The 67,742-nt window shown below is 35.0% G+C and overlaps 4 protein-coding genes across 7 annotated transcripts; 1 reads left to right on the top strand and 3 right to left on the bottom strand.

Moving 5' to 3' along the window:
* Window positions 1-18,858: 18,858 nt before the first annotated feature.
* Window positions 18,859-38,359, top strand: LOC108368802 (putative phosphatidate phosphatase). Of its 2 annotated transcripts, XR_001848423.1 has the most exons (4): window positions 18,859-18,921; window positions 20,139-21,574; window positions 24,880-24,886; window positions 38,348-38,359. XR_001848423.1 is itself a non-coding variant. In XM_017623725.1 (2 exons), the coding sequence occupies exon 2, from the start codon at window positions 20,251-20,253 to the stop codon at window positions 21,253-21,255; it is 1,005 nt and encodes a 334-aa protein (XP_017479214.1). In that variant the 5' UTR covers window positions 18,859-18,921; window positions 20,139-20,250; the 3' UTR covers window positions 21,256-21,609. The 2 variants fall into 2 exon arrangements, 1 of the variants encoding a protein (XP_017479214.1); XM_017623725.1 differs by lacking the exons at window positions 24,880-24,886; window positions 38,348-38,359 and having other exon boundaries at window positions 20,139-21,609.
* On the bottom strand, window positions 26,387-39,173 carry LOC108368779 (putative phosphatidate phosphatase). Of its 3 annotated transcripts, none has more exons than XM_017623713.1 (2): window positions 39,156-39,173; window positions 26,387-29,394 (listed from the first exon to the last, which is right to left on the bottom strand). In XM_017623713.1, the coding sequence occupies exon 2, from the start codon at window positions 28,464-28,466 to the stop codon at window positions 27,456-27,458; it is 1,011 nt and encodes a 336-aa protein (XP_017479202.1). In that variant the 5' UTR covers window positions 28,467-29,394; window positions 39,156-39,173; the 3' UTR covers window positions 26,387-27,455. The 3 variants fall into 3 exon arrangements, with proteins under 3 accessions (XP_017479202.1, XP_017479196.1, XP_017479190.1); XM_017623707.1 differs by lacking the exon at window positions 39,156-39,173 and adding an exon at window positions 38,698-38,929; XM_017623701.1 differs by lacking the exon at window positions 39,156-39,173 and adding an exon at window positions 31,770-31,825.
* Window positions 39,174-41,493: 2,320 nt separating this feature from the next.
* Window positions 41,494-42,925, bottom strand: LOC108368816 (putative phosphatidate phosphatase). The gene has a single exon (XM_017623734.1). The coding sequence runs from the start codon at window positions 42,472-42,474 to the stop codon at window positions 41,494-41,496; it is 981 nt and encodes a 326-aa protein (XP_017479223.1). The 5' UTR covers window positions 42,475-42,925.
* An 11,286-nt stretch (window positions 42,926-54,211) lies between these two features.
* LOC108368773 (putative phosphatidate phosphatase) lies at window positions 54,212-57,275 on the bottom strand. Its single transcript, XM_017623689.1, has one exon. The coding sequence runs from the start codon at window positions 56,299-56,301 to the stop codon at window positions 55,297-55,299; it is 1,005 nt and encodes a 334-aa protein (XP_017479178.1). The 5' UTR covers window positions 56,302-57,275; the 3' UTR covers window positions 54,212-55,296.
* Between the last annotated feature and the right edge of the window lie 10,467 nt (window positions 57,276-67,742).

Below are 67,742 nucleotides of genomic sequence, written 5' to 3'. Positions count from 1 at the left end.
ACTGTAACTGCATACCCAGCGCAATGACTATACCCCATTGCACTCTTTTCAATAGTTAGGTAAAATTTCAGCGTATCTTTCGGAGTTGTTCAATTGTTTTTCAAGTCACGCTCTCAACTATTTTTTAATCACTTTGGATTTTCCATAAAAAAAATCGGAGTTATCGCCCATTTTGCTAAAAAAATTAAATGTATTTTCGCAGTTTCATTTAGAAAATCGCACTCGGTTCCAAATAACTTGCTTATATGTACTGAAATTTCGATAACAAATTTCTTAGTGATGATCTAAATATTTTTTTAGTCGATGATCGAATTACGTGGTTTGACTTTTTATACTATTAGATACAGTTTTTCTTGATAGTTTCCACTTCAAGAGACAAGTCAAACATTGTCTCAAACAATTTCGGTGTATTACAAGATTTTTGGGTTGAAAGATTTCATCACAAAATGTTCGTGGTGATTTTAAGTTTTTTAAGAAGGTATAAATCTTACTGATGGATCGATTTTCTCATTCAATAAATCTAAGACGGTTCTGTTTATAGCAAATTTTCGCTTATGTTCTTACATACATAAACATTAGACCGCACCAGAAAAAAATTTCACCGAACAACGCTGAGTCTAAAGTATTTTGTCAAGGCAATTTAAAAATTATTATTGTTTTTTTTTAGCCGAACGTACATTTTGTTATGTCTTCGGCACTTGCTGTCAGATCTTAAAGTACAATATATCGATGTTTCTGGCTCGAGCAGAAATTTTTTTGTTCCAATGTTCATTAACGTCAAGTAGCCCGTTCTAGTACCCTGCAGGAAATGTATCTAACTATAAGCTAACTTTAAGTTTATTAGGAAGTCACTTATTATCTGTATATTTTCTTCGACGAAAGTTAACCATATTTCTATGGCGATGGCCGTTTATGGTTTACCTCTGCATTAGATGTAGTCAAGGTAGGTTACCTCTGCATTAGATGTAACTAACTTGTAACTGATTACTTTTGGACATAAAATATCAATAGGAAAAACAAAAGAGTTTTTTTTTTTTTTACTTTATTTATTTTATTACATTTCGTATTTGTTTCCATATTTCTCTGTAGGTGGTCCCATATGCTAACTCCGACAGACATAACTTCAAAATGATAATATGAAATTTCGATCTTCCTTTTCTTTGTCCAAAATTCGAAAAAGTATTTGCGATGTGCAGGATATTTAAATAGAAACGCGTTTAAAGCAAACAATCTCCTTCATTATTCCTGCATTACTTGTCAGATAGTTTCAAGTTAGATTTTTGTAGCTAACTACAAGTTATATATTTTAAAGAAATTCCGCAAAAAGCTAACTACAATTGGGTTATTTTTTATCAATTGATAATTTTTTTCTGCAGCGTAGTTACCCACCAGATCTCAGTTCCGAACACTCTAACGTACCACCCTAATTTTCGTAAATTAAAGTTCGTCAAAAACCAATAAACTTTTGCCAAAAAAAGTATTTAAATTAGAAGGCAGTTTAGTTGTCGCCTTTTGTAATTTTTCTTCATATCGTTGACATTTATAGGCGGATATTAAATTATAATATATCAATGTTTTCGTATTGGCCGTTCTAGTACTTACACACCAGATCTCTGTTCTCATCACCATAACGTACCAACCTAATGTCAGTAAACTAAAGCTCCCAGTAGAACTACTTAAAGAAAAAATATTTTGGGTAATTTTATCGCCATCGAAAACGTAAAAAGGCGAACTCTAAATTCGGCCAAAAATAATTGTCCCTTTGCTATGCAAAACTACATTAGATGCAGGGGTGTACGGTGAACCTTTTTGTTTGATTGTAAGGTGATATTGTCTAATGTACATATATATATACATACATATATATGTTTCTGATAAAATAAAAAACAGAGAGTTTCAGTTCACATGCACATACACATACGTTATGACAAACTAAATACCATTAAACAGAGGTAGTCCTTCACTTCACTGCATCCAGAAAGTAAGACCAATCATTAAGGACATCTGTTGAGGCAATTAGCAAACATTTCGATTCACTAATGAATGCTTTTGGCCATACATGCTTACTTACATATTTATCTACTTACCATAAGAGCACCTTTAAATATTTGCTATCTTTGCTTTAATGTCTTCGAATCTCCTCCTTCTCCTTTAACTCAATACATTTGTGTTAGCATATTCCCACCGCCTTTGAGTGATGTCTTCTCTTTTTGGTACACAACGACCTATACAGCCCACCCCCTGCCCCCTTCCCTTATCATTCATTTCTGCCTTCACTTAGGACCAGCATTAATTTATTTTCACACTTTCGCATTTAATTTTGGCCTAATTTTCCAACAAGCGTAGGACCGCCTGCTGCCCACCGCTGCTGCTACTACGCCGTAGGCTGACAACAATTTAGTGTTCCTTAACTTGCCACACCTGGTGCTGTCAGTTTTTGCGCCTACTCTGCTCTTATTCTCCTCTGACCTCGCTACACACACTTGCACTTTCGCATGTTTTTTTTTCCACCTTTTATCTCCTTTATTTTGTTTACCTTGCTTGCCAGCGACCCGCTTGAGATTTCCACACCAGTTGTTGGCGTGGCGCGAAGCTTTTGCTGGTGACACCCTTATCAACATCACGTTGGCGTTGGCGCTGTCTTCAAGGAGGCACTTGACGCCGCCTGCTGCATCTTCAGCTGCGTACTCAGCTCGAAAGTGTGCTACGCTCAGATTCACCTGTGTGTTTGTTTGCATTTGTTTGCTTTGGCTTAATTGGATCATTTTCTTCTATATAGGTAAGGTATTACTCGCTACCACAACCAGAGTTGCCAGAAGTGTATACTTATCTTCGAAATAAAGATATTTTTCATAAATTATCAGAGAAATATTCACATGAAGATAACTGCAACAAAATAAAACTTCATACAAAAAATTTTCACAGTGAAGACATCTGGCAGCACTTAACGATTTTTTTCTCAAATAAACTTGAACAAAACAAAGATTCGTAACAAACCACCTCCTTAAGTGGTATTATTCAGTTTCATTCACCTTTTTATGGTGTTTTGAAGATTTTATCGTCACTTGGAAGATTTTTAACAAATTTTTTTCTGGCAACACTGACCACAAGAGCGCGCACACACACATATAAATCCATCATCAGCGCCTGTCCGTGCCGCATTTACACTTTCTTGTCTCATCCCTTTCCCACGTCTACGTCCACTTCATTCCACCTTTTCTAAGCCCACTCGAGAACTTTCACTTTGACTTTGTTTTGCTTTGCTTTTGGTTCTGCCTTTTTTCGGTTTTCCAGTTATTATGATTAATTTGCCTTTACACCTTCTGCCGTGGCAGTCAAATTGCGGTTGACTGCGGTCTTACACCTTTATCGAACGCGGGCGGAGTGGGCTCGGCGCGGCGCGCTGAAGTATTGTGGCTCTGCTGCTGACACCTTCTTTGGGTCAGATGTGTGATAAATTAGTGCACAATTTACTAAATGATGGTAGTAAATGTCAGCTGCGTCTAAGACGCGTTAATTAATTGGCAACAACGTTAACAAGGATGCAAAGCCAAAAAAAAATAAAAATAAAAAAGGAAAAGAGAAAGAGAAAGCAGAAAATGAAGCATCGAGGTACAGAGGTACATACAAGCATGAAATTATTGGTACAGGAAATGCTATTTTAGATGAGGCAAATAACCGTTTGGTCTAATTTGAGCGCACTTTCACCTTAGCTCTGCGTAGTGGCAGGCACTGCGGGGCCAATGGGATGAAAGCCGTTCGAAGTGCCCAGAGAGAATTAAAGTGGGCACAGCAGACCCTTAATGAAACTGCTAAGTGAGCTTGCTGACAGTAGTGCTGTTTGCCTTTAAAGAGTTACGAATTTATTAAGATGTTGAAATATTTGTTTGAAGGATATTGAGAATTGTGACCAAAAAGGTGGATGAAAGGTTGCTTTACGATGAGGAAAACCACACGAGTGCATTAGAAAATTTTGCTTTTTTGATTTAAAAATATTTTCTTGGTTCATAGTTGAGTAGTAGTGGTTCATTAAAAGCGAGTTTTTGGTCGAACTGAAAAATATTTTGCGCACGAAACAAAAATTATTTTTTTTAACAGTTCTATAACTTTTTTAAGGCCAGGAGTGCCAGTTACTGTCGAAATTCGACCGTTTTTCTAGTTTTTTAAGACCATTGGACTTAGCATGTCGTTTAACTTATAAGATACAAAATTACTTATCGGAAAATCGCCTGCTTTGGAACTAAAACGTGACTACAATTTTTTTAACTCTTTGTCGATAAATTGCGATAATTTGACACATATTGATGATTCAATGAATTTCAAACACACTAAAATCCGATAACTTAACAAAATTCGATAACTCGACAAAATTCAGTAACTCGACTAATTTCGATAAATTTGCATAACTGTGCGTTTCGATATACTTTGGATTTTATATATATATATATATATTTTTTATATTTTTCCAAATCAATTGACAAATTTTATTAACTGTTTATACTCTGGTAACACGAAAAGATTTCTTAAGCAGTAATTACTCGATAAATTTATTGCGATATATTTGGGAAAATCCCAAAGCTTCGATTCGATAAATCGGCAAATTTTAGTAAATATTGATAATTCTACGAATGAAATAAAATTCTATAAATATCGATAACTTGGTAAATATCATTAACTTGACAAATTTCGATTGCCCCATAACAATCCGTAAATTTCGACAACTAAGTGCCTGTTTCTATAAATATCGTTAACTCAGTAATAATATGTATCAATTTGAATAATTCGATAGTTAGATTCGGAGTTCGGAAAGTCGAAATATCAGTAGCAAATAATTTTTTTTTTACTTTCGGAATTCTCACGGAAATTTTCAGAGTAACTGTCAATTTTTTTAACTAGAAATTGTAGTTTTGAAAGAAAGTTTCGGTAATTTTTTAAGAAGTTTAATAGTTTTATACACAATTGAGTTTCCGTAAGGATTTAAATATTTTCGGAGTCTATTTAAGAAAATTCGGAGTAGCGCTCTGTTTTTGGTTCCCAATTGGTATTTAGGAAGTGAGCTTTTGTTTGTATAAATATATTGTCTTCAGCAGAGAATGAATTCCTTCTAGGCGGCTTTTTTTGCATCGCTCTTTACTATGACTTTTTGTAAAGAATAAATATTTTTGTCCCCGAAAAGTTAAAAGCGTAATAAATTTCAGAGTCTCAACTTAAACATCCTAGATTTGTTTAGTTTCCCTTCCTTTCCTTATAAATCGAAAAATTTTTAAATTATAATTGAAAAATTTGAATTTTATCCAAAAAATTGTTTATCTTTGAAATTTGCTCTTCCCGTGCTCACACAATCCACTCTTCGCACCGTTCCATTCCACAGAGATTTACGCTTACTGCTGAAAAGCAAATCGTTAGACATTGCCTTAATTTTTCACCTCGTTTATCAGTGAGTGACAAGTTCGGACTTAACAGCGAATATAATAAAAATCCTAAAAAAATAGAACATTAAAAACGACAAATCGCACCGTTTATCCTGCTGTTTTTGTATTTTTCGCGCTATCATCAGCGCATTTTGTCCATTATTTAGTTAGGATAGATGCAATTGGCCGAAACACACAAAACAAAATAAACAACAAATGCAACAATAACAAACAGCATTACATTGGCATGTAACATCAAGCTCGGACATGACTTCCGCTTCTCTCCACGCTTCGCACGATGAATGAGGGAGCGTGCGCGCAGCAGCTGTGGTCATCGTAATCGAATGTTTTTTTTTTCTAAACGACGACGCCCTGCCATGGTAACAAACAAGCTGCTTAAATTCTCCAGCTGCGTTCACTGTCTGTCTGTTCTTTTGTCATTGTCCTGCACAATTATCTTGACACAGCACGGCGCCATCTATCTGACTTTTCTCGCTGCAGTAACAGCAAGCACGGCAGCAGGTTCTTTATCATTTGCAGACTTTTGACAACTTTTTGACTTACAAGCTTCATGATACCATGTGTTGTTGTTGTTCCTCTTGTTGGTGTTGATGATGTTGTTGTGGCTTGTCTCCGGGGTGTTCGTGCTGCTGTTGCTGGCATTGCGTGCAACTGTGCACTTTAGGGCTTCTTACCAACAAAATTTCGTTTTTTGTTGCTTCGCTGGAACTGTAAAAATGCAATCAACACTCATTTAGCAACATCATTTGTCAGACTTCAACATTTTATTGTGTGACAGAGCGGTAGCGCGGATGCGACACCTAGATCGAGGAGGAGCACAAAGGACTGTTTGTTGTTGGACGATTTCAACGAAGTTATCCTTCATCATGCCATACAAAGTTCTAATTCCTGAAAGGGGCTCTTGGAAAGCGATAACCACAACGATCAGGGGAGAATTCCAAGTTTTGTATTATTTAGGCCTTAGGATAATTTGAGATAAGGAGGTATTAAGTCCCTGCACTGAATCCCACATACCAGGGCAACCCTGAACTGTCTGAAAATGTATTATCTTGGAGATATAGGAAAAATTCTGTGGAATCATAATATAATGCACGGTGGTTCAAAACTGGCATTTAGTGTTCACAGTACACTAGAGCTTTCATTTTTTACTCAATTTGATTAGTTTTTTTATGAAAGCTAATAAAATTTGTAAGAGACCAATGGTGGTAGACAGCAATAGTTAAACTCTATGGGCTCTGGTATGATGAAGAGCATCAAGATAGTTGCTATATCTTAAGCCATTGAAAAGTACGTTTTTGGTAAATGGTTACCTCAGAAATTACACTGAATTAAGGAAAATATATGGGTCGACGCCTCAACTGGGAGAGGGGAATCCAAATAAGCGTCATAGCGGACAGTCAAACACCTTGAACAGCCCTAGAACCTTGAACCCGGAACGCTTAACATGGTCGCCTAGGGGTAATTTGCTGGTCACGAAGGCTTTTATTGAACCGAAAGAGCCTAGTCCTCAAATTGGAGAAAGGGAACTAAACCAGAGAGGGGAAACACAACGAATTATCTAAGAAGATGATGAAAATGTTTCAACCAAGACATATGAGTTCGCTCTTTGACTTCTGATGTGGAATACACAGACCGTTTCTGGCGAGTTGACACAGTTAACACAGAACAAGAACGTTCGCTGTCAATTAGTTAACTTGCATCCGGCCGGAATTTGGCGAGGATGGATACAATGTTAAAAAGGTCATCAGGAAATTAGTAGACGTTCCTAAGATGGTACTTCTTTGACTTGAAGAAAAAGTTCAAACAGATTGGAGGTAATGGGAGCCGTATTCTTTCCTAATGGGGATTAAAGTGTAGCGTCGATTTGTTCAATTCCTCAATTTAAGTTATTGTTTTTTTCCTTATTTTCCTCTTTTGTAAAAGCTCATATACGATTTCTCATCTGCCTGCAATTTGTTTTCTTCATCCAATCTCGATCTAACAAAATAGCCTTATTTAAATTCACCTCACGCTGGGATAAGGCGATTTTTATCATTGTATTTTTGCCAAACAAATTTTGCACATCATCAATTCAATTAGCTGCCGACGATAATTTCGTTGTCGTCACGCTGCGTAGCACAAAACTAACAAAAAAACAAACAAGCAAACAACAGCACCACACAGCATTAGCAAGCGACAAGACACATTCAGTGCAAAATCATTTGCATTTGTTAGAGTATTAAGTAGAATGTGATGTTTTGAATGCAACGTGCGATAGCAAGCAAGAAGTTGCAACAACACAGCCAAAAAAAAAAAATTGCAATGAGAAAAAAAAAATGTCCTACAAATAAAAATGATGAAAAATCAGCAACAAAACTGGCACTACAAAATTGAAATAAATGAAAGATGGAAAGCGCAAAAATGAGCAACAGCATCAGCAACAACAACAGCAGCAGCAGCAACAGCAGATACTGCTTATTGCGAATCACCGCTGCGTCGATGATGAAAAGTTGCAAGTTGCCAGCAGTACGCTGCAACTGCCAATTTTTAAAGACAAATTGATTTATGTACAGGACGATATCAAAGTTCGACGCTGAAACGAACGTTTCTCAGTTGCCGGTTTGCCAACTACCGAATGTGCCTGTCGTTCAAGATTCATTGCTGTTGAATTGACAGCGGATTGAAGTGGATGAGATGGCAAAGTAAAGAAAAAGAGATAATGGAAAATTAAAAAACGAAAAAGTCAACGGCTCCAAAAGACATGCAACGGATACTAGAGAAGGTGTATGAGGTAAGGAAGTAGGACAAAAGAAAAAAAAAACGCAACTCAATAGTGGGCAATGAGTGATGAGGGAGGAGCAGCGTAAGAAAGCGAGTGATTTGTTGGTGTAGGTATGCTTGCTCGGTTGCTGCTGCTCTTGAAGAAAATGAGGCGACAAAATGTACGCGCTGCAAATGCAATTTACTCCAATGAGCCATTCTTATTGCATTCACTTCACAGCGACAATGAGATTAAAAACTAGATTTTTGCGAGTGATAAAGCACAATGCGACGGCCAACGGGCGCTGCTGCTACAAAAATTGCGCAATATAATGAGGCACATTGTGAGGCAGCTAAGAAAAATTGTGTCGAAATTTGTTTAGGAATAAATAACTGCTGGAGAATAATGAGCGTAGAAATTGCTGATAAAGTGCCAAACAAATGCTTGGGCGCGTGTCAAGAGGTGGGACAATTTAAAAAATCTAAAGTTGATTTAAATCGACTTTTATTCAAACGAAAATGAGAAGGTGCAATAGCTTCACTTCTAATAGTACATACTTACGTCTTGTGTCATCCTGGTGAATAATTGCCTACTCTTCTTCATCCCAGCAACTTGTGTGTATAAAGAACTTGCTGGTGTATGCCATCTTTGGAAAATCGCTTCACAATGTCTTCGATGACATGGGTAAGAATTCTTGCTGCAGATTTGTTTAACTTTGATATTTGCTCAGTCCATTCCTTGTTACGTCCTGGTCATAGGAAGCTTTAAGCTTAATTGTCACTATGGTTGGTGAACGGATCAATGACCTTGACCTTCTCAATGACAAATATCTCCACATCAAAAACATCGCCGTCGTTAGGTGGTTGATAAAAGTTTCCCAAATAGAGAGCTGCGCAAATTTCTTTATGCAATGTTTCAGCTATTGGTAATAATAAGTTCACTTAAGAACGTTGCGAGTCCATATCCGGCCCACTACCAAAATCATTTCATCCTCCTAAACTAAATGTCGTTTCCCTCCAGAACCCCATTGACTTATCAGTGAGCACTTTAAGGCAAGCGCTATCTACCGTATGTAAAAAAGTCAATTAGCCCGATTGGCTCACCCAACCCGATCCCGCAGAGTTGAACGTATCGAACGTTTAATGCGAACTTTGTTTTCAACGCACTTGTTTGTTCTACGCTAGGTTTAATACCGTTATTAGTGTAGAATTTTTCGTTGAGGATTACCAACAATTACTGACTTGAAGCCATAAACCTGCTACCAGAACTTCTACTTTGCTGATCATAGACGAATCCCGATCGGCGCTGATCAAGATCAAGTAATATTATTTATTTGTCAAATGAAGAATATTTTGCATCATGTTCTGTATATGAATGTGTTTTAAAGAAGAAAGAGTTTGGAACTCTTCCAATAAATGTAAAACGAAATGATTTTTAATGATTTTTTGACCCCAAAAGGCCGGCAAGAAAAATGTTCCGATTTATGGCCGCAGAAATCTAGTCAACGTAGTTATAAGGAACTAAGACTACAACGGTTTCCATAATTTATGAGTAAAAAAATAGGTTCGAAAATTGAATGCATGATAAAAAAATATAGTGAGGTAGCACCGCTGAGAGGCACTTTTAAAATTGCTGACGTTTCCAAGCAATTCAATTTTAAAATTTACTCACAAATTCACACACACACATTTTCATTTTCAATCTGAAGCAAAAACAATTTTGAGCAATTTCATTTTTTTATTTTCAACTTGATATGATTTTAAAATGCTGGCAAACTTCAATAAAAAAATCGCGGCCGACGAATTGAGAGAACCGTTCTACCTTACATTGTTTTTATCATGGTTAAATGAATTAAGAATCCCTTAAATTTTCACTCATGGACAATGCTGGAACTCAATATTTTAAAATTGGCCTATCAATTGTAGTTTTTCTTACTGGAAATTTGTATATCTCATTTTACCGTATAAAGTGTATCTATTTATTATTAAGTGCATCAAGATAATGTAATAACTGAAGCATATTTTCTTTTCTTTACAGGTACGTACGCAAATTTAAAATTGGTAAGCAGTTTTTAAATTTTTAAAGTATTTTCGCTAGTATCTGGCACAAATTACAAGAAAAGGGATATTTAAAAAATAATCGAGCAGCTATTTCAACCAATATAAAAACAAAAACAAAAGTATGCTTCTTATAGCCTCCATAAAGGCCGGATTTACTTAAAATGCCGCCCTTTTATCTGGAACCTACATAAAATATTAAAAAGGTGTATTTTACATTGCGCCTGACAATGCTGCAGCTACATATGTATGTATGTACATTAAAGTGGTCCAAAAATGTATGTAAAAAAAATAAGGTCGGATTTTTAATGCCGCCACCCCCTAGGATTGTTATATCCCGAAAAAAAAATATACCCATATTTTTTTATTTTGAAATAAAAAATAATTTAGGTAGTGCTCAAAGCGCTCAAAGTTTTCCATGTATTTTATATGGAGACAAAACAACTTTTCGTAGAAATAGTGTAGAATGCTTGAAAATCAATATTTTTCGATCGAAAAACTTTACTTATCCTCAGGAGATCCCAGTAATAATATTCAATTATTTCTTTAATAATTTTTTCATGATAACTATATTTTATAGGTCCTCCAAAACCCTTAGAAAATGCAATGGGGGGACCAATAAAAAATCTTGAATCATAAAAAATAGTTAAATAAACAACTGGAAGTTTCCTGAAGAGAACCACAGTTTCCCGGTCGAAAAATATTGATTTTCAAAAGTTTTATACCATTTCTACGAAAAATGGTTTTTTCTCCATATAAAATACATGGAAAACTTTGAGCGCTTTGAGCACTCCCTAAATATTTTTTGATTTCAAAATAAAAAAATAGGGGTATATTTTTTTTCGACATAGATCAATCCTAAGGTGTGCCGGCATTAAAACTCCGACTTTATTTTTTTGGACCACTCTAATGTATGTACATATATGACGCGCAGTACCGGAGCGCAAAAAATCTGTAAATTATTTCGTTACCATTTTCGGTCATGTTGTTATAGAAAAAAAGGCAAGCTGTCGTTTCATGATACTTCAAAACAAATTAAAATTTACCAATTGAGAGAAAAACAAAAAAAATTCTCAAAATTTTTGGAATTTTTTATTTTTACTTAAACAAATATTTTTTAAGAAAACTAAATTAGAGACCCTCTAGTAAAAGTTTCATATATAAATTTTAATATTCCTGCGCGCGGTAAAAATTGAAATTTTGAATCTCCTGTATCTTGACAACTCTTCGTACTACACCTCTTCACAGAATAAAAAAGATGTCCAATAATAACATTATGATTTGGTGGAATTGTAGCATAATTGGCGGATACACTTAAGGAATTTTTACTCTTATCCAGTATTAGGCACAGTTGAGAGTCAAAAACTGATTTAGTTTTAATTATAAACAAAAAAATTTGTAAAATTTAGAAAACTTTAGATAACCGACATTAAATAAATAAACTTGCACTTATCTGAATTTATGTTACAAAATATTACGCCTCCCCCCCCCCCCCCCCCCCCCAAAATCTGCCGCCCTGTGCCAGCGCTCTGAGAGCACCTTGTGTAAAACCAGGGCTGCCTCCAAAATGCAACTGCTTGTACAGCCATACTAAACTCTCCGAATATCTTAATCTTCAAGATCTCTTCAAATTGACGAGGTCGCTGAATGCGATGGGATCATTTATTTTTCTCTACAATCAAAAATTCTTGAGAAATTCAAGAAAATCCGGAAAATCTCGAAAAAGGGGAAAAAAATAAAATTTGCACGCTTAATGCTTATAATTTATTGTTTAGAATTTATTATCAAAGAGCTTAAAAACTAAAAAAAAATCTCTGTAATTTGATTGAATCGGTGTCTAGGTACGAGCAAATTTCTAAAACGGTGCTAAATAATGCTGAAAATATCAATCGTTCAAATCGTTCAGCAACGTCATTCGTTACTCTGAAGTTTTGCACTTTTCCAACCCTAAAAGGTATCCTTTATCCCGCGGTCACGACAAAATATAAATAATTGAATATAAATTGGAGGCATCCGACAGGGTCGAAGTAGAAGATTGAACTGTTTTCAGTTTATCAAAACGATATATACGGGATCCGTACGATATGACGAAAAAAAAATTTTAACCAAAATTTTTAGCCAAAAATTAAAAGCCCCCTCACACCGAAGACATATTTTATCGAAGTAAAAAATTTAGAAAAGATTACACCGTTTTAGAAATTTGCACGTATCTTGACACCTATCCAATCAAATTATAGCACGTCAATTTTCCACAAAATCTACCCCTGCCATCTTCTCGAACACGCTCTTAAATATTAGAGCCCAAAAACTGTACAAAACGGAGACTCGCATCGGATTAATATTTGAATTTGGCAACCAGACTTGATCAGGTGAGTTTTTACAAGTATTCGAAAGTGTTTAGCAATCAAGCCCCAAAAACATAATGACATTGGGTAAAATTGGGTCAGTCTAACATACATATGTACATATGTGTGTATGTTTAATCTGTCAGAATTGCGTGCCTAGTTATCATAAAATTTTAAATACGACTATCACTGGAAGATGTTTGATTTCTTTTACAATATCTGCATACAAAAATTCTATAGCAAATATGCGAATATTTTTTCTACTTTATGAGGGACAATTACAACAACAAACAACTAAAATCTTTATTCATAAACCATCTAACTCATAAAATCTCTTGTCTTCTTTTTAAATAAATGTAATAAATTTCAAATTGGCTTCATAATTAACAAAGAAAATAAAATGTTTAGCTGAGTTACCCGACGCAGGTGTGCTATAATCCAACACACTTTTACACATTTGTATGGCTTGAGGTATGCAAATACTCATTTGTTTTTGATGAGCTCATTCAAGACATGCTCTAAAATTGCCATAAATGGACATGGACCCCAAAATGGATGAGCAATAATTTTCAACATTTTTATGAAATTTTTATACCCGAACGCAATAAACTTTTATAATTTTATCACATTATAATATTCTTAAGTACAACAAAATTTCTACAGGTTACGATCATACCAGAGCCTTAATAAAGTTACCATTTCTAAGATTCAACTGGCTTTTCAGATGATAAAAATTCATGCCATATATTTCGAATATCCTTTGTTTCTACTGTGACAACAAATATTCACTAGAATTCGAACAAGTACTTTACTCTTTTGTATATATTCATTAGATTGGGCCAAAATCCCGGCTGTACTGCAACGCCGGGCCAACCCGTGACAGAGGTGGAGCAAGCTCCTAAAACACTCCGTCTAATTCCAAAAATCAGTTTAACATTTGTTGTCCTCCGATGGAGGATCTATCAGATGTTAAGCTGATAAGAACAGATACTACACTTTGATCTTAGCCATAAGGCCGAGAAGCGATAACTTAAACCAGCAAGTTTGTGAGTATTTATACGATATTGAATAAAAACCGGTTGAGAATTGCAAACGGTAAAGGAATAATGTAAAATCCTTTTTAGGAGACGAAAGCAAAAACGGCTGAGATTTCTAGCAAAAAGGAATCAAGGACGAAAACAATGTATCAAATGAGCATTTGTGTGCGATTTTGTGTAAAGTAATTCCTAACAAAAAAAGAAGGTAAGGACATTGAAACCCTTTCTTAAAGAGGAGGTAGAATAGTTTGCGTTGAAAACATACAAACCTCACCATACAATGGCATCAACAACGAACCATTTTTCGCTGCTCAAGGCTACCTAAGCACACAATGCATCCTTTGAGTCATCCTCTGTAGCGCACAGCTCAACATCCTAGCGGCGAATGTAACTCTTACCTGAGAGGCAATATATTTTCTATACTTTTTTTTGTGTTTATGATTGTCTTTAAGCTATTATCGTTGAACTGTTTTCCATTTTCGCCTGCAATTCTCGGCTGCAGTTAACAAATTGCTACACCTAAGTTTTTTGATGCAAAATTTACCTTGACTTCTGTCGAATAAATCTTTCGACTTTTACTAAAGATTTCCGTAGAGAGGAGTTATTTGAATTGGCGGCGTGCGCAGTCTAGCCTGGTTTTGGGCGAGCCTATTCCTTTTTTGTCCATGCAATTTTATATATTTTTCCCGTTTTTCATTTTAGGTTTTCCCGTTTTTATATAACCCACTTTTTAAAAATGGCAAACCAATTTTTCTCCGTGTTTTATAATAACTCAGTCAATAACAATAACAATGCGATTTACATATAATATTTTTAATATAAAAATATTACTTTAAAACATGTATTGCATCTGCTTATGAAATTCTTAAATTTCGAGCTAGGTTGTTCGTTCTTTTCAATGAATTAGTTCAACGAATGAGCTAGTTCGTAAACTATCCAACTCTAAAAAGTATATTGATTCAAAATTTAAGCAAAGAACTTCTTAAGTTAAATTCTCAATTTATTCTATATTAAGTAATTAGCCATCATTTCACTTTAAACGTTTCGAGTGTTAAAATAACGTCTAAGACAGAACAAATGAGCACCTTTAACGAACTTCATGCTCAGTTAATTACACAAACTGATAGACATTCTCTTTTACTACCTAATTTGCCGCTATCAAATAATTAGCCATCGCCTTTTACTACTTTAAAACTAGAGCAAATTAGCCAACAATAAATTATCTTCACTAAATTGAACAAACAAAACCTTCTTCGTCTTGTCAAATGATTGTCCAAAAGTGGCCACCTGCTGTAAACAAAAATAACAATCAAATCTAACTAAACAATGGTATATTGACTAGAGCGCGCCACATTTACGTACATAGTTGGCACGCATGCGCGCAAAGTAATGAGCCTTCCAGCTGGCGCTTCTTGCTTCTGTTTTCCCCTTAAATGTCAAACCCAAACTTAGCAGATCCGTCTACGTATGTACGTGTACTTATTTCGATGCATCACTTGCGCTTTGTAAGCTAGTTGAATTGTTCTTGTTGTTATCCACAAACCAGCGAACACTGCTGGTGGTTGTCCGCAATAATAAATTAATTTGTAATTGCATTGAATACGAAATTGAATTCAATCGCACGATGGGTATACAAAAACAGAATCGAAATGATGGGAATGTTAACCAAATGAGCCAAATGAAATAACTGCAGGGGTGTGATGAAAACGGCAGGAGCTCAAATAGTGGCTCTATTATATTCCCTTTTGACATTGGCAGTAGATGATAATGAGGAAAGACAATGGAAGATGAATAATGGCATGTAGGACTGTCGAATGTATTAGATATAATTAAATAAGGACAGTGAGAAGTTGAGATCGCAAATATACATGAGTGTTTTAGGACTTGAAATAAGATCCAAGTTAATTTATAGCTTCTTAATAAATTATTTCGGTATTTTGGGGGAAAATAAATAAATAACTATTTAGCATACAAATATCACTTTGAAGCACTTTTTAGTGCCATATAACAAGCTATATTCTAAATTCATCAATCCATGACTCAAATTGCTTGTATTGAAACCGCATAGTAATTTATGTGCCTTTGTAATTATATCTTACTTTAATTTATTCATTGCAGGCTCGACCAGCAAAGTCGAGCCATTATCAAAAATTGGTTATAGACCCATTAAAATACTCCTCTCCACGGAAATCTTTAGTAAAAGGCGAAAGATTTATTCGACAACTGAAGAGAAGTCAAGGTGATTTTTGCAACGTCGACGTCAAAGTACTTGAGAAGTAAATCATATAAGGTGGTGAAGAACTACAAGCTAAAAACCGAAAATTGGAAGTTTTTAAACGAAATGAACGTCTGAAGAATTAATAAGTACCCCAAGGACAATACTCATCACAAGAAAAAAGATACATTTCACATACATAGAAAATTACCTCAGCTAGTAACAAAGGTAAGCGCATACAAAACAAAACATAACGGCGATAAAGCACTCTTTGTTTAAGTTAGAGCCAAAGGCATCATGAAGGACATATTCCGCGTGCAAGTAGCCTTTGAGTTGCAAAAACTGCTACATATGTACATATGTCACGTTCATCATTTAAGGGTGTGATTCTATTACCTTGCTCCTTTTTGCTTGGAATCATATCCGTTTACAGGCTAACCTAATATTCACGCACGCCGCCAATTTATTGTCAAAAATTTCTCATGCACATGCAACTTGTATGAGATCAACCGAAATTGAACGGCGTGCGTATGAAGCTAACTCAATTTCCAATTTTTGTTCTGCGTGACATTTTGATTTGACGTTTCGCTCAATGAAATCAAATGCAAACGCATGCAAGTCAATTTCGGGTGACGCAAAAAAACAAATTCGACGGCATGCGTACCAAAACGCAAGCCGCGAATATTAGGTTAGCCTGTTATTGTTTCTACATATCTGCCAAAAAGGATTTTACATTATTGGCTGCGTTTCTTTATACATTCCGGATAATCCCATTTCACAACCGGAATAAACAGAATGCTTTTGAAATATACGTTAACATATCATCAGGAACGTTCTAAAGAATAAGTAAACAAAAAAGTTTATTCCAAACGTTCAGAATGAATAAAGAAATACAGGCATTATTTTCTCGTATGCAATTCTCCTTCGCCTTAATTTCATCATCGTATAAATACTCACACATTTGCGGGTTTAAGTTATCACTTCTCGGTAAGGATGTGAACATCGATATTTTTCGATGCATCGAAGGACATGCATCGATTTGCATAGGATTTTTCAGATAATGTTTCACAACAAAATATGTTATTACCAAAATAAATTACTGCTACTGAGCTTATTTTGTTTCTAACGGAACTTTTTGGAGCCGTTTCAATTTTTTGGTCAAAGTCACATCTGTTTTTTGTACAATTGAAAAACTGGAACGACGCACAGTAGTCGGAGAAGCCAAGTTTTACGCAAAAAATTAGAAGAGCTGTTACTATTATGTATAATAAAACTGCGGGATAGTAGTACTGTTGTAATGCTAAATCCGAATATGCCATACAAGTTATAGTTTGACGGTTGAGAACTGTCAAATCAACTGCATTTTCCTCTAAAATTAAGAAAATCTTTTTGAAAATACCACTGAAGAGGTTTTTAGACATTCTAATCACGAATTGCGTGTCAAATTAAAACCTTAAGAATTTATGATTGTCCAAGAGGCTGTTAATTTTTCTAGAAATAAGAAAAATTTCCCACGAAGTAAACGTATTTTGTTTTAAGGCTCACTGATCTCGAGTTATGTATCACGTTCAAACTTTTTCGGTTGACAACTGTCACTTTCATTTCAGTAACACAAAATGTTTGTTTAGCAAAATTTTATTTATTATATACTAGGAAACAAACATAAAATGGATTTATAAAATAATAACAGTAATTATACATGGATTATTCCATACAATATTTACACCTCAATATTTCTTTTGGGTGAAATAAATATATTTTTTTACATTCTTTGTCGAAAAAAGAAGACACCTATTTTTTTATTTCGTCATGATATTCGAAAATCTCGAACCAAAGCTATAGAAGTTACGAGTTTTTTCATACCTGCGTACATAAAGTTTGTACTAGGGTGAGGCTTCCTCAAGTGGGCACCGAATTTACCAACATTAATATTTTTCAAAAAATATTCAGTCAGCGCCGAGTTTTGTAGTCGAAAAGTACACTGTGTAAATTTTGTTGCAAAATTCCAAATAGCTTTGTTTCAAAATTGAAAATTTTTTTTCTTTGAAAGTAAATGAATGTAAAATTTTTTTTTGGTGCAGATTTAAAAACATCAAACTATACAATGAAATTATTTGCGTTAAAAATATTTTTTTTTTGCTTTTCCATAATATTTCTATGAAAAATTGAACATTTAAGCAATTTCTGCGCCTCGTGGACGAAAATTTGTAACAATAATTTCTGTAATAAACATTTCTGCATATATCTAAGTAAAAAATGCGTGCATTTCGATATAATTTGGTCGGAATGAATTTTTTATTTGCCAGCGTGCCCGATTCCAAAATAAATAAATAAACATAAGTTGCTAAAAATACCATTTCGAAGTTTGGTGTCATTATTTTTACCGCAACTGTAATTACATTTCTACTTACTAACACAGAGTTGAACCGTAAAAAATCGGTAGAACATGCTTTGTATGGAAAAAATGCGTAACCCCGACACACAAAAAATGCCAAAAATTAACGGTAAGTCCTAGCTACTCCAAATTTGCGCCATACATTAAAATTTAATAGACTTTAAAATTACATACCATAATTTTTCTATAGATGCGGATTAAAAATTTATAAAATTTGGTGAAATTTTGAAGAATTGTCATAATTTTTGCCCAAAGTTTGAAGTTTGGATTTATATGGTGTTTGTTAAGTATTCAGCTATATTTTTATAAGAAAATAATAAAGATTAAACAAACTAAAGAAAAACAGCCAGAGAAGGACGTAGCGGGGCGTTTCTTGATAACATTTTTGCTACGAATGTATTAAATTTAACTGTATTCGCAACTCTGAGAAAATAACGAAACTTGAAGAACAGCAGCAACAAAAGCAACAACCTGGCAAACAATAGCAATAATCATAATGAAGCTTAGATATCAATGAGATATCGAGACCCGCTGCTGCTGCTAAGTACATTCGCGCACCAACCGGTGTTTGAAGTAGCGGGCCCCATTTCAATTTGTATCTTCATTCATTCGACGTATAGGTTAGTCCATATTCAAGCGGCTGTGGAGCGTGTTGTTCGGTGCGGCAAAAATTAAGCGAATCAACGTCTTGGAAATATCGGTAGTGATAGTAACGGTAGAGGTGCCAATAAGCGCGTTCGTTGCTTGTATGTACAACAACTGTAGTTGAATGCAGTTGATGGTGGCCGTTGTGACATTGCATATAATTTTTGCACATTTCAACTCTCAAGTTTTAAAGTACGATTTTTGACGTTGACGAAAATTCCAATTAACGAAAGAAAAAAGATTTTGTATGCCTAATTAGCAAAAATATCATATTTGGCACTTTTTTCAACCGAAATAACAAAACATAAAATAATATTGAAATTTGTTTGAAAAATAAAAACAAAATTTAAAAACTCGAGGAAGTTTTTGTAAACTGGTACTACAGGAGAGAAAAGTCTCCACAAGTCATAAACTACCAAAAACTAGGCACAAGTTTTTTAAAACGGCAATAAAGCACAAAACATAAGAACGAAAGCTTTAGAGAATAGTCTCCAAGCGCAAAATACAAAACACCTTAATTTTACGAAAAAAGTTCCAAAAGTGAACTGCCAAAAACGTTGAAAATTGCCTTATTTATACCTTTCCTAAAGGTAGCACACCGGCCGGAAATTAAAATTGTTTGGCATAAATTCTGAAAAGAAAGTTACATTTTCAAAGATAATAATAACCTCTACTAAAAAAAATTTGGCAAATCCGTTCAGTAGTTTTCGAGCTTAACGTGGCGAAAAATCCCGAATTCACTTTTTATTCCATGTAAGGAGGATACATAGATTTATACGTGTATTTCGCTTAAAATGTTAAATTTTGGAAAAATTAGCGAAAACTGTTATTACTCAAATAAAATGTAATTATTATCAAGCATTTTTTTTATTATTAGTTCGCGTCATCACTTGTTAGCTTGCTAGTTCCACTCCGCGGAACACAAAAATATTGTTCAGTACTTTTCTTTAAATACGCACTACAAATATACATTAAATAATAACAAACAAACACACACACACACACGATATTTACATTGACCTTTATTTTGTTTACTTATATTAACGCAACCTTTGACAAGCTCATCACAATTGACTAACAATTTTGCACCAAATCTGACAAAATAACAGCTAATCATACACCTGCCTTTGAAAGCACAAGGTTGACATATGTATGTACTTTTAAAAAATAACTTATATCAAGAATATATTGCTATACAAATTTTGAATTCATGCCAAAAAAAATTCAATTTCGGCCATTGTGGGTTGTGATAAAAAATTATTCAACTTGTAGCATAAAAGAGGATACGGGAATCAAATCCAAATAACACCAGATACTCTCCGAATTCCAACAATAGAGAGCACCTCACTCCTTTTCAAATTGAAGTCACACCTCTGTACTCGAAATGTCCGGTATGATAACGCTGCGTCGCTTCATCGACTTCCTCCTATTTGTCGTACTAATTGGCGTCGTGATCGCGCTGTCCCACTTGATGCCGCTACAGAAGCGCGGCTTCTTTTGTGGCGATGAGTCGTTGCAGTACCCCTTCACCGGCAGACAGACTTTTGGTTTTGGCGCGCTATGCATTGTCGCCCTTGGCATCCCCTTCTTCGTCATCCTCACCGTGGAACTCTTTCGACAACTATCGCCTAGCCGTGGCAAACAGCATGGGCATGTAGCGCACGAATCCAACGACGACTCTTGCCGCTGCGGACGCCGCTGGAAGAATATCTACGCACGGCTCGGCTACTATTTGCTGGGCATGCAGATGACGCTAATCGCCACCGAGATACCAAAGCGCGCCATCGGGCGCCTGCGCCCATACTTCTTCAGCATTTGTAAACCACGTCTGGCCGATGGCACCAACTGTGACATTGAACTCAATGAAGGCCAATACTTCGCCGAATACACTTGCGAAAATGATCTTAGCCAGAAAATGATGGCCGAAATGGCAAAGTCTTTTCCCAGCGGACACTCCTCACTCGCATTCTACGCCATGGTTTACATCGCACTGTACCTGCAAGTGGCGCTCAGTACACGCGGCTCCAAGCTACTCAAACATTTCCTGCAATTTGGCTTTGTTATGTTGGCTTGGCTTGTGGCGCTGACACGCGTCACCGATCACTGGCATCACTGGTCCGATGTGCTGGTGGGTATACTGTTGGGCACGCTATTCGCCTTACTGGTGGCGCGATACGTGGCCAAGTTGTTTGAGGGCCGTTGCTTGACATCCACATTAGCCGCGTCGGAAAAAATAATGGCGCATGCCAGCATAGCCTCCGCGTCGGCGCAATCGGCGACACCGGCATTGCCTGCGTACACATTTGGCAGTGTGCCGTATCTGCAGCACCACGGACCAAATAACGCCGCCGAGGATCAGACATACCGCAATTACGGCTACGTGGCATAAAGCGGGCATAGCGGATGGAGAGATGAAGAAAATGGGCACGAATGGCAGCTGTAGTGCAAAAACAAAAGGAAATACGAGTACGTCGAAGTGTATTTGAGTTGCAGTGAAAGCCGTTGTAATTTTGTTATAATTTTATTATTTCTTCATGTTTTGCTTAAATTTAAGTTTTCGACGCACGCATGTGGTGGCATTGGAATTCGAAAAGAAAAGCTCAGTGTTTCGAACTGCATTTATATGTACATTGAATGCAGCATTATTCGGTTGAGTGATTTTGTTCAAGTCTTCCACATCAGAGTCGAATTTTAATTGTAACTTATTTGTTAAAAAAATAAATGAATAAAAAAGCATGCCTTACTTTTTTGGATTTTCAGATACGCAAATATGTATGTAGTTTTATGAACTTTTTATATTTAAGATGATGATATTGTCTTAATTCAAAATCAGTGACCACATAAAAAAAAAATTTAAGTCTCCAAAAAACTCTCCAAATTCTATTACACTATAATATTTATTTATTTTCCAGTTTAATTAATACCTAAAAATGCACAATAAAGTTTTTCGTTTAAAATTTGCAACTCTCCACCAAGTCTCCAGAGTAAAAAGTTGCTAAATTCTTATTTTTATATGTCTATTAAAATGGCAGCCAGGTCCTCAAACACAGGATTTTCAATTAATTTTAAAAGCGCCCAAAAATTCTTCAAACGGCAATACTATTTGATAACACACAACTGCTATATTTTTAGTATATATATTTTGGGAAAATACCTTGAAAATATAGCCAAAACCCGAAACAATTTTAAAAATATTGGCGTAAAATCAAGAATGGAAATTGTGTCGAATTTGTGAAAATTTTTATTTCATTCAACAATTTTTATTCAGCTTGATGTCGTTTTTAATGAACAATTTTTGTGGAAAAGCAGCAACAATTGGAAAAAATGGTAGAAGTGATAGCTATTTCGGAAATCACCACATTTCCTTATCAGATAATAAGCAGGCCGAAAATTTTAATGTTTTTTTTTTGAAATTGCTGATTTTGCTTATTCAGGGCTTCCAAGCTTAATTTTAAAGACCGTGCTCAATTTGCTTATTTCAATGTATAAAGCTCTTAAAAAAAATGCTCAAGAAAAAAATTGCTATCATAGCTTGTGTGTGAATAGTGGTGTCTAAGGAATTTTGGCATCTGATATTTCACAGCCTGATTTCTTGCTTTTTCCTTACAAAGTAATGGGCACATATTTCTGTTGAAAACAAAGGGGGACCTGTGCTCGCTCTTCACAAAAAACTTTAGAACACCATTGTAGTAAATTTCTTAAGAACTGCTTAAGAAAATTTAGCTCAATCTATTCTTTCTTGTCTGAGAGAAACTTGTGTACTATATTCATACATGGCAACCCTCTTCTTGCACTTTTATACCTTTCACGAGCATGAAATAGTATTATAACTTTGGTCCGAGGTTTTTAAGTACCAGAATAAGAAGAAATAGACCCATGAAAATGTATAATGCATATGATCTGGAACGTCGAGCCGAGGCGATTTAGCCCAGGCGGACATGGCCATATACAATCTAGTCCCTCAGTTTTCGAGATATCCGACTGAAATTTGGTAATTGAGTGTATTTTTAATAATTTATTAATCATTTGTCGGAGCCGGGAAAATCGGACCCCTATAACATATAGCTCCCATACAACTGATTGCTCTGCTCTTTCTTGTGTCTTTTTACGGCATGACAAGATTTTAATAAATTTTTTACGCATTGATACGAAAACTTCATGGCGACCTACCCAATATTTACTCTGTGGACATACATAAATCTACTGAAAAAATATGCAGATAAAATTAATGGCACCGACTAAATTTAAACGCATTTCTATCTTGAATCACTCAACGGCGTTTCCCGCGCGACAAAAAGGCCACCGATCACCTTGGCTGCAGAGAGCCTAGAATTTATGTGTATACATATATGTAGGTGCATGAATATTTTGGTCATAATTTTTCGGCTGGTTTTCACTATGTCATATTTTATCGCCAAAATTTGTCGCCATATTTTGACACAACTTTATCTCCTTTGCCTATACCTTTCCCAATGATATTATGGGCCAAATATAGACAGATTGCCGATTCAGCATCGCATGTACACTACTTAAGACTTATCCTGATTGAAATAACTCGACATATGGCTTTTTTATCCATTTTTTATTACTTTTTTTTAATTTAAATACAAACATATTCAACAATTTTATAATGAGCTCGAGGCCATTTTTAAATGAAAAATTTATTGTGGAAAAGCAACAAGCGTCTTAGCGCGGTGCATGGGTAACTGACTGAGTCAGTGGGATCGTCGGTTCGAATCCTACTGAAAGAAGTCTGATGAGGAAATGTGGTGATTTCCGAAATAGCTATCACTTCTACCATTTTTTCAAATTGTTGTTGCTTTTCCACAATAAATTTTTCATTTAAAAATGGCCTCGAGCTCATTATAAAATTGTTGAATATAATTGTTAAATGGCCAAAAAATAACAAAAAACAAATTAAATACAAACATTTTTAAACGGTAATCAAACAAAAAATTTCATTTTTACAACGCGTTTTTTTCTCAGTGTACATACTTACACATAGTTGAAAAGTCAGTCTTATATACATAGTACATACATATATCTCCTTTGAAAATCTTTCAGTTAACACGCTGGTTAAATAAGTAGAAAGGTAGAAGGCTTGGATATGGAGGAATCTGCATAACAAATGTACTCGTGCGAAGGTAAATAAGAAACAATAAGAAACAAGAAATAAATAAGCAGGAAACTGCTTGATGATACATACATGCATACACATTTAGTTACATAACGGGTGATTTTTTTGAGGTTAGGATTTTCATGCATTAGTATTTGACAGATCACGTGGGATTTCAGACATGGTGTCAAAGAGAAAGATGCTCAGTATGCTTTGACATTTCATCATGAATAGACTTACTAACGAGCAACGCTTGCAAATCATTGAATTTTATTACCAAAATCAGTGTTCGGTTCGCTTTACGTCCGATTTATGGTCTACATAATCGACCAAGTGAGCAAACAATTAATGCGATTGTGACCAAGTTTCGCACTCAGTTTACTTTATTGGACATTAAACCAACCACACGAATGCGTACAGTGCGTACAGAAGAGAATATTGCGTCTGTTTCTGAGAGTGTTGCTGAAGACCGTGAAATGTCGATTCGTCGCCGTTCGCAGCAATTGGGTTTGCGAAACACATTTCGAACCGAACACTGATTTTGGTAATAAAATTCAATGATTTGCAAGCGTTGCTCGTTAGTAAGTCTATTCATGATGAAATGTCAAAGCATACTGAGCATCTTTCTCTTTGACACCATGTCTGAAATCCCACGTGATCTGTCAAATACTAATGCATGAAAATCCTAACCTCAAAAAAATCACCCGTTATATACTCAACGCGAGGATTATGAAATCTCCAAACATACAAATTTGTATTCTCTCTAGTTTATTCTCTCACAAGCGAGGACTACATACTGAACTGAATTCTGAAATAGGGTGTTTTTCAATCAAATTCTAAAACAGGGCGTTTTTTAACCAAATTCTGAAATAGGGCGTTGCTGAAAAATTTTCTGAGATAGGGCGTTTTCGATTTGTCTGCCGAGATAGGTCCATCTTCCCCTCAGCCATCGATATGTACTCCTTTCCCTTATTACTAAACCTGAAGAATTAAACCAACAGTTTTTAAGTATTAAAACTAAAAATTATAAAGAAATTTTCCGACCAAACTTGTACAAATAAAAAAATCATTTTTTTTTAGTACCCCAGTTTATTCTAGCTCCAAAGACACCAACTTGGAATCATACTTACACAAACAAGGCTGATTTCTGGCTCCGACAATTATAAACTTCAAGATTCCAATCGAACTAGTTTATACAAGTTACTTTTTTTTCTCATGTAGTTTCATCCAGCGGTGTTGCCACTTTGTGAGGAATTTCCGGTGCGCAGGAGTATTTTTTGAGGATTTTTATTTTGAGGAATTTTCTCTCGATATATTTGCAGATAACAAGTCCAACCATGTTTTACACAACAGAGTTGTTAAATCGCTCTGGAAATTTTCGAAGTTTTACAAGGAGTGAAATACACCATACAATCGGCTTGTCTAACATTCTTCAAACCTACTTTTCGCATTTCGTCATACACCATGCAAATATGACTCGTTCAAGTAAAGAATTTTAGTTTTCTTCCGGTTTACAATGTAAAAGAGTTTGGTTTTGTTCGATTTTTCGCTCTTGCGTCAACATGGCGGCCAGGAAATCAATCGTTATATTTTCCACATATTTTAAACTTCAAAATCTCGATATCGAATGGAGAGAACACGCACTGTTCGATCATAAGGATATTCGTATTGATTCTTCATTAAATCCATAAAATTTTAGAAAAAAAGTTTTTGAATTAAAAGCTTCCTCAAGTTCATATAAGTTTCCCAATTAAAAAAAAAATATAAAAATTATATCTGCATTACTAATATAGCCCTTTTTTAATGCTTTAGTAGAACGTATATTTACTAGTTTAAAAATGCGTAGGACTGACTTGAGAACAGATTGGGCACTGATATAGTTGCAGCAATATTATATACAAAGCAAGGCATAAAAAATAACGCTGATACTTTGTTTGAGCCGCAAGAACAAATGTACCTACCAATTGAATTGGAGAATGTAATTAAGTTTTTTAGTACTAAGTACCTGTAAATAGTAGTACATAATTAGCATAACTGTAATAAGAAAATTTTTAGTAATTTCTTCGGATTCTGAGGATTTTTCATTTGTTTTTGAGGAATTTGGCATTTATTTTTTGTGGCAACACTGTCATCCAGGTACTCACCCTTATAAGTACATACATACGCATACATTTACGTTAGCAGTTTACCCAACAGTAGCATGACGCGCATCGGAATGTATGTATTTACAAATGTGTGTACAATTATAATCGCTATGATTCACCTGCGAGCTTCTTTCGATAAAAAAGCAATGTAACGAAGTTGCTAAGCGTGCGCCAACGAAGAATGCATGGAATGACAAATTTGTTTTTTTTTTTTGATATTTGTACATGCTGAATTATTTATTTAACACTTTGCAGGTAAATCTATTTTTATAATTTCCGGCTCATTTTTAAATTCCATATAAAAATAAAAATATTAACGTTTTTGTACTTCTGCACTAGATATACATTCGTAGGTATGTACATACATATTCCATGATTTATATTTGCATATAGGCGCATCTGCATGCACACATAACCGTATCTTGCAGAACAGCAACCACAAGTGTACCGTGAAAATTACACAAAAATGTATGTCTGTTTGTTTTAAAATTTTTTAATACTTTTATTTTTAATAAACTTAAAGATAAGGAACTTATTTAAAGCTGCACGACATTTAACCTCAATATTGAATACATATTTACTTATGCAATTTAAATTATAAATATCTCACTGGTCTCTAGTTTTACAAAACCGATTTTAGGTAAATGTAGCTAAAAATCTATTTAATACTATTTATTACATAAAAGAGCTTTTTTCGAAAAAATACAATAATGTATAAAAGTTGAAATCAAATGTAGCAGTTACTATTTAAATAAATATCTTGTAGCCATAGTTTAATAAACATTGCAAAAAACGCAATAAACAATTGATTGATTTGTGTGTGTGTGTGTGTGTGTTGAAGAACATAAACTGCTTCCATTTAATACTTTCCGCCCCCCTTTGCGGCTTCTTTGGCATACTTTTCAACCATTTATGTATTTCAGCGGAGCTACCTTGGTTTTAAAATTTGGCATGGTTTTTACTTTTACAATTTTTTTTTTAAATATTCTTATTTTTTATTACTATTTAAATACAGATTTTTTACTTTTTTTAGAGCCATATTTCACTCAATCATGCTTGGTTATCTTTTTTAAATTGTATGTACGTATATTTTACAGTCTAGAAGTTATGACTTCTGATTGAACGACCGAAATAACCGAATTAAAAAAAAAAAAATTCCCACTTTTTAGACTGTCCCTACTAGTAAACTTTTTAATTTGATATCAGTTAATTAAACTTTATCACGATTTCTAAAATTATTTCCACATTTTAAGTGTTCTTAGTTTTACATTGATTCCGTTATACCGGTACTTTAATAAAACTAATATTTTTTTTTTCGCTTATCACCATTCACACCTTCGAGTTAAACTGTTCGTTGCTGAAGCCACCCGCGCTGTTCCTATCCAGCGACGGCGCCACATTTCCTCCACCATTTCGCATCGTGTACGGCGGTGGCGTGACGGCGATCTCATCAAGTGTCGTGCTTGTGTCCTGACGCGGCAAGTTCACGTGTAATCGCTCCAATGGCGTGCTAAAGTCCTTGGTGAGGAAAATCGCAGTGATCACCGCAATTGCCATGCCGAGCAGGCAGCCGACAAGCACATCAGACCAATGATGCCAGTTGTCCATTATGCGCGTCAACGCGGTGAACGAGGCTAACATGAGCAGAGAGAATTGTAGAGAGTTGCGCGCAAACTTGGATGCATTCCAGGTGAGTTTGTGCTGTAGGTAGATGCAAAGATAAGTCATGGCGAAGAAGCACAAACTCGAGTGGCCGCTGGGAAAGGAGAGTCTCGCCTCACGCACTTCACTTGCTGCATAACCGCTACCAACACAAATGTAGTTCTCAATGTAGCGATGTATATTCTGTGGCGCATCACAGCTACTGCCATCCGCCAGCTGCGGCTGACACACAGCTATGAAATGAGGTCGCAGTCGTCCAATTGTATACTTGCCCAACTCTGTGGCAGCCAGGGTGAGGGTTGCGCCGAAAGCAAAGTGAACGGTATATTTCAGGCATTCCACAATCCATATGGGTACTTTCCAACCAAAAAGAAGTCGCGTTTCGGTGACGCGACCACGTCGGTAGAATCGCGTAAACTCTACAACGATAACCACAAAGGCCGGCAGGACTATGATGAAAACGGCGAGAATAACCGCTGTAATGGTATTGGGTTGAAAAGGATAACGTATCGTCTCATCGCTGCAGAAGAAACCGCGGCGGGTGGGTTGTATTACAAATTCGCATATGATAGTTGGTATTGTGAGCACCACCATAACAATCAGATCGAGCAGGATGCAACGTAACAAGCGACGATCTTCGATGGTGAGTGCGCTGCCTTTCATTGCTATGGATTGCATTTGCAGTGGCGGTAGAGGCAATGAAAGCGATAATCGAGAGCTGGCAAGCTGCGTATTATAAGTCTCTTCCAGAAAGCGCGTGGTTTCGTGTCAGTGGGATTATAGGTCATAGATCACTTGGATTGTGGCACCTAGGCACTATTTTAGCTGTGACGTAGTTTTGTTTTTTTATAAGCTTTTTGGGCTCTGCCAAACTAATGAATCACCCACTTTGTACCTAAATGTTCGTTTCTCACCACAATTAATTTGAAGTTGATGTAAATTTAAACTTGCGATCTATATGTAGTTAATTTTAGCCGAAAAATAATATTTTCAAACTTATCGTTTTTGGTTCGTTCGCTAGCTCCGCATGAGCTGTGCGTGTTTAGCGATGCGCGTCGCAGGGTCGTTTGGTGACTGAACGTGTATGCGCCACTTTCAAGTAATTTATTTCAGAATCACTACGATTACTACTCACTACGTCCACACCGTCGCCACCGCTAGCGCTGCTCCTCTTGACGCTCCCATAAAAGCAACCAACTTTGTCGGCGTTTAATGTCGCACAGTCATACCTACCCGCATGTGCGAGTATATTCTCAACTCAACTTAACTCTCTGCTCAGTTGCTTGTTGAACTTTTTTCCGCTGCTACTATTATGATCGTGAAGTTTAGTTAACTGCCGGATGGTTAACCCGCATTTTCGTCCATAATATTCCGACACTCTTCACCCTTCATGCTTTGCTGTCTTACTGCTTTAATATGATCCCTGATTGGCCTCTTTGCTTTCATGCAGAGACAATGAGAATGAATATGTCTGCGTCTATTTGTGCTCTTATTTGGTTGATCCGTCAACTCGATCGTCTAATCGGCGGTCGCGTAATTTGCCCCTACGTGTGACTTACTTTTTTTTTAGTCTATGACTTGGTGATCATTAGGCATGCTGGGTACACTGCAAAAATAAGAAAAGTATAAGTTGAAATATATCTTCAGAATTTGCTTTTAATTAAAAAAAAAAAAACAAAAGGTTCTGTTGGGTTCTTTTTTTCAAAATTCTCTACTTTTTGCTGAAAGTGCTAGAAAACTCACTGTTCTCAATTTAACGCTATTCATACTTTTCACGCCATTTATACTTTTTCAGAATTTGCTTCTATTTTGAAAAAAAGTATGTTTTAAAAACTGTTCCCACTTTCAACAACTGGTCCCACATGCCAAATTGATATAACTTTAACATTTCATTAATTTTTCAGCATTCTTTATTTTTATTGTCTTCGTAATTTTCAAAAATTTGTTTACGAATTGATGTTGTATTGACTGGTGATTTTTTTAAAGCTTTTTAAAAGTTAATGTATATTGGTATTTACGAGTGACGGAGCTGACGAAAAATCACTTCCCAGTTAAATTTTTCATACACCTTAAAATATTTGTTTTTTAACCATCGCTTTAAAGAACCTCACATTTGGAAAAACCGCCTTGCAATTCCTTCAAGTGCATTGGGTAGCAAGTGGAGATCGCTTGATAAGATAGTTGAGTGTTCGTCATAAAAAAAATTTAATCAACGCAATGTAAATACATATACGTGTATTTCGCCTACCCAAAACTACTTACAAACATACGCGTACTCTTTATTGGCTTATCAAAAAAGGCCCAAATTGCAAATGATAATAAGAAGCCCCACAAAACATGAGCGTTTACACAAGAATAATAAGTATATCCAAACAAGAGGTTTATTCATAAGCACAAAAAACAGCAACAATATCTGTGATAAAAGCGATAATGACAATCTGCATATTAAATAAAGTAAAGTGTGTGAATAAATAAATAAATAAATAAATATTTAAAGCAAACAAAGATACGTGTGTCAAGTGAATCGCATCGAGCAAGGCGAGATTAATAAAGTACAATAATAAAAAAACAAATTTACAATTTAACTGCGACGAGCCAAAAAATAATAACAAAATAAATATACGTAAATAAACAAGTGAAAATAAATCACAACAATGGAAGAAAATAATGTCACGGTCCAATAAAAGCAGTAGACAAAATATTTTCCACGGTCAAGCGCCTTCATGTCTCTGTTGTCGTGGTGCTTTCAACACCTTTCTCCACTATACCCCCCATATTCTCTTAGCGAGCTACCTATCTTTGATTCCAATGTGATCTCAACCCCACATCACCAAACACGCGGCCGTTGGTCATTGATTCCAATGCGATCGCATGCCCTCGCTATTGCCTGTATATTTATTTGTTTTTTTCGGCATAGTGGCGCTCACTCACCACTTGTTTGGTTTTTGCGATATTTGTATTTGTTTTGTTCAAACAAATTGAGGCAACTGTTCGCTCATTTATTCAAGGTAACTTTTGGTGTACTTAAATTTCCCTTCCCAACGCCATTGTAAAATGAGCGCTTGAGCGCATTTCTCGGAGCTGTCATCAGCATAACTGACGTCCCTAAATTGGAGCGCTAAGCGTTGCGTTTCAATGCGGCGTAATGTCTAACGTTTTATCATTTCCTCTCTTTTTTATTCTCGCTTCTTGTTTTACTTTTTTGTCCTTTTTCTTTCTTTCCGTCTTCTGCATCCAACTTCAATACGTAACGCTCTGTCAAAAATGAAAATTCCATTTGCTCGGCGTTAGCGCCGCGTTATTGTGGGATGCTCCATACAAATTGTACGGGCATGAGGATTTTTGACAGTTGTTTGGCGTTTGACGCGCCAATTTAGGGACGGCAGTAAGTCTGCGGAAATGGACGCGCTCAGCTGCAATGTGATATTTAATTGAAAGGAGAGCATCAGAACGCATAGTATGAGCGACAGTTAAAAAAAAAACAACAATAGTAGCATATGGCATGATTGATTTAGAAGGTATTTTTATCATGTTGCGAGAAGCGCCAAGAGTTTAATTTCCTAAAATAAACGATAACTGTTTCCACCATATTTATTTGGTATTTTCCTCTACTTCCTCCCTCTCTAAAACTGTTCCCATTTTTCGGGATTGTTTTTATTCTTAAATTGTTCCCTATATCTCAAAATGCTCTCAAATATAAAACTTATCGCGTTTTAAAGTTTAAACTGTTCCCATGTTTTAGAACTTCCACTTTTTACAGTTGTTACTATTTTTTCACAATTTTAACTTTGTTTAAATATTTTATTATTTACGGTGTTTTAAACTATTTTTATGTTTTTAGCAGCTGTCATATATCGACAAGTCACTCGAATTTTGATCAGGGCTAAAACCGAACTTAAAAAGTTAGCACTTTGAGTGGGATTAAACGCACTTATTTTCCTTTATTTTTCGATCTCAATGTCACATCTCAATTTGACCTACTTTTTGAAAGCAATCTAGAGTGGTTTGCCATATCCAACACAAGATTTCCAGATAACCGCGTTGAGATGGTCCGTAATAAAACACTCGATATACATGTACGCATTTGCAAATATTACCTAAAAAACATACATTTATTGCACACTTACTATAGGTACGTAAAATTTCACTACATTATTTTCTTTATTTTCAGAGCAGATACTCGCAGTTACACGGTAATCACCACGTTTCATAACCGCAGAGAATTGCAAAGCAAACAAACAAAATCGTTTATAACTGCGCGCTAATTAACTGCATTCTTTAAAAGTTTAAAGTCATTGAACTATTTGCAATAAAATATACTATTTTTAGAACTTATTTCAATGTAACTTCAATGATTACTAAACCAAGTTTTCCCGTCGGCTAGATAGGTGACAAAGCCAGTTAATCAATTGTCGATCGGTGATCGCATTTGCTAACATATGCTTTGTATACTCACCAGAGCTGCCAATTATACGTTGGTATGAAGTGCCATATTGAGGATAAAAAAGTGCCAAAATGTGCGAAATAGAAAAATAAAAGTGCCACAAAAGGTGCCATTCTTACTCTTCTTTTAACTCTTCCCGTTTAGCATTAAAATTCGAAACACACTTCTAAAACTTTTGTTGAGAAAAAGAAAAGGATTTCCCAAAAATGTTTTGAAATATTACAAAAGAATTAAGAAGAATTAATTAAGTGCCATTTTAAGTAAAATAAAATAGTGCCGATACTGGCACGGTTTGAGCCAAGTTGGCAGCCCTGATACTCAACTTAAGTTTGCTCACTCAATCGCTCTCATTCTCTCGGTTTGCAAGTGCTGAAAGTGCAAGTGCTGTCCACATTTAAACGCTCCCAGTAACCATGGATGTATTCAAATCAGACAGACAAGGAACGAGACAGTTATGGATAGTTAATTGCTATGAGAGTAGAACTGTATGCGCCAATGTCAATGGGTGACTGGGCTAGAACATCAAACAAATGTTCGTACAAATTTATGCTCATAACTTACGGTCTAGCATTATTATTCTACGGCATAAGCAAATGTGTCTTCCAACCAGGGTTAGAACTACGGCGAGCCCAAAATCAGTAGTAGATTTTTTATGTGTATCCAAAAGAGTTGTTTATTTAAGTATGCAAAAATAGCTGCTGATCCTTCTTTTTTGTTCCACGGAAAATGCGTTATGCTATCTTCCAACTGTGTGCCTGGAACTTTACCCAACATACCTTATACCTTAGACTCTAACGAAAGCAAGGAACCAAAATAATTTTTAATGACAGAGTTATCATCCAGCAAGTATTGCATATTTGAACGAGTGGAAAACAATATTTAAAAAATTACGTTTCCACTATTTTTATCGGGAGAAATTATCAATGTTATACCATTTCCCAGAAATAATACCTTTAAGAGATACATTTATGTTTAGATATGAACTAAATTCATTGTTTCATGCTTTTATTAGAAGTAAATGCATGAGTAAAATTTAAAGAGGACGATAATTCTATTTCTTCGTATTATTTTCGAAAGAAAATCGTAGCAGATCGTAGATAAACGATAGTAAATCTACTACGATCGTAGTATGGTTCTAACCCTGCCTGCAAAACAGCAGCGTTATGGGCGCGAATAACAGAAATTTATACAGTAGCAAAATGGGAGGGAGCGTAAGTTGTTTGGTTAATTAGATTAAAAAACTGAACTCGACCTCAAATTGAATGAATAAGTGTAGTTTTATTAAGTTAAATATGTAAACTATGACGACGATACTGATGGTTGATGAGGCTGATGCAGATGACGATGGAAAAAATTAAAAATAGGAAGTATGATGTTAAAAAAAGCTCATTAAAAAGTGAGTGCAAGCGTTTTAAACGATGACGAATGTGGGAGTGGAAAAATAAAGTCTATACCTAGTATGTAGCAAGAGAAAATATTTTAAATCAATTTTTTTATATTTTTTTTGCAGGAACTTCAAAAGAGTACCGCAATATCCCCAAATCAAAATCCTCGAACCCAAACTCCCCAAACACAAAATCCCCATTTTCTGTGCCATACACCGAGCCCTAACCGCCCAAAATATGTAAGCGACAACATGTTCGATTTTCTATTTTTGACCGAAATCGATTATTTACCACACAGCAAAGTACCGTTACAAAGTTATAGCGAAAACAAATTTGGCTTAATTGCCCAATTGTACTCTGTTTACATTTTTTTGTGCACGCAAAGTGTCGGTTAAGGAGGAGATCGTTCCATTTTTGTTAGAAAGTTTTGTAGTGCCTCCATATTTCTTCAAAATATGGGTTTTTTAAATACAAAGGTATACATGTATATTTGTGGTAGATTAATATTTTGAATCAAAAGAATAGAAATGTAATACACGTAGTATATGGTGTTAAAATACTTGGTTGTTGCAGAGCTTAACTAAAGGCGCACTCGTCCCATACAGCGATACTGATTCTTCTGAAGAGTTAGTTGAAGAGGAAACTTGTGTAGGAAGACGAGGTTGAAAGAAGCTGAAACCACTACCTAAAAGACTACTACGGAAGAAGCAACGTAGTACTGCCGTAAGACCGAATCCGTGCGCTGAAATGCTTGCGCTGATAATTTCACCGAGAGCCGGCGGTTACAATTAAATGAACCCTTTGAGGGAATGGGCTATAAAAATCGCCAGAGGGCATGCCTGTTATATTGTATGAAACGAAGTAACGTTAAAAGAAAAATAGTAGAAAATAGCAAAAGGCGTATCAGTTATTATTACGTTATAAATTACGATAACACACAAGTATTAAAGTGTGCCAACAGTTTTTGCTTAAAACACTAAGCATAACACGGAAAGTATTACGATCGGTGAGAGATAAGACGTGTATTGTATCCGATAAGAAAAAAGTGGTTTCTTGCCATAATAGCAGTTCCATCCTTATTACTGTCGAAATAAAAGCAGCAAACTGTACCTTCCAGAGTAAATTCGCAACTAATTTTCCGTAATTTTCCAGTCTCGAAAAATACTGGACCAAAGAAAAACCCATAGATCCATCAGTTTATACTGCGACAGTTGTGCAGGTCAAAACCGGAATAGAGCTTTGCTTGGAATACTTTAATTTTTCTTAGAAAATTCAACGAGTATTCAAAAGATAAAAATCGCATATGTACTTATTACTAGGGCCCCACAAACATATTCTGAGCGTTCGGAATATATGAGTCCGAGTACTAGGTAAGAAATATGTGTTTCAAAAACAAACTTTTTTTTACTCTTATATGAATCTTTTAGGATTCACATAGGATCCAAGTTATGAGTCAGCTCCTTGTGGCCATATATAAAAAAAAATAAAGATTCGAAATTTGTATCTAAACTTTTTTATACAGAAATTGAAAATGATTAGAGAGCAAAAAATTAATAAAATTTAGCTGCAGCTGCTGTATAGTATGTATGTTATTTGAAAGAAGTTTTTGCCGAATTCCTTTGCAAATATAGTGCGTTAAATAAGACCCAAAGAATAACCTAAAGTAAGAGTCGGAACGTACTAAATTTATGAGGCCGATAAGAGCCTCAAAAAGAGTCTAAACCTCAGATTTATATCCTATATTCCATTCTTAAAGCGCCATTTGGTTTTACTGCGACTGAACCGCTCATCGAAATCATATAAAGCAATTTTTTTTGCTAAATAGTTTAGGATTGATTACCCTATTTAGGACTCGGTGAATACAATAACGACATATAAGAGAGCCTGCCTAACAAGATAGAGACGTATAGATTAGAAGTTTTGCAAAAAAAGATTCCAAACGCGTCTTACACTTTTCTCTCTTATTCTTTTCTTTTCCTTTATCGTTAGGTTTAATTTAATTTTATCTTTTATTTTACTTAGCGTAAATATAATAATGACTTGCGATCAAATAATTGCTGTATCTAAGCTGATTAAACGCTAGAGAGATTGTTAATTGCGTGCAATTTTCACTTTTCCAACTGTTTTTTAATTAGACATGTGAAAGCTATTACAACGAAGGCGAAAAATTAGCACAAAAACTCAAAACTATCTATATATTTCCACGTGTTCAAACATTCATGCATGCATGCTTACATGCATACATAAATATAAACGTACATACTCATACATATATTTATTTGATCCTCAAATTATTTATAAATACAGCGCTTACCATTCAGCTTCACTACAAAAACGTAGATCAACGAAAAGCGATTGAATATGGATCGATGGAGATACTTATGTATGTACTACTGTAGTACATAAATATGTATAAATGTATCCGTACATATGTATGAACATTAGGGTACATCATTCTCCATTCAAAAAAAAAAAAAAAAACAGCAGATCTTTTAAGCTTAAAGTCTTCTCTCATCTGAACTGATTTTTTTATAACTGCGAGGTTCCATGGGAAAGTGGACATCAGTGCAAAAATTATTTTCTTTATAAAACTAACAAACGTGTGGATAAGACATTTGCAAAAATCGTGAATCAACCAAAATATGCGCGGACTCGCCCATTATCTATATACCCACCCTTGTGGTCAGCTGGTTAAGTTCAGTTACATTTTGACCAGTTTTGGGTTTTTTATTTTGTTAATCTTATGTTTATAGTTTTTTTTTTATAAAAGCCTAGCACATCAAATAACCAGAACCACATACATACATAAATCCACATTTAAAACTTTGTACAAAAATTATAAAAATTGAACGAACCTTAACAATTACACCCAAAAATTTTAAACTTTTTTTTCCCGATTTTTAGAAAAATTCTAGGTATGTAGTTTTATAGCCCTTTAAATTTAAGTAGGTAAAAGTGAAAATTTCAAGACGCTAGGAAATCGCGTTGATTTTTAATAGTTTTTCTGGCTGACAGTGCTAGGCATTTTTTTTTTTTAAATAAAAGGCACTAGCCTAAGATAAAACGTGAGTGAATTTAACCTCTACTTGGCTTCCTATATTTTTTAATAACTAATCTTTATATATGGACTACACTAAAAGCTCCTTTTCATATAAAAATTCGTACGTGGCCTACCCGTAACAAACGTTGTCGCACCCGTGATAGAGGAATTTCGGATTCTTTGTATAATAAAGCCATAATTTTTTTGTAGTTTTTGCTTTGTTTGTGTTCCCGGTTCTTTATTTTATTATAAGACATCAAGTTCGCACAGAAAAGTGAAATAAATTCGCCGACATTCCGTAAAATATACCTGCTACAAAAAGCGGGTTATTTTTTCTTTATCCCACTCGTAACAGAAGTAATAAATCAGATTTTTTCCATATAAAAGTAAGCTGGATTTTTTTTCGTATTTTGTAATAACTCATATATTTAATAGTCAATTAGGTGTACCGTTATCAAAATGTAGAATTGTTGAGTACCTTATACTTAAATTTAAACAAGAAAGAAATTTTTTTCTGTACAAATGTCCAACCCGTGACGGTGGAATAGCCCACTTGCATAATTTTACTTAAGAAAATTGCGATACCGCAACCTTTCTTGGTGAAGCACCTTAATGTACATACATACATACATACACATATGGAAGCCAAAGCTATAGATCTTCATAGCCAAACAAAAAAAAACAAGCACCTGTTTCGTGTTAGTTTACCCACAGCCAACATTACTTTGCGGCTTTTACTTGCTTAGATGTTTACGCTCAGCTGATTCGATTAAGTTTACTACTTTCCCATTGCCAATTTTTTCGCTTTGACTGATGTGTGGTAGCTATATGTAGTATCGATAGCTTTCATATTATCTCTAGTCAGACTTAAGTGCGCAGCTGCAGCGCCCAATTTCGACATTTATTAGCCAATAATTTGTTTAAAAAATTGCATGGAAAGCATTTTTTGCGTTTACCGGCCTTTTTTCAGCTTCTTCTTTGCCTTAAAATGGCGTTTAGTGGCTTCTGTTTTTTTCTTTTATTTTTTTATCTATAATTATTATACATACATATACTTTTATAATTCATATGAAGAAAGTGGTCAGTTACAGGCATCAGGCAGTTATATTGGCATTTAATTTGATTTATGCAATAGGAATTATTTATCTAAAAAAATTTTGTGGTTAAATATTTTTGCGAAATTAAAACTTTCAAATAAGCAGCATAAGGTACGAATTAACAAAAAAGCGGTTACTTGTTAATTAAATTTTGCATAATTTTGTTACTTCAACAAAAATTGTAATGATAATTTTCCTAAATCTGTGCGTACGATATTAATAACACTGGCAATAGCTAACGGAGTAGACCGCTTGCGTATCATTATCAAAAAAATTAAATTTTTCGAGACCCTTACGGCTTTTTATGGAAGCATTTCATTGTGTTTACCATCAAGGTTTTTGGAGCTTTTGAATTTTTTTCAGAATATTTTTTGGGAACTTTTAGAACTTTTTATGAACTTTCAGATGCCTTCGAATTTTTTAAATGAATTCTTTGAGTCCTTTTTAGTTTAACTAACGTTTTTGTTTGAGAATTTGATCAGTTCTTTTGGGAAATTTTCTTGATTCCTTCAGGACCTGTCACAACTTTTGTAGGCATTTAGAGACTTTTTGAGATATTACGAATTTTTTTTTTTAATTTTCTTATATTCGAGATATACATACATATTACATTTTTTGACATTATCGGAATTTTTTTTTCCTTTAAAGATTTTTCGACTTTTTGAGAGTCTTTCCAAAACTTTCAGAAGTTTTTATCTTTTATTAGCGACTTTCGAGATTTCTATGCACTTTAATAGAGTTCTCTTTTTTTTAGTTTTTCATGTTTTATTCTCTTTACAATTTTTTTGCTGCGTTTCGAAGATTTTGGTACATTTTTTTTTGTTTTTTTATAATGAGTCTTCTAGATATTTTTTTAAGATTTCAATGTACTTTGAAGGGGTGATTACGAGCTTTTAAGGATTTTTCCGCTTTTTTTCTAAATCTTTGGTAACAATTTACTTACTCAATCAACCATTGATTTTTTCCTAACATTTCGATTCAATTCTTGAGATCTCAGTTTTCTTTGAGATTAGTAATTAGTGCCAGCACCGCTCTTAACTAGCCGTGCTTCCATTACAGTAAATATTGAACCACACTTCTAAAACGAACACCTCAGACACAACAAATTAGTTACCAGCGCGTGTTACCCAACGAAGTGCGGCTGGCACTTGATGCGCTCCAGCGACGGCCGCTTGATCAGTGACTATTGCATGAATTGAAGCGCAACACACTAGCGCGCCCGCGGTAAACCAACTTGCCGACGAAGCATTAAATTTCATATAAATGTTTACAACTTAACTATATAAAAAAATAACTGTAATGTTATACTTATGTGCGAATTAAAAAAGTAAATTATTTGCAACGGCGCCAATGCGCCTGCAAAGTCTGCTTTCTTACAAAGAAGCATATAAAATTGTTTACCCGCTTCCGTTGCTTAAATTAAAGAAAAAAATCGAATTAAGACCGCCGTTACTTAAGTTGCACCCTCATAACTCCTCGTTTGCATTTGACACTACTACTTCCTTTGACATGACACCGAGTGGCGCTGTCGCTGAAATGAATGATGCGCCAAGTTTTGGAGTGGTGTGCATGCTCAGCGGGCGAAGGAAGGTTCCTTATAAAAAAGATCAACACGATGTCATATAAAGTGAAGTACTTATGTACTTGTGTACTTATATGTAAGTACATACATATGTGTATACATGTGTTTATAACTATGAATGTTTGCACTTTTTATAGGCTTGCTTGCACTATTGTATTTATTCAATCGTCGACCCCGAAAGGCGTGCGAACACTTGTCAACAACAAGTCAAAATGTGGGTCCATTAACGACTTCATCTTTGGGTGTGTAAATTGCCGGCTGCGCTGTTATTGTAACTGGTATTTCTTTTAACTGCGCTTCGCTCTTTTTTACTCTGCCCGTCGACAGTTGCTTACACTTGTATGCGCTGATCTTTTTATTTAACTGATTTTTTTATTTTTTTTTTGTGAACTCTTGCATGCAACGAAATGAATTTATTCTCTTCTGCTCAATAATTACACGCTTAAGTTCCACATGCTTCTTCTTTTGATTTAGTTTTTCTTACTTCTCCATTTTAGTATTCTTTATTTTGTACCTTTTTTTTTAAACACAAAAATTTTGTGGATGGTAAGCTTATTGTTCTTATTGAATGTACGATCGCTTGACATTCACTTGTAGATTCTTACGCCTCCGTACGTACACTGTTTACTTGAAGAAAAGCTTTTGAAATCCATGAGCTTTTGCTTTATTTCTCTTTACTTTACTAATGTTTTTCCAAGCAGCCCATTAGAAAAGCGGTGACCTTGAATAATATTTATAAAAAAATAAAAAATTAGTAAACTTAAGGATTTTAATATTGCGAGTTTAAAATCTGGTAAGTTATTCTCTTTTTTTTTAAGCATTCATAAAAAGAAAAGCTAACATAAAACACGCAAAATATAAAACACTAAAAAGTTCCGAATAAAATTCGAAAATTTTCGATTGGTCCCGAAAAAATCGGCACGTACCTGAAAAAATACGAAAGTGGCCGAAAAGTCATAAAAAGTACAAAACAATACAATGAAAAACCTCAAAATTTCGAGGGAATCTTGAAAAGTCTGGAAGGAATAAGAAATTCACGAATCGTTTATTTTTTATCAAAGTCTTAAAACTAGAATTAAAAGAATGGGGGAAAAGCTAAAAAAACAACACAAAATATACCGAAAAATCACCAAAGGCTGCAAATAAAATGAAAAAACCCGAATAATACAAGCAGAGGCAAGAAAGTTCCCTTAGGGATCTTAGGGATGTTACCTAAGAATTTCACAAAAATCCCGAAAAATCACGGGCGCATCTCGAAAAGACCCGATAAAATTGAGAAGTGACCCAAAGACACTAACAAAAAACTAAAAATCGCGAAAAATAAAGAACTATTCCAAAAAATATCTATAAAAATATCTAAAAAAATTGCCATGTTTCAATTTTACTAGCTTTTCGTGGCAGCATCAGGCTTCTTAATATGTTTCGATGTTAATTTCCAGACCATTATAGCAGAGAAGGGATTAGTAGAACTGTAGAGATCTTCGACTCTACCTGCATATCAGAGTTTGCCTTCACGTGTCTTCCACTGGCTCCTATTTTCTTTCGGCAAGCATATTACTGCCGGACCACCAATGGATGTCTTTCGTTAAATTGATATATTCTTCCATATGATGGTGCGGATTACCGAATTGCTGAAAAGGCGTAGCGTTCTTCTTCGTGACTCGTAATATATTTTCTTGGCCAAGAGAAACGGAAAGCGGAAAGGAATAGGTTAAAAGGGGAGAGCCTCAAGTCGCAGAAAGTTCGTTTTTACCCAAAGAGTTTAACCGGTAGTTGCAGGGCCGTTGCTTAAAATCGCCGAGTTAAAGGATAATTCGACACCCTTCAGGTCTAAACCCACAATATTTAGTAAAAATATGATACCTTCGCGAAGGATGTGATTTTTCATCTTTGGTTCTCGATTAGTGATTTTCCCGTCTTAAGAACACAAGCACACTGCTATTTTAAGTTCATGCTTTTAATTGCAGTGTCCGCCCCCCTGGTCTACTATGTATATATTTTCGTAATTCTCTTCTGTTGCATTTTATCTTCTCACAAAAAAGAACATAATGCCAAGAGGACCAAGTGTATAATTCAAAATTACAATACTGAAATATTAATCAACTAACTTAAAAAACAAAATAAAAATTTTTGATTTCAAAACACTTTATATTTAATTCAATGATATCTAGCCACTCGATTGACTCCATAATAGCCGTAAATGGTCGTAGAATCCTCACGCGGCTTGCGCCTTTTCAGCGGTATTCTCTTGAACAATTTGGCCACAGAAGTCGTCACAAACGCAGCAATTATTAGTCCCAAAGCTGCGCCCGCCGCAATATCCGTCCAGTGATTATGATGCGTATAGAACCGCTCTATGCCAACCAGTGTGGCCAAAATTAGACAACCAAACTGCAGCAACGTCTTATATATCAACAAAGCACCTGCAGCGAGGCGCGCCTGTAGATAGAAGATCACAAAGCACATAGCATAGCAAACGGTGGCAGTGAATCCACTGGGAAACGAATGCCGCGCCATGGTGAGCAAGTTAGCAGAGGCGGCCAGCTCGTAGCATTCGTAGTCCTCAATATAGCCGGTGATATTTTGTGCCTCCTCCGCGTAGCGATCACAGGCTGTGCCACCGCCAAGCGTCTCTAGCAGTTGCGGCTGACATACATCGAAGAAGTATGGACGCAAGCGGCCGACAAAGTGTTTGGTGGCGTTCACCGCTATCAATACAAGCGCCAAGCCGAAGAAGTAGACGCCCACAATTTTGTAGCACTCACTGACGAAGGTTGGCACGCTAATGCCAACGAAAACAAACTGCTGAGCGCCAACGGCGCGCTTACTCACTACGGTGTTGCCCGCAGCGCTACTTGCGGATTTTTGCTTACGCGCGGCGCGCACTGCCGCCCACAACATCTCTACCACCAGCATGATGGCGGCGGGGAGCGCGATCACCACTATGGTGATGTGTACGCGATTTAGTAGCGAAGCGGTGTAAGGGTAACGTAATGACGCGTCGCTGCAAAAGAAGCCACGTCGAGTGGTCGCCAAGAGTTTCGGGAGCGCAATTAGCGCAACGCAACAGAGCGCAATTAAAATCACGACATCTACGATGAGACGCAGCAGCAGACGCGAGCTTGGCGTTTTGCACATTCTACTCGTGGCGCGTGTTGACGCGAAGTGCGGCACAGGAACAACCGGGAAAGATGTGTGGGTAGCGCGCGAGTCTAAAGGGGTAGGTAGAACAGGGGCGCGCGCGCGCGTACTTGATTAGTTTAATGTCTGCGAAATGTCTGCGCTGCTGATTTGATTGTTTGACTTAATTAGCTTTTGCGTTTTTTTTTTTGCGCGCGCCGTTGTTTGCTTGTTAGTTGTTACAAAGTTGTTTGCTCATTCAATATCATTTAATTCCATTCACTTCTATTTTTCGCAATTTTCCGCTGCGTCTGCTAAAGTCAAATTCATTATTTCCTGCCGTTTACTTGCCCGTTCTTGAATAATTAAAACTCTTCTTCTTTGTTTCCTTTGCCTTGGAAATCTGTGTTTTCGCGCGCACTTTACTTATATCACTAAATAAGCGTCAATTTACGCCAGCCTGCCAGACGCGTCGAAGCGACATCGAAGACTGAAGCCACGAACTTGTCGAAATCTATGAGAATGCCTCGATAATTTCAGCGGCTGATGGAATATTTTTTTATTTTTTCTGAAAATCAAATTTACATATGAATATTGCATTGAATTTCAAAATAGAATTTGAGCTAAACCGCTGTAAGTTTGGTTTATGGAAAAAATTTGAATTAAAAAGTTTAAGCAGCAAAAAAAAAAACACACTCAAACACTACCCGAGAATCAATAATAATAGCAATCAAAATACCAACAAGCTAATATAAGTTTGTAAAGTCACAAATACCTCGGCTGCGGAGGTAATATAAACAAAAAAATTTAAGTGCTATTACAAATACAAAGTGGCGAACCGGCTGTATGTATAATAGTTAGCTGCAGGAACAACAACAACACTCGTTGTTATACAAAACTAAATACATACCAACAATGCATACAGTATAAACTCAACAACAAAGGCAAATTACAATAATAACAAGTTTAGAACAACAAAAAATCGTTACAACAAAAACAGCGCTCGCTACAATAACAACAGCGCTCGCCACTATAACAATAAGCCTCACTACAACAATAAAAAGATTACTAAAACAACACGGCGGCATCGCATTGAACACCCAAATTCAGACATACATACAACAACACTTCACAAAAAGAATTAGCTTCATTACAACAAAAGTGAACAGCGCATCTAAATGTCACAAAGGCAATAACAACAAAAACAGCCATAACAAAGCGTACAAGAAATGAAAACAATTTAGAAAAAACACTCCCATGAAAATAATATTCCCAGCCATAAACTTGCTCTGTCAACTAATCGCAGCCATCGATGCTCAAGAAATCGAACAAAAGCAGTTCACTTGCTAAGTAGAAGAAGGCCACTAGGAAAAAATTGCAGTCGCAAGAAGTTTAATAGGATTAAGAGTACTGGAAAATACATGAAAAAGAAAATATGTGTATGTGCGCAGATTGGTCCACTGATGCTGCTTCTCATGTCGACGCTTTGCCAGTATAAAAAACGCGTTCGTATAATTTCGTACAAAAAGGTCGATAACCCCTTTTGGCGTACTCATCCGGTTCCTCCAGTTGTACGCTAAATTAAACTGTAGGTGTATAGGCCTCGCTGAGTGACAGTTTCTGATAAAAAAAAAAGCCAGTACCAGTTCCACTGTCCATTGCAGAAACATTTCTCTCTCGTCATCTTTTAGAACGATATCCAGTTCTCAGTCATTTCTGCACTGTCTCCGGCAATGAAATATGAAAGAACCTACTTCGGATTATATTGAAAACATCGCTATCAATATCGTTATCGCTATGGATATCGCTATTTATATTACTGTCGATATTCAATTGCTATCGTTATCTCGGTATGAGTATCGATATTTTTGTCACTATCGATGTTCCCTGCAAACCATTTTTTCAGAGTATTCTGCATTGTAAAGAAATTTTAAAGAATTCGTTAAGATTTAATTCGATTTTTTGCCGAATTTTCTAAAATGAAATAAATTACGCACACTTTTTCCATTCTTTTACGAAATTTCGGAAGAAAAACTGTGAAGCAACGAAAATAATGCTGCTATGCAACGCACATTAAACAGGTAGTATCAGTAGAGCAAAAACAATATTTGCGTGTATTTTGTTGTTGCTTCTGGTATCGAAAGTGTCAAAAACTGTTCTGAATTTTTTCTTCTAAATCAAAGCGTGCCATGTGAAATACAAAAAATTATAAAAAATAAAAAATTTAAATTGGAAAAAATACAAATTGATGCAACTTTCTTTCCTAGTAAATTTGTTTGCTTCTCGAAGCATTGATCCATCCTTTGCAAGGCCCAGTAATCAGCGGTTGTGCTGCCAAATTGGGCGAACGTTCCACAAGCAGCTATTCAATCGCTTGTTTTGTATGGAAAAAGGTTTCACATTTTGTGAGAAAAAATTAAAAATATTTGACATTTTCGAGACCAAATAATTTGAAAATAAATCAAATCAGCTGCTCTACTGATACTACCTGTTCAATGTACCTTGCTGCTATGTGAAGAATATCTTTCAGAATTTTTCCAGAATTTTCTTTATTTTTCCTACAGAAATTTCTTTACGAGTTCGTGTCAACCCCTTCATATAATTTTCTTTGAAAATTCGTAAAAAAATCGTTATAGAAATCAGATACTCCTAACGATTTCCTTAAGATTTCGGGAACTTTGGTTTGCAGGGTTACTACAGTTACGTTTTATTAGTATTCCCATTCATTGCTTTGCAAAGTCATTTTTCTTACTCAAAAAAATTAACTTTTTGTCTTTGGTATTTGATAAAGAAGACTTCAAATCTAATAGCGAACCACAACTTCTTAGCAGGTGGTAAAATTTAATTAAATTTACTAATTATCTAATTTAATTTAGATTAATAATTATCTAAAAAAATTGAATTTGCAAATGCTGGCCATGTTTGGCTGAGTTTGGACTATCAGAAACGTATAAAATGAAAATTGTTTATTTTAATTTGTCAATTTCATGTTGCAATTTTTTGTAGGTAGTTTTGATACTGTAAGTAGTGAACTAGTTACCATGTGGAGAGAGACTCAGTAAATGGCGGAAACAAAAGGCTGTCTACACATTTGTTACAGCGAAGGCTGCTCCTTTTAACTTTTCAACACAAGTAAAGAAATTCAGACCTTGCAGGTTTTCAATTGAAATTAATATATTCGAAGACCTAACCGACATAGCCGAGAGAAATCAACACGATGGTTTGAGAAGGAGGGTTCTAACAAACCGCGTGGTATTACAACAAGCCCACAATCTAAGGGCCTAGGGGTGCTAGTTGGTTACTCACAGTCAATTCAACATAATCTAATATAATATAATTTGATAACGTTTTTCAAAAGTAGCCACTTTATGAATAGTTTTTATAACTAACTGCCATATTTTCTTTAATACATATCAATAAATATTAAACAAAAAACTCCATTCAAACTTTTTTAATGAATCCACTAATTAAAGAGTTTTAACCCCTCGGTTAGCAAGGCTTACAATTTCATAACTTTTTTAATAAAACCACTAATTAAAAAGTTACCCCTTTAAACCCCTCAGTTATCAAGGAATAAAAATTTCAAACTTTTTTAATAAAACCACTAATTAAAAAGTTACCCCTTTAAAGCCCTCTGTTATCAAGGGTTAAAATTCTCAAACTTTTTGGATAAAACATAATTTTTAAAAAAGTTGACCACTTTTAACCCCAGTTTGTCAAGGGTTAAAATTTTTCAGACTTTTTTAATAATAAAACCACTAACCACAAAGTGACCACTTCAAACCCCATCGGTTATCAAGGGCTAAAATTCCCAAACTTTTTTGATAAAACCACTTATAAAAAAGTTTACCCATTTTAACCCCTCGGTTATTCAGGGTTAACATTTTCAAACTTTTTTAATAAAACCACTAATTAAAAAGTTACCCCTTTTAACCCCTCGGTCATCAAGGGTTAAAATTTTGTTTTGCAAAAGTGCGGCAATTAATAAATAAAATTGGGACAAATAGGTAAAGTGCCATAGTTGTAAACCAAAAACAGAAGTGCGTGCTATTTTCTAAAATTCCTTATACACCTATTCTAAGCGGTGGTCAATACCTAGCGGGTCGCCAACTTCTATTCCACTTGCTCCGCCGCTTAAGTGCGACATATGCAGATCAGCAACTGGATTTATGTTAATTGATAACTTATTTAAAATACACATTAAGTTCTTCAGCGGCAATGGTATAAAAGATTTAAAGAAAAATATACAAAAATGTACATATTTACATATGTACCTATGTATGTATAAGAAAAAACTAACATATGTAAATTATACTGAATGAATATAGCATAGCAGCCAAAGATGCGAGTTTCCATACAAACATAGACGCCCATAAATAAACAAGTGGAAGAATGTGGTTTGGAAAGTTTGTATGACCAAAAGCCTTAGTAGCTCTTAAGTTGCACGTGCTGGACAAGAAGACAAGAGCTACACAACAAAGCAAAATACGATGAAGAGATACAATCGCTAAGCGGGGTGCGACAAACAAACAAAAAAAAGGCGATGTTAGGTGAGCAACGCATGCGCATTAAATAAGCTGACTAGGTGACTAAATAGCTGGCTGCAGTAGAGGAGAGTGATTTCAAGCTGAAGATAATTGTTTAAAGCTTGTTATGGGATTTTTTGCCAATGCTTTTGGCTTTTATAGAATTTGCAATTTATTTAATTTATTTTGTCATTATTCTCACCTTTGTTACGCGCTAATAACTGTGTCTTTTGGCAGCTTAGCGATTGAGCAACTCTTTTGGAGTATTTTTTCCCCACACAACCCAATGACCTTTGTTACATTGTTTTTCGACTAAGAAATTAAGCAATAAAGAGAAGATTAGCGGAAAATTCTAAATTTTTATTTTTTTTGCTAATTTTGAGTGTTTCATAAATTAAGCAAATACCTGTCGCAAGATTTATTAGCATGCGCTAAACAGCGCTTTCGGTCATTAATTTGTTAGTTGTGTTTCAGTGCTTATTTTCAGCAGCTGTTTCACACTTTTGTTTTTGAATTTCGAAAAGAGAGGGATAGAAAAAAACAGCTCATTGTTTTCATATGGTTTTCTTCTGGATATAGTTATACGTTTTCGTCAGCATCCGCATCACTGTGATGTTGAAATTTTGTAATTTTTATATTTCCCAAACCACCGTTGCGCAGCATCAACATCGATTCCACTGAAAATCGAGTTAGTGTAAAACCGCCAAACTTTGGTGAAGCGAGAAATTCCGACGTTTGGTGTCTTCGATTTCTCAATTTATGAATCATAATTTATGAATCGTATTAACTTATACGAGGGTACATATGGCCGCAAATTTATACACACAAATGGTAGGCCTTCTGCAGCCAAGCTGATCGGTGGATTTTTAAACTATGTTTTTAAATGTTCGAGATAGTAATGGATATTAATTTAGTCGGTGGCAGTAATCTTAGCTGCATATTTTATCAACGAATTTCTGTTCGTAGAGTAAATATTGGGTGGGTCGCCATAAAGTTTTCGTAGCAATGCGTAAAAAATTTACGTTAAAGTAAAAAAAAGCAAGAACGGGGTTGCCATGTAGATATGAATTTAGTGCAAACGTTTTTCTTAGATAAGAAAGAATAGATTTCCAAGATTAATGAAAGATTTTCATGCAATTTAATTTATAATTTATTATACCACCACCTTTGGAAAAAATTCTTTCAGTTTAAAATTCTTGCGAAAACAAGCTTTATTGCAGAAAAAATTATATTTTTCATATATACATATGTTACATATTCCCATTTTTTCTATATTGAACTGCCAAATGCTCTGACAGACATATTTGTTGTACCAAATAAATTTACCAACAATAAAATGTATATTGACGGAATAATTTGGGGTAAAAAACATTTTGCTAAGAATAGCAAATATGTACCAAGCATTTTCTTCTCCACCTTCCTGGGATTTTTTTTTTCAAAAGAGATAATTTTCGAACATTCATCAAATAAAGCAACAGGAATTAACTTTGCGCTAGTATATCGCCGGCTAATGGGAAGATCGACCTATCTGGGCAACCGGTTCGAAAACGTCCTTTCTCATAAAATTTTTCAAGAACTTCCAATTTCAGATTTTGGTCGAAGAACACCCTTTCGCAGAATTTAATTAACGATCGCCCTATTTCAGAACTCGTTTCAAAACCGCTCGATATAAACATATTTTCAATAGACTTTATTTTCAGTTGCGATAAAGCGTTTTGGAACAAAATTCTGAGATAGGGCGTTTTTTCCATCAAATTCTGAGTGAGTGCCTTCTTCAACCCAATTCTGAAGCCGGCTGCCGAAAAAAGTCGATCATCTTCAACTCAGCCGCCGATCTAATGTTATCAGTTTTTTTCTGTTTGTATAAAAAAATAGTGGGTAGGGCTACCATGAATATGAGATGCTATTAATTAAAATCGAATCGTTTGACTTTTTATGCCAGAAGTCCACAAAAGTCTAAAGCAGGGTTACCATATACAAACTAATTTAGTTAAAAAACCTTCCTAGGAGAACTTGAAAAAGATCTTCTGAATTTTTAGTTGTACCAAGAGCTTCCTTTCGAATGTATAAGAATAGGTATTTGTAGCTTTTCGCAAAATGCAAAAAGTATTTATTAAATTTAATTAAAAAAAAAATATTTATAGTAGGTACTAAAACAAAGTTATCTCTTTAGAATTGTTTAGCTACTTTTTTTCAATGTTTGTATGAAGGGTTACCAAATACTCTAAAGAGCAATTTTTATTTATTAAATTTTTATACAAAAACTACTCAACCACGGCGCCTATGTATTTGCGCTTTTAAATAGAAATATTTAGCCGAAAGAGATAATCTCTTAACCACTTAAGTGCCTTACTTTCCTTATATCCGCACTTACTGTGAAATTTACCGCTTAATTGCTTTGCGCTTTAGGTACGCTATATATTTATGAAGTTTCCATTAAGGTACGGAGCTTTCACGACGCGAAAATTGCGTGACTTCAACACTATTCTATGATTTTTAATTTGCCCATACATAAACCTGTCATCCAAAATTGCATACGAATCTCAATTTCAGTCAAATCGAGACGAAATTATCTGAACTTCGCGAATACAACCCTGAAATTTACTTTTTTTGTGAGCATAAGGGAGGAAAAACAAACGCCAATAAAAAAAAAAAAAACACAAAATAAATAAATAAACAAACTGTCATCGAAATTTAAATTAACGTGATATATTGTTAGACCAATAGTCACCTGGTGTACGGTCGTAATGGCTGGTCATTTTTGCAAAAAAAAAAATAATCTACATTAAGTTTCTGAGATTTTGTTTAGGGAAATTTTAAGAATGAAGAGAGTTAACGAATTACCCCAAAGCGACTCAATTATTTAGAGCTAAGCACTCTGGCATAGAAAAAGTCTGTTATAAAATCTACTCATGTAAATACAGCTTAAGGCAATTGAGCAATTTGATGTGGTGTGAATCTAGTAAAAGTTAAGAGGCGTTTCTTGCGCATAGCGCAAATGGAACCTTGGCCTTTTCAATAAGTTGGACATTCCCATACTTATTCGTAGGCAGCACCGTAACTAAATTATATCTAAGTGCTTCAAAATTTGATAAATCATCTCCCTAATCATTCTTACATATATCGCTGATGGTACAAGCAAACATGTCGGAATTACAAAAAATACCACAGCACCACCTTTAGACGAGGATGAAAATCCTCAACCGCATTCAGAAGAGTGTTCAAATTTAATTGTGATATCGGAAAACAAAAGGGGAAACATTTCTAATAATCAGCTGGTGGAAAGACACAAGCATGAAGGTGATGAAAAGCCTGTAAGTGAAAGTCTTTGTGAAGATAATGGCGTGGTAATCGTGATCGAATAGAACTAGTCAGCAAACAAATCATGAAATAACAGGCAACGAACTTAAACTTGAAACCATTAAAAGTACATGTTTTGGAGTATATAAAATAAAACCGAGATTTGACAAAAAAAAAATAAAAAAATTTAAGCAGTAAATAAAGCGACCGCTGTAATGTAGAGGTTAGAACTCCTAACTACAATTGCACAGGGCCTGGGATCAAGCCCAGTGTCCGACTGACATCAAAAACAAAAGACAAGACGGAGGAGAAGCTCGGCCAAATACTAACATATCGTGGAAGCGCATACTGGAAGTTTAAAGCAAATCATCCAATCCCTGTGTATTTGCTCCTAAAACAAAAATGCTGACGCAGCCAACTGTCGGCTTTCCCAACTCCATTAGCAATACATGAGCGATTCTCCAAGCTATAAATGCGGACAGTTCCATATGTAGTTTTGAAATTTTACATCAACAAAAACATGTATGTATGTACGTACACACTCATGGCGCGGATCAAGCCAATTAGCATCTAAACCACAGATTACATATGAGTCAGAAAGTGTGCATCAGTGGTTAAAAAGATTTATTTACATTTATGCGTTGCCTTTCTTCCATAGTTGGCTTCCTTCTTTATTTTATTTTGTAAATTATTTCTAAATAGGATTTATTACCTTAGTACTTTTGTTTGGCTCTGATTGTTGATGCCCATCCTGCGCGAAGTCACTGTCTGCCTTATTAATATTCTAGGAATCAACCCACTCATTGTCTACAAATTTTTTTTTTGCTTCTACTTAGTCGCGTTGCAAGTAGAAACTAATTTCAATTTAAAACAATTAAAAAGTTCATATTAACGATTTTGTTTTTGTGCGCAAAATTTTCAAGTGCATTCTGTAAGTAATTAAATAAGTTACTTTAAATTGTTGTGAGCAACTTATTGGGCTTGATTAATCTAAAGCTAAGATGATAAGGAAGACCTACTATGTTCTTCCTCTTCTTGTTTGGTGCTGTAAAAGGTGAAACGATTTTGAACGAACTCAAACACCAGTTGCCTGCAGTGGAATTCGAACCCTGCCCCCTCTGGATATCAACAACCCAGTGGGAAAAGGTAATGTTTGGGAATGCAAAAAGTGATGCATAGCCCCTATAACCTACGCATTTATTTATTTTATTATATTTCATATTTGTTTCTATATTCTGCTGTAGTTGGTCCCATATTGATATTGATAATGATAATCGATCTCCTCTTTGATAATGATCTTCGATCTCCTTTATTTGTCCTCAATTCGAAAACGTATTTGCGAAGTGCACTAGATTTAAATAGAAACGCGTTTAAAGAAAACCATCTCCTGCATTACTTGGCAACTAGTTTCAAGTTAGCGTTTAGTAGCTAACTGCAAGTTATATACTTTATAGAAATCCCGCAAATACTATATATTATAAATCCGCCGAAAACCCCTGAAAATTCAATGGGGGGCCAATAAAAAATCTTTATTATTAAGAAAATGGTCAAATAAACCATTGGGTATTATTATTGGAAGTCTCCTGAATAGAAACAGAGTTTTCTGATCGAAAAATATTGATTTTAAAGAATTCAATACCATTTCTACGAAAAGTTGTTTTTTCTCCATATAAAATACATCGAAAACTAACAATCCTATGGGGGGAGAGCATACAAATTCCGACCTTACTTTTTCACATGCGTTTTTGGACCACCCTAGTTTACATAGTAGCTTTACATGAAATGAAATTTTTTACAGCAGTTTTTGTACGGAAATAAGTTCCCGCAATGCAATGTCCGGAGAGATGTCTGACCTATGGAAAAGGAAAACCTAGAAAGCTAAGTGGGGACGCTTAGCGTTACGAAAAATCAAAAACTTTAAATGCTTTGGCCGACCTCTAAATATTTTTTGATGGAATAAAAAAATAGGAGCGTATTTTTTCGGTATAGAACAATCCTTGGGGGTGAGAACATTAAAGTTCCGTCTTTACCTTTTTTTTTTTGGACCACCCTAATATATGTACCCTCAATATCGTAGTGTTGGCGATGTTGAAAAGAAACCAATTTTTTATCCATTTTCTGCTGGTATCCCTTTAGAAACTCTTTTAATCTTTTATTGCTTTCATCGATAACTTCACAACACTTTTTCTCATTATTACCGTTTGGTAATTTGCGCTTTTTTAATTCCCATTCTACGACACATGATTATCTATATTTAACGGGTGATTTTTTTGAGGTTAGGATTTTCATGCATTAGTATTTGACAGATCACGTGGGATTTCAGACATGGTGTCAAAGAGAAAGATGCTCAGTATGCTTTGACATTTCATCATGAATAGACTTACTAACGAGCAACGCTTGCAAATCATTGAATTTTATTACCAAAATCAGTGTTCGGTTCGAAATGTGTTTCGCAAACCCAATTGCTGCGAACGGCGACGAATCGACATTTCACGGTCTTCAGCAACACTCTCAGAAACAGACGCAATATTCTCTTCTGTACGCACTGTACGCATTCGTGTGGTTGGTTTAATGTCCAATAAAGTAAACTGAGTGCGAAACTTGGTCACAATCGCATTAATTGTTTGCTCACTTGGTCGATTATGTAGACCATAAATCGGACGTAAAGCGAACCGAACACTGATTTTGGTAATAAAATTCAATGATTTGCAAGCGTTGCTCGTTAGTAAGTCTATTCATGATGAAATGTCAAAGCATACTGAGCATCTTTCTCTTTGACACCATGTCTGAAATCCCACGTGATCTGTCAAATACTAATGCATGAAAATCCTAACCACAAAAAAATCACCCGTTATTATTAGAATCTTAGTTAAGCAATCAGCGAGGCAAAAATATAAATAAATTGAAATTTAGTCAAGTGGTACTGCTAAGCGTTTAAAAAGAACAACAGCGACAGTCATGCTTATTGAAGCAAGACTTGTTGGATTACTTTTATACAGCACTACCTACTACTATTCCTATTACTTTTTTCCACTAAACAACTACGGCTTCATACATTTGCGCACACATACTTTTATACATTTATTTGTTCAATTGGTTTGCGCTGCAAAATTAAATAATTATACCATACAATTTAACTGCGTTTTACGTTTTTTTATTTTTATTTTTATTTTTATTTTTTGTTTAATAAATTCAATTTGTGAATGCAAATACCTGTCGGCGCAAATTGATCGCGTACTTCGCTGAAAACACTTGTGTCATTGACGCAAAAAAATATAAAAATAAATAAGCAGAAAAATATGGGAACCCTTTTTGTGCTGCTGATAAAAATTTATTTTAATTTAATTTTAGCAAGCATTTGTTTATAACGGACTAATAGACAAGCGTTCTTAGAAGCACAACTGAATTTTTTGTTAATAGACTAAGCACCTTTTTTGCTACAAAAAACAGATAATTGTTGCTAACTGATAACTTGGAAGCACTCAACTAATTTGTTACTAATTTTCTCATTATTGATTTTTAAGTCAGTGATTAATGCTTTTTTTAAATGTTTCTTACCCATTTCAACTTTGAATCGACTACATTTGTAAATCTCCCCGCAATCTCATTTTAAAACAATGCATTTTTGCAGATAGGAATAATTCGAATCATTTCGTGGTATTGGAAATTAAATGTCATCGTCATTATACACAGAGGGCAGAAAAATAATTATTTTGCCTGTTTCGCCAAGTGTATCAGATTTAAGTGCTGCTTACCTTTCAAACCTTACAAGTTGACGTAAGTAATTGTCATAACTGCGACACAATTACCGTTGTCCAAACAAGCGAATTACGCAAATTTAATTGGATTCAAATTACTTTTTTTTGTCATAGCTGAAAATCAGCAACACCTGTTCAGTAGACTGTAAATTAATAAATTAACACATTAAAATAATTTAAAATAAGAATAGTTGTACTTTTTATTTAGATATAATAAAAGTGTTAAAGCTCTTCGATATAAAAAGACGAATTTCGCTTACAAAACACAGTGCTAGCTCTGCGTTACACATTTTTCTCACAAGTATTCGTATAGTAAAATATATTATGTAGACAATAAATATATTTATAATTTTACAAATATATAAATTTACATGTATATAATAATTAAGTGTTTATCTCAAACAATTTACTATTAAAAATAAATTCGAATAAAAAGAAATCATTAGCATAACTAGAAACTAAATTTTTGACTGACCAGAAGTAAACTCTTGATTTTACTCTATTTTTTTATGGTATAATATTTTCCCAAAATATATATGTAGGTACTAAAAATATAGCAGTTGTGAGTGCTCTTTTGTTTTGAGGTCTAGCTGCCATTTTAATACATAAAAATAAGAATTTAGCAATTTTTAGCTGTGGAGACTTTTTGGAGAGTTGCAAATCTTAAACGAAAAACTTTATTTTGAGTTTTTAGGTACTAACCAAACTGGGAAATAAATAAATATTATACTTTACTAGAATTTGGAGAGTTTGTTCTTTTTTTTATCTGGTCACTATCTTTGAATGAATAAAATGTTGTTTTTTAGTTTTTAGTGTTCACAAGAATTAACTGAACTTTTAAGCCAATCAACACCTTAAATATTAAAAGGTCATAACATGGAACATATATATGTATGTATGTATATATTTGCGTATCTGAAAGCCCTAAAAGGTAAGGATTTTTTTTTTAACAAATAAGTTATAATTAAAATTCGACTCTGATTTGAAAGACTACAACGAAATCACTTAACCGTACACACAGGTATGTTGTACGAAACGTTTCTCTTTTCTTTTCGAATTCCAATACCAAACATGCGTGCGTTGCAAACTTAAATTTTAGCAAACAATTAAGAAACAATAAAATAATAACAAAATTGCAATGGCTTTCACTGCAACTCATCTGCACTTGGGACGTACTCGTACATATTTTTGTTTTTTGGCAATACAGCTGCCATTCGTGCCCATTTGCTTCTTCGCTCCATCCGCCATGCCCACCTTTATGGCACGTAGCCGTAATTGTGGTATGTCTGACCGTAGGCGGCGTGATTTGGTCCGTGGTGCTGCAGATACGGCACACTGCCAAATGTGTACGCAGGCAATACCGGCGTCGCCGATTGCGCCGACGCAGAGGCTACGCTGGCATGTGCCAACAATTTCGCCGCCGCGGCCGATGTGGACGATGAGCAACGGCCCGCAAACAACTTGGCCACGTAACGCGCCACCAACCACGCAAATAGCGTGCCCAACAGTATACCCACCAGTACATCGGACCAGTGATGCCAGTGATCGTTGACGCGTGTCAGCGCCACAAACCAAGCCAACATAACAAAGCCAAATTGCAGGAAATGCTTGAGTAGCTTGGAGCCGCGTGTACTGAGCGCCACTTGCAGGTACAATGCGATGTAAACCATGGCGTAAAATGCGAGCGAGGAGTGTCCGCTGGGAAAGGACATTGCCATTTCGGCCATCATTTTATGGCTAAGATCACCTTCGCAAGTGTATTCGGCGAAGTATTGGCCTTCGTTGCGTTCAAAGTCACAGTTGGTGCCATCGACCAGACGTGGCTTACAAATGCTAAAGAAATATGGGCGCAGGCGCCCAATGGCGCGCTTTGGTATCTCGGTGGCGATTAGCGTCATTAGCATGCCCAGCAAGTAGTAGCCGAGTTGTGCGTAAATATTCTTCCAGCGTCGTCCGCAGTGGCAAGAATCGTCGTTGGATTCGTGCGCTACGTGCGCATGCTGCTTGCCACGGCTATGCGATAGCTGTCGAAAGAGTTCGACGATGAGGATGACGAAAAAAGGGATGCCAAGGGCGACAATGCATAGCGCGCCAAAACCAAAAGTCTGCGTGCTGGTGAAAGGGTACTGCAACGACTCATCGCCGCAAAAGAAGCCGCGCTTCTGTGGTGGCATCCATTGGCGCAGCGCGATCTCAACGCCAATTAATACGAAAAAGAGGAGGAGGTCGATGAAGCGACGCAGCATTATCATAGCGGACATTTTGAGTGTAGAGATGACTTCGAACCTTGGCAACCTTGAGTGGTCTCTGTTGTAGAAGTTCGCAGTATCTGGTTGTATTTAGATGCTATGGATTTGATTCCTATATTCTCGTTTATTGTTTATTTGCTTCACAACTTTAGGTTTTTGTATATTTCACTCTTGGAGACTTTTCTCTAAAGCCTTGTTTCCGCTTTGAAAGAGTTTACGTACAGTTTTTGGTAGTTTGTGACTTGTGCAGACTTTGTAGACGTTTCTGTTTGTACTGAAATTGAACGGACTTCAATTATATTGAAGTTATGTGTAAGTTTCGCGACATTTCGGCAATTTTCAGCTACTGGATACTTTGTAGACTTTTTTAGATTCTATTTCAGTTGCTTTTAGTCGTTTCTAGTAGCAGTTTACAAAAACCTGCTTGTGTTTTTTAAATGGCGTTTTAATTTATTAACGAATGTCAGTATTTTAGATTTTATGTGCTTCTTTACACGCGCCCATATTATTAATTCACGCTTTATGTAACTTCGTTTTATGGCTTTCATAAACCTTGCAATTTTATTGCTTTCCGTTACTTGTGTTACAAACTTCCGCTTTTATCAGAGACCAAAGCCAACACTGCAATCTTTTTTTGCCTTTTAACTGCGAATTCGGTTGAAAAAAGTGTCGAATATGATATTTTTGCTAAATAGGTATACAAAAACTCGTTTCTTTCGTTAATTAGAATTCACTTCAACGTCACAAATCGTACTTTAGAACTTGAGCATTTCGTTCTTCGAAATTTACAAAAACGATATCCAATGCCACAACGGCCACCATCAACTGCATTCAACTACTGTTGCCAAACAACTGCACAAGCAACGAACCCGCTTATTGGCACCTCTACCGCTAGCACCGCCACTGATGTTTGCTATAACGTTGGTCCGCTTAATTTTTGCCGCACCGCACAACACGCTCAAGCCGCGCTTGAATACTGACTAACCTATTCGTCGAATGAATGTAAATACAAATTGAAATCGGCCTCGCTGCCTCAAACACCGGTTGGTGCGCGAATGTACTTAGCAGCAGCAGCAGCAGGTCTCCATGCCTCATTGTTATGCTTCATTATGGTTATTGCTATTGTCTGCCAGGTTGTTGTTAGTTTTGCTGCTGCTGTTGCTGCTGCAGTTGGCTTGCCAACAAAACATTAATATCAACTAGGTATAAAAAATAAAACAATAAGTGAAAAAGTCGAAAAAATCTGAAACAATCAAAAAGCATCAGCAGCACCAACAAATATCTACCAGTTAATTTTCTTTGTTAGTTTTGTTGTACTCACTTAAGCGTTAAACAAAAAAGAATAAACGTTAAACTGCCGCCTCAGCAATAGTGGCAACAACAACAACGACAGCAGCAACCCCAACTCAATTCAGCTGTTCTTCCAACACCTCTACTCGATGGTTCTTCAACACACACACACACACACAAAGCGCAGCTTCTTCGCTTCCCACTAAACCGAATTTGTCGGAAATCAGACTTTTCTGAACAAAGTCGAAAGTCTTTCGCTCTGGCTTAACGAATTCGCAACAGTTTCGTAAAGATCCTACCTTACGAAATCATTATGTTATTTCTTTACGAGCCCTCTCATATGAAATTCTGTACGATTCACTAAAGAAATCGGTTCCGATTTCGGAAAAATCTTTAGACGCGACGTAACGTTTTCAGTAAGAAACCGCAACAAATTGTTTGGTGGGTTGCTACCGCGCCCACCATTTCTCTTATTTGCAGCGCGCACACATCTACTTACATACATATTTATGGTACATACACACAGTCAACAATTGCCATCAATCGTTTTTGTAAAATTTCGTACTTCATTTCGATGTTAAAAATAAAAAATAAAAAAACTACGAAACGAGTTTGGTTTGTGTAAACCTTTTCTTTCTCCTCACCGCTAGTGCGATCGTTTAGTGCGATCAAATGTCTTTGAGAGCTCGGCATACAAGCCTCTTGTGTGTGTGTCTGCGCTTACCTGTTGCCAACTTTTTATGCGTTTTCTCTGCTGCTTGTTCCTGCCCATCCATCGCAGACGTGTGTTTGTATTGCTCCTGCTGCTCACTCACTGACTTTCCACAGACTGCAAGGCTGCGCAAATAAATGAAATATTTCAATAATCTGCTTTCTTACAAAATTTCCAATGTTAGCATACATTTTTCAGGTATGTACTTAAGTATGCACACTGTGAGAAAAGATGCGTAAATATTTTCTCATTGATCTTCGTTCGTTTGTCCGGCGCTAAAAACTTGGTGTCATACTTTCTTCCAAACTGTACTTGGGACTTAATACGGAATGCCTAGTAAAAAATCTTTTTTAAGTTCACTATTATTGTCAAAAAATGCTGGACAAGACATATGACCCTGGTTCAAATAGCTAGGATCAGCCTTCGTCTCAAGCAATGACACGATCACACTATGAAATGTAATGTAATTTTTTTGAGTGCGAAAGAAACAGGTAATACCGCGCCCTAGAAGATCTCTACGATCCCTACGCTATCAAAGCTCCAAGATCTTTTTCGGTAAAGAGGGTGGGGGTGTTTTTTTTGATACCAGATCATATAGATATACTATAGTAAACGAAATAGTGGTTGAGGTTGATAACCACGCTGTTTATCAAGCTTAGAAGTGACCACTAAAACCTTAAATAAATCTTTGAAAGTAAATCGTTGAGTTCACTCAAAGACCCAAGGAGCTGGAAACCAATTAAATGTGCAATAACGACGAATTCAAGTATAAGACATTCGTACTGGGGCTGCCGGGAATAAAATTCACTGTATAATAGGCATTCTCGGTGAGGTGAATATTTGAACTGTGCTATTTCTAATGGGTGTGGTTTTAGATGCCTGGTTCACGTAAGCGTTTCCATGTAAATGTACGACTATCTGCTAATTTTGAACTATTCTAGAATTTATCGAGTGGCTTTCTCGGAGTCGTTGGTTTATTTGCAATTTAAAAAATTAAATTATCTGGTGATAAGATATTATATTGGACTTATAACTTCACTCGTAAATACAGAAGCAAAGGTTACCGCACTTGCATGGGTTCGATATTGGACAAGTTAAATCTTTGATGTTGAGTACTTTAAGAAATCATCTAAATGGGTATTTATGTCGGTAAGTCTGGAATTTTAGAACAAATGCTCAAAGTGAAGCTGTTACTCGGCCAGATGACCCAGAGGTACCTACATTGAACCGCATGATTGGGCGTCTGAGGGGATTTAATGATTAAAACCTCGAGGTAAAATCCATGCAAAACTGCAATCATCTTGAAAATTCTTCTTAATATCATTATGCTATGGCACCCTCGTCTGGAAATTAATATGAAAAATCTTTTCCACATCCATATATTTCGAAAATTAGAGGCGGTAAAAGGTCGAGTCCAAGGTAAATCCTCCGAATTTTAGAAATGAAAGGTATAAATAAACTTCTGAAACCCCTTCTAAAGTCTACAGGTTTGTTAGAGTTACCACCAAATTGCAAACCTCTGGGTGTACTTCTGCAATCAAAAAGCTTCGCATAAACACCCGTTTGCCGATCGCGGGCGCCGTTAAACTGTAGAATTTGGTTGAGAGTGTCGGCCGTTCGAACACCAAATACATTAATATGTACATATTTTATTCTAATTTGGTTCTTGGTTTTTCTGAATTTTATGTTTTAATATGGGACTTACCCTAACGCAACGGATAATATTGTTCCTAATCAGACAGAATGTGTTCCTATGAACACCTAACTCATATGGTTTAGTCTTATTGCTTTCTATCATATGCTGAAAACATTTGCATTTTTTCGCAGTATAATTGATTAAAAAAAAATCCCAAGTAGTCACATTCTTTGTAATCATCAAACAGTTTGTTTGCCTTTTGCTTGCTGTGCTCTGGTAGTATTTTTTCCAAAGCTTTTATCCAGCAATTCATTTAGCGCACTTCAGCGAATTCTCGCTTGTCCATTTTTATTAAAATATATTCACATACATACTATATACATATGTACATATGGATGTATGTATGTAGATGTACACAAACAATTCAAGAGAGCTCTCCCAAGTGGGGGATATCCCATGGATCGCCGAAACGAAAGCTGACATTGTCGACAATGTATTTATATGAATGTTTGTAAATATTTACATTATGCGCCTATGCATCCATTTGTACAGGTACGTAATATAATCTATGCCCAATAGTTGAATTGAGAAGGGGGTTCCCAGCATACATATGTAGTGTGCACTGGACCTTGGGTGGTTACTAGCGATGGTAATTTTTCAGCCTTTCCGATCCCGAGTTTTTCGGTATGTCGTTATCACAATCCCGCGGTACCGGGATTAGTCCCGGGATTTAGATATTCATTACTTTTCAAAAACTTATATCGAAAAAATTGCTTCTATAATGTTTGCGAAGCTCTCCTACCATAAAATAAATAATAAATAAATGGGTTCCAACCCTACTTTTTTATTTAAAGTGGCGTTTTTATTTTATCTCCTTGATATCAGGTTTTATTTTAAAGGACCTTGTAATTTCAAAGAAGTGATTAATTCCAAAAATTATTTAAAAAATTCAATGCAATGTAGAATACAAATATGTGTACCAAATGCAAGAATAAATTTCCTTAGAATTAAAAAAAAAAAAAAAATATTTTTGGGATGCCCAAGGCCGAATAGGTATTAAATAGTTTAAGCTGATAAAGTTAGAAGGCCGAAATTCGAGGGTGTTATCGAGTTTATATAAGTCTTAAAAATTTGTTCAAAAACAAATATTGCGAAATTTCATGGATACAATTTTAAAAACTTGAATCTGTTTAAATTCTACAGGATTTCGTCTTTAATTTGATCCCCTTACTTTTTCTCCAAACACATTTCTCTGAATTCTTAAAATATTTTTTGAATTACTGACGTCAGAGCGAAACGCCATTTCACTATTTTTGGCCCATGGTTTCGCGAATATATTGATATTTGTGTTTAAAATTTACTACTATAATTAGCTAGATATTTATAAAAAAATATTAATTATTAAATAAAAAAAGAAATATAGTCAATGCAGGTCAAGAAAACGAGTTTCTTTTATTGCCATCAGTGCAAGCAACAAATCCCGAAAATCCCGGGATTATTTGCCAAGCATCCCGGGATTTTTGGGACTTTTTAAGGATCCCGGGATTAACATTCCTAGTTACAATTATTTTTTACGTTCCTACAGAGAGAATGAGAAAAGATAGTTGATATATGGATTAGACTGGTTTTACACTGGCGGTCAAAAACGATTGAACGGTATTTTGTTTTTAATATTTACAATGTTTTCAGAAATCAGAAAAATCCAAAAACAAATTTTCATCAAAATTTTGAGCTATTTAATCAGAATTTTTATAAAATTTTTAAGTCTGCAGTTACAAGGCTTGCACTTGTTATACGAAATAAGGCGCAAAAACCGTCAGTAAAACTTAAAGCTTGCACTAATTTTACTAAAATTTCATAGGCCTGGTAACTGCATACTAGCGTGGGCCGAAAATCCGCTTTTTTAGAATTTTGATTGGTAATAGCAAAAATATGGTTCATTATGCTCTAAAAAAAATCTGTGCACAAGAATAAAATTGTTGGTCAATATCTTGGGCTCGCCCAAGTCCATCAAAGTTCAAGTGGTAAAAAAAAAATTTCTTAGTTTATTTCCATTCTCTACAAAAATGGTCCATACACCAAATTGTGTAGGACTAATACTTTCGAAGATAATTGCAATTTTAGTAAAAAAAAATGTGTTAATTAATTTATTTTTTAATTTTTATTTTTTGAGCACATTGAACTTTGATGGACTTGGGCGAGCCTAAGATTTTGCATACCCAAAAAAATTTTATCAAAATTTTGATTAAAAAGCTCAAAATGTTGATGAAAATTTTTTGAATCTTTCTAATTTCTGTTTTTTTTTTTTATACATACATATTCTGCTTTTTTATAGAAATCTCGGATTTTTTTATTCATTTTGTATTATAAGTTATGCCTAAAAGTGTTCCTTACTGGTCTGGTGAGTGGACTAAGGCCCCTAAATTCGGTGTTTTAGAACCTTTGAAACCTTCGATAACTTAAGTTCTTTTTTAAGTATATCCGAGAGCTTTTGGAAGCACAAATTGCCTAGAGACCGGGGTAATCAAGTTTCCATGCATAAAAAACGCACAGTCTGTTAACAGGGTAAGTCATTTCAAGCACAAATGTGAAAAACGCTAGAAGTGCATCAATATAAAACCGAATCGCATTCTCTGCTGGGTATATTAATGCATACTATGCTCGGTTACCTGGCAGTCCAGACAACTGCAACATACATACTCATTTATACACGTTTATGCACTCAACATCAAGAAGCTTTCATTGGTAGCGAATGCGACGAGGCGTTGCAATTCCGAAGCGAGACTTGAACGCGTTTATTTGCTACAAAAAAAAAAAACGCATTGAAGATGAAATCACAAAAAAATCAAAAATATGCCGAATGCAGTTGAGTAAACATAGCGCCGCACAGTAGTCACTATAGGTGCATTCTTTTGCAAACGAGCTACAAAAGAACACTCGCTTAGATGACGAAATACATGTAAAGCAACAACACAAACTCCGCTATTTAGCCGAGTTCAGTAAGGTCGGTTAAAAAATACGCGACCGAATGGTAGTGTTGCTAAGTGAAAAACTGCTCTATTGTGAATAGTTAATGGAAAAGTGGAGAGGGAAATTGGTATTTTCATTAAGCATATACTACGCAAATACCTCGCATAATTACTAATTTCTAAATCCCATTTAACTAATCACATGTTTCTTGCCCGTTACCAACAGGGTTTCTTAAGTAGCTAAAAGGAAATTTTACCCGATTTGAGCTTTCTTTTTCGCTCGTTTACAAAAAAAAAAAAAATGCAGCTAATAAAACATTTATAAATTGCGATTTTATTGTGACGTCTGCCCACATTAATTGTTGAGCAGAATTATTCATATTTTTTTGCGGTCTGGGAAAACCGAAGACTTGGCACACTGTCGCTAATTTTAGAAATTCTCTTGTACTTTACAATTTCTTGTTGATTTTTTTTTTCTCAATGGTAGTTGCATAGGCTTACTTAAAATTGTTGTTTGTGCAAACATACATATGTACATATGTAAATGCATATCAGCGGTAGTGGCAATTGAAAATGTAAATTGCATCAGATTTTTCTGTGCTTTAATTGATTTCTGCGTTCAATAAAGCTTAGAAAATTTTGTAGCTTTCTTTTTGAATAAAACGCTTTCTGCTTTTCGCGATTTATCGCAACGGCTTATTACTAGTTAAAAGAGCTTTAGGAAGCTTTTTAGTAGCCACAAAGCACAGAGTATGCTATATATTTTTACACTACGAGACAGCTAACAGTTTTAGTTGCTTGTGTGACTATTCATTCAAATTTAAGTAGACATTTGTTTTGCCATATGTAGGTGACGCACGGCATCAGATTGTCGAGTGCCTAAACTCGGGTGGCCACACTGCAACCTCGAAAATAAGCTCTAACGCCCGACGCCCTGAACTTATTAGAATCAAAATCGCACTTTACTCGATGAAAGGTAGCGGTGTAGAAGGCCCCCCAGTTGTGTCCTATAACTAGGTTATTTACTACCCAAAGATTGCGCGCGTGCACAACTTTTTAAGGACTTCTGTAGATTTGATAGAAATGAAAGAGTAAAAGCTTGGAATTTTTATGTTTCAATAGTTAGAGTGGCACCAAGAAGTCTTCCCTTCTGTTCCTCTATCACTCCTTGAAAGTATTATGTAATAGTTTAAAACAGTCACCATCAAAACATTGATAGTCGCAAACCGCTTCTAAAAGTTTTCGGTGATTTTCTAAGTAGGAGTGCGTAGAGTAAAAGCTCTCGCTAATCATTACTCGTCCAAAACGAGACCCGCCAGTAAAATTTTTAGGCTGCCTCTAGATTAGTCATCAATGCTAGTGATGGAAACAGTTTTGGCCTCGTACAGGGTAAAAACTCTCTCTTCCCAGTACTGAACTATGCACTTATGTTAATCTTTCTATAGATTTTATATATTGCACATTAACCCTCAGGACAAAAGCTTTTTAAAGCTTTCTAAAGATTTTATATGAACGCGCAGGGAGTAAAAGCTCTATTTGATCGTCAACGAGTTAAAAGACTGCTCTGATAGCCTATAAACTGAGATTTATATTTCTTCTTCTTCACTTGTCTCTTCAGAACTTTGAAATTATTTTATGAAGTCATTTGTCTTTTCTGCAATATCTGTGTTTTTTTTCACGCAACCATCTTCTGATGTGGGTCACCATTCACATATTGTATGAGTAATAAGTACCTACATATGTAGATCTTAAAGTTTTATATTCTTCTGTTCAAAAAAGCATGTGAATCAGTCCTTTAAACTATGGAAGCGAATATATTTTTTCACAATGAAAATTTATTTATAACCTTAAATGGCCTTGTAAAAAAATGTAAACACAACAGTGAGTAATATTTCACTAAAGACTGATAAGTATTTTATTTTTACGTGATTATTTAAAAATAAATAAAATAATAAATGCAATTGTGTCTACATATAGAAATATTTAAGCAAAACAATACGAATAACTGAAAAGTTTTATTTATGTTTAAGTTTTTTTTGATTTTATTTAACAGTCTTATTGCGTTAGTGAGAAGCTTACTCAACTTACATATATACATATGTAATTTTTCTAAAAATAAAATATTTTATAAACAATTATAGTTAAATAAATGAATTATTTACAAAAAGGATCTTAAACTTTTTTGATAACTTTTTATTTGAATCTTTAATATTATTCATTTCGAAATAAATTCACAAAAAAATAAACCTTTAAACTATTTTATAATTTAGCTTTTTTGTGTTTTTTTTTTCATTAATTGAAACATTGAAAACTCCTTCAATTCAAATTGCTGAAAAGTATGTTTGCAGGCCACTTGTAATCAACTTAAATTTTTATCGGAGCAATCAATTGTGATTTCCTGTTCATGGCAAAAGTGTTCATTGCACAAGTTTTAAGAGTATTTACCCTGCAGTGAAATCCCAAACTAGTCAAGAGAAATACTAGTTTACAACCAGAATTTCCTGACTGAAACCGAACTAGTTCGAAAATGACCAGACCAAATACAAAACGAATTAATCAAGCCGGGTTTTATTCGACTTCGACAGTTTAATACAATAAATAGAGTACACAAACTATTATAACTTTTATTTGTGTATATTGTAAACCATTAAAATGAGTACATGTCCAATTTTAGCAGACCTGTTAAATAATGATTAATAATCAAATGATTAATAATTAAATCGCGTTTTTTTGATAACCGTTTAATGATTAAATACCAATATTAGCACCCTTTTAATGATTAATAATTAATTACAAAATTGTCAATTAATCTATTAATTTTAATTACATGATTATTTTGTTATTTTTGATCATTTTATAATTATTTGATTAATTTCAATTATCAATCAACTAGCCAAACTGTAGACAAAAATTAATAATATTTAATAACTGCACTAATTATTTATTTATTTTACTCTTCTCCAAATCTCAAACTTTAGGCGTTCGTTCGTTATTAACTTTATAAAACATATATTTAGTGCTTGCGCCAGGTATTTGATTATCGACTCCGCCCGAGCCTAGACTTTCTTACTTGTTTTACTGTATATTAATGAAGTCTTTTTATTTTTTCACTCCCAAAGTAATGGTTTCGGCCCATAATTTGACTATATTTTTCTGTCTATTTTGAATTAGTTTGAGACTAGTTTATTTCTGACCAAAATCCGACAATTGCCATCTCGTAGGATAACCCCATGTTAAAAATACCAGTTGATTGCATGGAAAAAAGGTAGTTGGCTGACTAGTTGGGCATGTGGTTCATACTAGTTGTGAGGTAGTTCACAACTGGTACATTTGCGTACAGGGTACTTAAGAAAACAGGTCAATGCCCATCATTACCAGAGCGAGAGCATATGAAGATAACTTTATGTATAAAAATATATACATACATATGTACATATATGCATATGTATATAGCTGTAACGATATTGAAAGATAAATGTATGAATAAAGATGCTTGTTTGCCTATATGTATATAAATCCATTTGATTTCTACATCAATCAGTCAAGTGATACAAAATAAACAGATTTCATTTCAATATCTACAGTTACATATATATGTGAAATATGTATGTACACTCAAGCAATGCAACGGCTATAAGTGCATAATCATATGCCTTTCCACACAAGCGGATCTTCATGAAATGCAAAATGGTAAAAAAAATAGCTAATACCATTGACATTAAGAATCAGAAGAGTAAATTTGCAAGACCCTAATGGAAAATGATGACCTTAAAAAATATATCCAACAATTTGAGTTAAGTTTGCGGCATTTGATGCAATATGTATTTTTTTATTCAATTATCGAACAAATTTTTTATAATATATTAATTATTATAGCCGGAAGAAAACAAATTTTGAGTTTTAAAAATATATATATTTTTTTTAAATCATCAAATGGCTGAAACTTAAATATACACATATAAATACACACAAAATTGTGTAGCTTAACATAAAAAACTCATTCAGTTTTATATATCGCAACCGTCTTCAAAATAGTCTCAACTCAAAATTTGGGAATTTTGAAATTATGCGTTAAAAACGTACACCCTTGCTTTTATTTACCTTTCGGCAAAAGCTGCAGCATATTTTTGCATGTGCAGTTGTGAGTCTTTTGAACACGGTGTACGATATGTACATACATTCATAGAATTTTTTTTATAAAAAAAAAATATTTAAACAAAGTGAAGAAAAAATTTATTTATGTTTAAAAAAATGTTCGATTAATATTTGATCAACTTATTTAATGTTTAATTATTTTTGGACCACCAAAAATAGTATTATTTTTTTTTTTAACAGCCGGTTACACCAGCAATTTAAATAGAAAATGATTTTTTATTTTCTGACAATTTCCATATACAATTCAAAAAGATAAAATCAATTTTCACTTACATTGCTTTCGTGAAAGTGGCTGTAAGTATTCGAAAGGATTTCTTTTAGTTTTAACAATTTTCCATTAAGTTTCTAACACAAAATAAAAAAAAAAGAATTTTTTCACAATAACAAAAAATAATGCACGAGTATTAAAAAAATTGCCCTACAAAAAAAATTGTTATTGAAGAAAACTAAGTAGCATAATGGAGAAAGAAATGTAAAATATTCGAAACCAATTAAAAAAAAAGTAAATAAAAAAAATTGGCTAAAAAATATATTTTAAACAAGTAAGAGCAGGCTATGCCGAAGGCTTCATACCTTTCATGAACATCTGCAAATTTTACTTTGACAGATTACTGCTTTTGAATACATCTGCATACATCGATAGAGGAGTTACATACTTATATAAAAAATCGCATCTAAACAATCAGAGGTA

Source organism: Rhagoletis zephyria, unplaced genomic scaffold (assembly GCF_001687245.7).
Source record: "Rhagoletis zephyria isolate East Lansing unplaced genomic scaffold, Rhagoletis_zephyria_1.1 Rzeph_scaffold_00053, whole genome shotgun sequence".
Lineage (NCBI taxonomy): Eukaryota > Metazoa > Arthropoda > Insecta > Diptera > Tephritidae > Rhagoletis > Rhagoletis zephyria.
The sequence above is the reverse complement of the archived record's forward strand: the minus strand, read 5'-3'. Positions and strand labels throughout refer to the sequence as shown.

What these genes read in the sequence shown, in the direction of transcription:
- LOC108368779 (XM_017623713.1), bottom strand. Translation starts at nt 28,466, where the DNA reads ATGCAATCCATAGCAATGAAAGGCAGCGCACTCACCATCGAAGATCGT.
- LOC108368816 (XM_017623734.1), bottom strand. Translation starts at nt 42,474, where the DNA reads ATGTGCAAAACGCCAAGCTCGCGTCTGCTGCTGCGTCTCATCGTAGAT.
- LOC108368773 (XM_017623689.1), bottom strand. Translation starts at nt 56,301, where the DNA reads ATGTCCGCTATGATAATGCTGCGTCGCTTCATCGACCTCCTCCTCTTT.
- LOC108368802 (XM_017623725.1), top strand. Translation starts at nt 20,251, where the DNA reads ATGTCCGGTATGATAACGCTGCGTCGCTTCATCGACTTCCTCCTATTT.